Raw genomic sequence first — 72,089 nt, 5'->3', positions numbered from 1 at the left:
TAAGAGTTCTCACTTGTTCTCACTAAAATGTCTACATGTATACAAACCAGAAACGAACAAGAGAGTTGATGGTTTATCAAATTTTCATTTATTTATTTCTTTCACTCAAGTAAGTTGTTTTAATAAAAAAAAACTTAATTATTAAATATCAAAATGAAATCGTTAAGGGGGAAAAACAAAGAAAAACAAACGCAAACAACAAAACAAGGTAAGGAATGCGAATGAATACCGAAAGCGTTAAGAAAACAAAACAAAAAAAAAAAAAAAAAAATGGCAGCCGGGTTAAAAAAACAAACAACAACAACAACCGGTTGAAATTTTCCGATATTTATTCGATTGAAAATCAAATCATGATGACGAATAAACGAAAGTTCAGTGAACAATTTTGCTTAAATACCTGAAAATAATAATAACGAGAAAACTGGAATTTTCAAATAATGTTCCAGATTTAACGTTCCTTCGGCCTTTTCATTTCACAGAAAAAAGGGAAAATTTGAGCTTTCCAGGCATTTTTGGCAATCTGGAAGAACTCTTTCTGGTACGTGACCATTTTTCCTCTCATTTTAGTTTTTTTTTAATCTCGAAACAAAGCCTTAATCAAGCCTTAAACAGTTTTTTTTTGGAAATATTTGTGGGTGCAAATTTCTTCTCGAATTTTCTACGGATTTCAAAGCGGCGATTAAAAAACGAACCAGATTTTAAACTGACTTAAATCTTAAACCTTTTCAGATTTTTTTTTAGAGATTTGTCAGATTTCCTTTTCAGTCCATCAACCGATTTATATTATTAATAATAATAATAATAATAATATAAAAAAAAAAGAGCTCTGGAAACTGCGCCGATTTGTAAAAGATTTTCAGGAATTAAATAAAAGAAATTGTACAAGAAAAATTCGCACGTTATGTCGGCAGACATTTTTCAAAAACGAAACCGATTTCAAGAAGTTATTCCCCCCCAAAAAAAAAAAAAAATCAGGTACGAAACTCGAATGAATGCCAAGGGGAAAGTAAAAAACCCCCGGGAAGCACAACGTGAAACTTTTCGCGATGGAAAAAATGTCCGGCTTTAACCACCATTTCTCTGGGGAATTTGGGGAGGAGAAGGAGGGGGGGGGAAACAACAAAAATTCTCTAGGGATTCTCAAAAAATAAAATGGACTCCGAGTGTAAAACCTGGAATCCATTCTTCCATCTACGATCTTTTAAAACTTCAATTACTTTTACACTTATTCAATCACGACGACGACAACAACAACAAAAAACTTTAAAAAATTTTTTACACCTGAATAATTAACGGTGTGACTAATGACGTCCATTAGTCACACATTTTAGGCATCGTGTGGTACACCTTAAAAAAAAAAAGGAAAATCTTTTCCAACAAAAATGATGATGATGATGATGATGACCGAACGTAATAATAGTATAAATAATTCGATTTGGAGTGAAATTTTTGGATTTTTCCAGACGATTTTCTTTTCCGTATACATTTTCACTACGAAATCTTCTCGAATTTTCTTCAATCGAACGACACGCACACACGCACCCATCACACGAGGATTTTTATTAAAAATTCCTCGTAAACAATTTTTCTTATAAAAAATTTTACGTTTCCGCACTTTCTTCACAACAGTGAAGGTTATTCAGGTACGGAAATCGATTCGAGATTTCTTTCATATATATAATATATTGTAAACCTGCGTCCTGAGATAAAAAAAATTCATTTACTACGTTTAGTATTAATAATAATAACAATAATGATAATGTTTTTGTATTTGGAAAATTTACGTGTGTCACATTTCATCAATTTATTCTTGGGCACGTGCCGAATACTCGAGGAAAATCCGCAAAGCAAAACCTTTAAACAAACCCCATTTTTTCATTAATTGGATAAATTATTAGAGAGACACTTGATTCCATTTCAACGTTTTTGTTTGGGGGGAGGGTGAAAAGGGGGGAGGAGGAGGGGATGAACGCAAAGCACAAGAAGAAGAAGAAGAAGAGGGTCGGCGACAGCGAAACGTGTTTTTTCTCTTCTGTCCTCCCCCTTTTTATTTCTCCCCCCTCCTATGCTTCATCTTCTGCTTTTTCTCTCTTTTCCCTTTTCCTCTCTCTCTATCCCTTTTGTTCCCTTTTTTTTTTTCCTACCCTCCTTGCTGTTGTTATTATTATTATTTTTTTTTATTTTTCATGCCTTGCAACGACTTGCTAAGCAACTGCACAGCAGCATATTGTCTCGGACAAATTACTCTTAATTGAAAAATAATTGGGGGGTTTCGCGTTCATTTATTTATGGCGCGGAAAAAATTTCAAAAAAACGCCGGCGGCGGGCCTTCGGTGACGGTGGGGGGTGGGGTGTGTGGGTGGAGGTTTCGAAACAATATCATCGAATTGCGATTAACCACCACCAGCACCATCACCACCACCATCCATCGTGGACAACCGTTGTATTTTCATTACACTGCAATTCCTTTACTCCAGCAGCATTTTCTCCAGCTTACCTCCTTCTCTACATATACCTTTTTATCCTGTTTTTTCCCGTTTTTTCCCATTTTTTTCACTTCATTTTCTCCTATTACCGGGAGCAAAAAAAATAAATAAATCACGAAAATGGAGAAAATGTTTTTTTCCTTCTTCTTCTTCTCCTTATTTTTTTTTCCTCTTCAAAACCGGTTATTAAATATTGGAATTTTCCAACCGAAAATAATTGCATTTGGCAAACCCGCGGCGTCGGATTGGGGGGGGTGGGAGGCGTGGAAAAAGGTAAAGGAAAGTTCGATAACAAACAGGCAATTTTGAAGAAAAGTGAGAGAGAGAGAGAGAGAGAAAAACCGAAACCGTCAATTTGACCTCCTGAAAAATTTCCTTTCTTTTTTTTTCTCTCTTTCTTTCCACACTTTCCCCTCCATCTTCCCTTGTTCGACCCCCCCCCCTTTTTTATGTCTTTACAAGACCCTACAGAGCAGTTATTTATGTTTCCGCTCCTCCAAAAATTCACAGTCAACATAAGCGTGTTAAAAAAAAAAAAAAAGGGCCCTGGATTAATAAACAAAATTAACAAAATGGTGGTCATATGCTGATGACGCAAAAACCAAAATACGATAATAATAATAATGATGATGATGATGATAATAAAAACCACTCGAGTCAAACTTCGATTAAAACTTTTTCATACTTTCAAAATTAAAAAAAAAAATTACACAATTAAAAAATTTTATTCTTATAAAAACAAATGAAAAGAAATCGATTGATCATTTTTTCCTTTTTTCCTTTTTTTCTCTTCCTTTTAGAAGGAGAAGCGAAAAAAAAGGAAGAAAATCAAAATCAGAAAATCAAGATTTAAAAAATAAAATAAATAAATTATTTAAAGGAAAAAAAAAAAAAAGAAAACAAAATTTTTTTATTTTTATTTTCCTCTTTTTCCATTCTTTTTCCTCTCTCTCTCTCTCTCTCCCTTTCCCTCTCCCTCCCGCTCCCTTTCCCTTTCTCTATCTCTCTCATTTATTCTATGTGGGAAATGAAACACCGGAGAAAGTCAATTTTTCAGTCTGGAAAAATTTACAAATTATTTTTTTTGCTACTAAAACCAAAGAGAAGAGAAAAAAAATAAAATAAAAAAAAAGGAAAAAAAGGAAAAAAAAAATTTTTTTTTTCTCCTTTTTTTTTTCTTTTCCTTTTTCCTTTCAAAGAGGTTTATTTCCTTTTAAAATCGAAAATTTCCTTTCTCGATGAAATTATTACCCATTAAAGTAAAGAAAGAAAGAAAAACCGACAAAATTTTTTCCATTAATACACCTTTTACGTCGCCATTTTTATAAGAAAAAATTTCAGCAAAGGAAGAGGAAAGGGAACAACACCCTCCCGCCTCCACCCCCGCATGTGTGTGTGGAATGTATGTTTGACCAAACGTCTTTTTACGGTTCGAACAAATCATTCTGCTAATCGCAGCCTTTTGTCAGATGCAAAAAAAAAAAAAGGATCATTTTTCCTTTTCCTCCCTTTTTATGTGAAAGAGAGAAGAAAAAGGAAAAATTTCCTACGACGATGGATAAGTCAAAAAGGTTTATTGACAAGACGCCGGGGAATAATGCGTGAACTCTTCCCGGCTTCTCTCCCTCGATCCTTTTTTTTTTATTTTCTTCTCCCCTTTTTCCTCCTTTCGAAATCTTTTTTTTTTTTTTTTCATTTTTTTTTCCATTTTCCTTTTTCGACCGACTTTCGAAAATAACAAAACTATTTCCTCTCTCTTCTTCATTTTTTCCTTCTTTTCCTACTCCCTCACCCCTCCCCCCGCCTCCTCCTACTCCTTTGTTTTTTTCCACTCATTGGTATTTTCCTTTGTTTATTTTTCAATGAGAAATCCCATTTATTTTCTCATTTTTTCCTTCCATTTATTTTATGCTCGAATGGTTTTCCTTTGCTTTTTTCCTTTATTTTTCCTTTTTTGATTTTTAAATTCTCGGCTTTTCCTTCTTTCCTTTTTTCTTTTTATATAAAGTCAAATCAGAAAAAAAAAAAATTTACAAAGTTTTATTTTAGTTTCGAATCTTTTTTTTATTGTTTTTTCTTTTTCCTTTTCTTTTCTTTTAACTTTTTTTCACTTCATTTCTTCCGTCCGTCCGTTCGTTCGCCCGTTCGTTTTATTTCATTTTTAAATGAATTAAACATAAAATGTTTTTCATATCCTACGAGAGAAAATGGGGGGAAAACACAATTTTTTTTTTTTTTTAAAAAAAAAAAAAGGAAAAAAAGGAAAAAAACGTGCGGCATATTTTTCTTCAATTTGTTTCCACCTGTTGCGAGAAAACCAGATTTATCTCGAAACATAAAAAGAAAAAAAAAAGCAAGCAGAAAATAACAGAAAGAAAGAAAAAGAAAAGAAGAAATCTTATTACGAGGACGACGACATCTTAAAGTGGTAGAAAAAGATAGAGAGATAGAAAGAGTGTGAGTGAGAGAGTGAGAAACAATAACTTTGAATAAGGAAAATATATAAAAAACAAAAAGAAAATCCATATTATATTGAAAAGGCCCATATGAACGAACCGCAATAAATTACTCTTCCATCATCCCAATAGACCGAACGGGGGGCAAAGAGGGGGGCGGGGGCGGGAAACGTTGATGAAAATAAGGGATGAGAATAGGGGTTGAATTTATCATGTGAAAATAAAATAAAATAAAATGAAATAAAACGAAGAGAACCAAGAACGCAGGGGATGCGGGAGGCGCGGGGAAGAAGGTGCGGGGAGGAGGAGGGGGAGGAGAGCACAAACGTTCGAGTTCGTTTAATTCTCGTTAAGTGCGTACAGATAATTTTTTTTTTTTTTTTTCTCGTTTAAAAAGAGGCTCACTTCATCGCGTTACAAACGTTCAAAATGATGATTATTTCAATCTGTTCAAAAAAATTTCCTTCTCCCCCTCCTCTTCGTTTAATCCTGCACTTCGGAGAAAGAAACCAGTATGATGATGATTTAGATGACGACGACGATGGTGGCAATGTGATGACGATGACAAATTATGAATAAAAAGACATATTTACGATTCACGGAAGCGCGACACCAACAACGACAACAACAACAACCAAGACGACAACGACGACAACAACTCTTTTGAATAATCATTTAAAGGACTCCAACGTGTCGCGCAACAAAAAGTGGTGGTGGCACCTACCAGAGACCGATTGTCCGTCTCACGGTTACCACCCAAAACTTTAAAAACATATTTATTAAAAAATGATTTCCTTTCTTCTCCTTTTCCTCCTCCTTCTTCTTCTTCTTCTTTCTCTCAGGCACGCACGCACACACGAACCCAATTTCTGGTTTTCTTCATATGAAAATTCTCTCTCTCTCTCTCTACACAAGGATCCTTCCTTTCGCATGGCATCGACGCGCAAAAGATAAAAACAAAATAAATAAATAAAAAAAGTAGTAATAATAATAATAATAATACTACTGCATATGAATAACACGTACAATGACCCTTAAAAGTACTGAACAAACGAGCCCACGTGACGTAACGACATTTTACAATGAGAAGGAAAAAAAAAAAAAAAATTTTTTTTAAAATGTAAATTACGTTGCGTACTTAATGAACGAGTGCGAGTGAGAGCAACAAAGTTTCTGGAGCTGGAAGAGAAAAATAAAAGTCGTTATTTAAACTTCTAGAAAAATCCTTTTTTTTTCCCTTTTTTTCAAATTTTTCCTTTGAATTTTCAAACCTTTTCGCAGATCGTAATATAAATTAGATTTTACGAGAGAAAAGGAAAAACCAAAAGGAAAAGGTTTCAGGTGTGCTTCTCTACTTCTATCATCATCATCATCACCATCGTCATCGAACATTGATGTGGATTTCCAAGAGACTCGAATGCCGGAAAATTAAATTTTGAAAATTTTTCGAAATTTGTTTCACGATGGATAATATAATTTTCCATCCCTTATCCCTATTTTCTCCCCCTTCTCTCCTTCCCTCCCTCTCTTTCTCTGTTTTTACCACTTTCTCCCCCACTCTTTCGTTACTTTCTCGTAAATCCAATATCTTTTTTTTTTTTTTTTTCTCGTTTTTCGATTTAAAATTTCGCGGGGATTTCCACACTCTCCTCCCGCCTGCCCCTCTTTTTTTATTTTTTAAATTTAATTTTACCCTTTTATTTTAAAAATCAAATCCTATCGCAGGATATTTATTTATCGTTTTTCTTCTTCTTCTTCTGTTTACTTTGAATTTTTTTTTATTACTTGCCCTGTTTGTACGTTGTGCATGCAAACCAAAACCACGCCCACGAATGAGATCCCCCGATTATTCCTCAACATCCCAAAAAAAAAAAAAGGTATTCAATATTTATATTACGCTTTAAAAATGAATCCCCCAACCCCGAAGTGGGGATACACGAAGCGCAAACAAAAAACATGCGAAAAATTTGTATTTAAAGAAAAATCTTACCTTTTTATTTGTTTGTTTGTTTGTTTGTTGGGGAGATCACTCGTGAATCGTACTGGACGTCATTCCAGTGCAAAAATTATCTCGTACCGACGACTCCTGCGACATTTTTCTCTGGAGAAAAAAAAATAAAACAAATAAAATCATATCAAGTAAAAAGAGGGGAGAGAGAGAGAGATGGGCTGTTAACGGTCACGTCACTTTGCCACGACACCTAAAATCGAAGGATAATGAACGCCCCCCCCCCAAAAAAAAGGGGGGACACAGAGATCGAAACGATGGCGTTTGATTTAAAATTTTCACACACCAAATCGGCGTTGTGACCTTTCCCGAACCGAAACCGATGAAAATTTCCTCATCCACTCCACACTTCATTATTATTATTATTATTTTTCACTAAATTAAAATACCTCCCTTCCTCTCCCCCTATTCCTCCTCCTCCCTCTCAATTCCAAAAGGAAATTCCGTAAATTATTATTGTTATTACCATCGCCGACAGCATTTTGTGCATCAAATACAAATGTACCGAATCCGTAATGCAAATATGCGACGGCGAATTCAAATTCATGAGAGGGTGAAAAAGGGGAAAGAAAAGGGTTATGATTTGGGGAAGGGGGAGGTGAGAGGGAAGAGAGAGAGAGAGAGAATCGGGGGGAGAGGAGGAATTTAAAAAACAGAATCAAACAAAAATAACTTTTTATTATTATTACCCCGAATTGCTTTAAAATAATATCACGACGTAGTTTGCCATCAACTAATAAAATCCTTTTAAAAAAATGATGATGATGATGATGATGATGATATTTTCAACGAAAGGTTTAAGGTTTAAGGGTTAAGGCTTAAGGTTTCGAGCCTCAATACTTTCAACCCTTTTTCAAACTTTTTCCCCCCGACACCATTGACGTCGACGTTCATTTTTTTTTTTTTACAAACATTCAAAATATCCAGAATTGATTAGTATTCATGACGATAACGATGATGATAATGATAATGATAATAATAATAATATTCACGAACGAACGAACGAAACGAATTTAAAAATTTATTTTTCCAGTAAAAAAAAGAAAAAAAAAATCAATTTAATTTACTTCAATATTTAATTAAAGAATTTTAACCTCATTTGTAATATAATGATCGGTCACGAACGATTTTCTAGACTTTTATAGACTATAAAAACGATGGAGGGGGAAGAAGGGGATGTGAAGAGGGAGGAGGGGGGTAAAAACGCTTCGGAAAAAAAATAGAGAAGTGGAAAAAATCGGATTTTAAATAAAATTTTTTTACTTTTTTCTTTATTAACTCGATTTGTAAATAAATCAATTTAGAAAAATTAAAAAAAAACGACGACGACAGCGAGGACGAGGACGACAACAGGAATGACGACGACGACGACAGATACGACAGAGGGAAGCAAAGAAAAAAAAAAAAAGAAAAAAAAAAAAAAGAAAAACAATTTACAAAACATAAAAATTTAATTAAAACTTAATTTTTTCTTCTCCCTTAATTATGACGTCAGTCGCATCGCACCGATGGAATCCGCCGCCGCTGCCGACGCAGTCAGCCGAAAGTAATAATAATAAGGAGGAAAAATCAAAGTTTTGAAATGTGATGACGTCACATTATTACACGTATACACCCTTTTAGTTTTTGTACGTTTTTCGTTCATCCCCTTAATCCCGCATCCTTTCACCCTCCTCCTCCCCCCATCCTTTCTCTCCCCCTCTTCTTCTTTTTTTTTTAAACCACCCTTACTTATTCGATCCCGCACGCCCTTCGTTTAATCTACATGTACTCTCTACGTTACGAACGAACCGGCGAAATTTCTTTTCGGGTACCCTAACCGACCGACCACGTTTTGACGTTCGACCAAACCGCGAACGCACGCGTTGGAACGTAGGAACGTTTCGACATGACATCTTTTTTCTCCCCCCCCACACGCACACACGCACGTTTTCTCACTCATCTCATTTTTTCCCCCTCCCCTTTCGTCTGTGAATTTATTTTTAGAGATGACCCCATGAACCCTTAATGAATACCAATGGATGACTTTTTTTGTCAAAGAAGACTCCATTTAATTTATTCAATTAACCATTCGTTACAATTCTAATAAACGAGAAATAATAATATTAATAATAATAATCATAATAATGATGATGATGATGATAATGATGATGATAATTATCCCTCAACCCATTTCCTCGCACGTTCAAACACGTCGAATAAAAAAAAAAATTTTTTTTTCCCTACCAATTACGGAAAAATATTTTTCCAGGAGTTCATAGTAAGAGAGATTTTCACGGAGGACACTAATAAGAGATCGAAAAGTTCCCTAGGGAACGATTCAAAGGTTTTTAAACAGGGGGGGAGACAAAGAGCCCCTGAATAATAATAAAAATAAAAAAAAATCCCCGTAATTTTCTAATAAATTTTTTTTTTTTTTAATGGTTAAATCGTATTCGGTGTATTTAGGGTGACTTTTGTTTTTTTTTTTTTTTTGTTTGTTTTCTTGCGACAATTTGTCGCAAAAATTTAAAAAAAAAAAAAAAATAATAATAATTTCTATTTCCGATTTGAAATAAGAAAACTTTTTTTTTTGTTCGGAAAGAGGGGAGGAGGAAGTAAGAGAATTTCGTTCACGTATGTTTATTTTTATTTTTTTCCTTCCCCCCTTTTAGAAAACCATTAATTATATTGTATTTTTACCCTTGCATCATCATTATCATCATCATCATCCCCTTTCCGACAATGTTCCATGACCGCGGATGGATATATATATATATATATATATATTCCCTTACACCGTGCGTACGTTTAAGTGTGTGCGTGTGTGGGTTTGTGCGTGCACTTTCCCCCAATTTAGCCGTACTAATCCGATCCGACTTCCCTTCGATCCCCATCCATTCATTCCCCTTTTTCCTCCCCATCTCCTCTTATCTTTATTTTTCATACCCGGGGGAATTTTTCAATTGTTTATTAACATTATCATTTTCGTATAAATTTCGATATATATTCCGGAATTCCAGAAAAGAGAAAAACCAAAACAAAATTTTTAGTTTTCTTTCACCTTCCCTCTCCCCCCTTTCCCCCTCCCTCCTCTTCATTTTCCCCTCTACCTTTTTCTCGAACCTTTTTTTCCTTTACCGAAAAGGATTAAAACGATGACAACAATAACAACAAACCAACATGATAAAACAAAAACAAACAAAAAATAATAATAATAATAATATTTCGCGTGAAAATTTTCCGTCGCACGAACAATAATAATAATAATAATAATAATAATAATGATAATAACGACGAATAAAATAAAATGAAAAAAAAAAAAAGAAAAAACGGTTGAGTAAACTTCAATTTCATTCTTTTTCGCTCCATTGAAAGCTTTCAACCCCAAAATAAAAAGGTGATTAAAAAAAAAAGTGAAAGAGAAAGAGAAAGAGAAAAAGTAACACAAAAAAAAAAAAAATTTTTTTTTTCTCCATGAAAACGAATCCTGGAGAATGGAATGAAAGAGGAATGAAAGAGAAAAAAAAAAAAATGACTAATTTTTAACAGAGATAATGCGACAGCGATAACCGGGATTAAATTCCCTTTGGGAAATTTTGTTCCTTCTTTGCATGTTCCTCCCAGATATTAATTCTCTCCGAGTTGAAGGAAAAAAGAGTGAGAGAGAGAGAGAGAGAGAGAGAAAGAGAAAGATGTAACGAAAGGGAAAACGTTGGGAGAAAAAAAAAAGGGAAAAAACTAAAATTCACGTATTTCACCTTAGTTTTTTTACACCCCCACCACGTTCCTCTTCATCCTCCCCCTTTTCTTCTTCTTCCTCCTCCTCCTCCTCCTCCTTCTTCTTCTCAAAACAAATAATAATAATAATAATTTTTACGTAATTTCATAATCTTAAATTATTATTATCATCCCAATTTAAACTTTAGCCATATTTTTTTCGAAATTTATTTCCGGTCTTGTTTTTTTTCCCTTTTTTCTCTTTTTTTGGGGAAGGGGGGGGGAAGGGCACCGCCTGAGGAAACGTTTAAATCACGTAAAATAATTAAAATAGAAAAATGAAAAATCAGACGACGATCAATTTCAAACTGGAATGTTTCTACTGGAAAAAAAAAAAAAATTCAAACAAACAAACTGGTGATGACAGATAAAAACGAAACGAACGAAAAACTTACGTCGTGGCATTAGACGAAAATATTTTCATACAAAAAAAAAATTTACTCAAATAAAACTAAAAAAAGGATCGTTACGGAAATTTTTTGACACACGAGCGGTTTAACAGTTTCCGGTGTTTTTCCCTCAAAAAAATTTTCTCTCTTTTTCACCCTTAAAAAAGTGTCACGAACAAACTGAAACATGCGGTTACCACACAGTCCCTGATGCCTCCTCTTCAACCTATTGCTTTTTACCCAAAAATTTCCAAAAAAAAAAAAAAAAAAAAAAAAAAAGGAAACCGGAAATCATCGGAAAATCTGAAACTTTCCACAAAAAAAAATTTTAAGTTTAATTAAAACTAAAAAAAAAAAACAAATAAGAAATAAATTTCGTGTCGTCTTCCATTTTTTTTTTTTTTTTTACACTTTGCACGTTTAAGAAAAAGAAGAAAAAAAATGTCATAGAGTAAATTATCCGTCCGGTTTCCTCTTTTTCCCTTTCTCTCTCTCTCTCTCTCTTTCTCTCTCCCCAGGAAATATCCAACAAAAATATAGTAGTATCCCCCTTTTCCAAGATCAAAAGTTAAATTACTTTCTTTTTTTTTTCTTTTTTTACACAATTTTTCACTTTTTTTTTTTTTGCTTAAAAACTTTTTCTCCTCCTCCTTCTTCCTTCCTTCCTCCCCTTCCCTCCCTTCTTCCCCCTTTTTTTTTATTTCACTTAATGCCGCGAAAATAATTCCAGTTTTTTGAATTGTCCATTTTCTTTTTTTTTTTCTTTTTTCTACCCCGCCGCCATTAATAAAGTTCATTTTACAATTTTCCCTTTTTTTATTCGACTTCTACAACTTTGTTAAATTTTCAACAAGCAACAAACGCAGAGAAAAGATGAATTTTCTTCGGGAAACGCGGGATGAGGGATGAGGGATGAGTGGGGAGAGAGAGAGAGAGAGAGAGAGAGAAAAAGGAGCAAAAAGAAGCCAAAAGAAAATTAATAACGTCCGGCCATTTAAAGTTTTCAAAAACAGTCTCTCTCAACAGATTCGTTTCGTTCCCTTCCCCTCCTCTCTCTCTCTCAGTTTCCCTTTTTCTCTCTTAAATATAATAGTAATAATAATGATAATAATAATGAGACATTCCTATTTTTCTCTATCCGTTTTCAAATTCAAAAGTTACTGGAAAACATTTTCCAGAGTTTTGCTCTTTTTTTTTTTTTTTTTCAATTTCCCTTGGTCCGAAACTTTTTTTTCAAAAATTTACTTACTCACTCACTTTTCCACAAAAACGAAAAAACCCTCCGCTCCCCTCCCCCCCGAAAAAAAAAAGAAAAAAAAAACAAAACAAAATAACAAACATCATTTACACGAATTTACAAACCGTGACGACAATAACAAACAACAAATTCATTTTCTTCTGCTTCTTCTTCTTCTTCTTGTTCATTTTTTTCCCTTCGGTTCTTTTTCGAATGTTCCAGACTTTTTAGTTTTTTTTTTTTTGTCTTTTAAGGTCGAACGTCGACGCCGTTAATTTGAACAGGTGTTATTTTAAACAAAAAAACCATTACGTGTAAAATAACCTGTCAAAATTTTTATTTTTTTTAATAATAATAATAATACTTATTATTATTATTATTATCATAAAGAGTTTTTTTTTTTACGGACGTCGATTCGGTGGAATTTAAAAATGGTTAAAAACAAAGAAAAATAAATAAGGTAATAATAAATAAAAAAGATTAATTAAAACCTTTCTCATCCCCTCTCTATCTCTCTCTCTCTCTCTCTTCCTCCTTCTCTCTCCCTGGAGGATCACGCATTATTATTATTATTATTATTAAACGACGACATAATAAAAATGTCCAAACTTTTATGGAAATCTTTCCTCTTCCGCGATTTGTCTTTTTCTCTCCCTTTTTTCTTTTACTTTACTTTAAAAACTTTTTCGATTGAATCCATCCTTTCCTTTCCTTTCCTTTTTCATCTTTTTCCTCTTCCTCCTCTTCTTCTTCTTCTTTACAATTTTTCACATCGTTCGGAAAATATTTTCTTCTTGTACCACGTATTCCGCCGTTTTGAAACGTTATATAAATGCTAACGTTATGAAATTTTCTTTCGCGCCTTTTTCCCTCCTCCCCATCTCCATCACCCGTACATAAAATTATTATTATTATTTTTTCCTCATTTATTTTTATTTTAAATTTTCCAATCTTGACATTTTCGATTTTGAAAAAAAAAATGGCAATAAAAAAAAAATCGTAGGCGGTTTACATAAATCCTTGTAACACTTCTTTAAATTAATAAAAAAAATCTCGTAATAACAACAACTGGAGAAATTATAAAAATAAATACCATCAACAAAAAAAACTTCAATGCCGTTCGATTCGACGACGACGACTGCGATGATGACGAAAGCAACAACAACAACAACAACAACCACAACAACTACAACTACAACACGTTTCCAAATTTAAAAAGTCAAATTTTTTTTTTTTTTTCATACAAGATTCCATTTATCGTTTACAAAATTATTTGGATTGATGATGTGTGCGTGTGTGCGTGCGTGCGTGTGGGCATGTGTGCGTGGGCGTGGGCGTGAATTTATTTCGACAAAAAGAAAAGGAAAAAAAAAAAAAAAAGGTTCGAAAGGTTGAATGTAAACACACCCACGAATCGAACCTCTAACCTTGAATCGGTATAGCGGCGGCGGCGGCGGTGGCGGTGGCGGCGGCGTCGGCGACGACCGCTGCGACGAATTATATTATTGGTAAACAAGAAACCCGTGTTATATTATTTACTAATCGTATACAATTAAACGATAGATCGAGACCAGAAAACGAGATCTCGACAAGGCCGCATTTTAAGGAGGGGCAAACAAGATATGAGGCCGCCAGGCAACCCAATATAATTCTCTTTTCTCTTAACACGCGGACGACTCAATATACCTTTGCCAGCCGGTGATCTCTTTTTTCCTTTTTTTTTATGTTTAGCTTATTACGTCCAATCCACGGGATCCGATCCTTGAATCGACGATGAAAACAAAAAACTAGGAATAAATACTAATAATAATTAAAAGGAGGAATGAAAACTGAAAAACGATCATCATCATCATCATCTCTCTCAGTTATACTATTATAATTAATAATAATGATAATTCGTTCAGAAAAAGAGAGAAAGAGAGGTTGCTGAAAAAAGGATAATGATATAAGCAAACCTGAATGCAAGCAAACAACCATCATCCCGAACGTATTTTTTTTTCATTTCCGTCTGAGAGAAATGGATTTTGTATGGTCCTCAATTTGATTGACGGGAGAGACTGGATGGCACACACACACAAACACCGACGGGAATAAAAAGGTTTTCAAATCCCTCGGGAAAACTCAATCTTTCTATTTCTTTCCAATTTAATGGCTTTCTTTTTATTATCATTATTATATTTTACCGTCTAAGAAATGTCAAATAAATGAAAAAAGAAAAAAACAATTTTTTTTGCGGGATGGGAGGAAGGGGGAGGGTTTCCGTCCGGGCCAAGGGGCAATGTTTCGCCACGGACATCACCGATGCAAACCTTTTTTTTTTTGGCAAACGAACGTAAACCGACCCCGAATAGATGATGCTGACCCCTTCTTCAACCTTTCGACGTGAAATGAATCCTTTTCTGAAGAATAAAAGTAATTGACAACGAATCAGAGAGAGAGAGAGAGAGAGAGAGAGAGAGTAAATCGAATAAAATAATTAAAAACATCCGCCGATCTTTATGAAGAGAGAGAGAGAGAGAGAGAGAGAGAGAAAAAGTCGGTTCGAATTTGAAAAACCGGATGAACCCAAAATGAAACAGTGATCGGATTAGGGTTGGGATTTCAACGTGGTTGAACGTTTTAAAACTGTCATTGATGCAATTCACCCCTTTGGGGGTGTTTTTTTTTCATCCCTTTTTTCACCTCCCGCCACAAAAAAGAAAAAAACTAAAACAAATTCCCGACTACGAGAATATTTTTTTTTACGAATAATAAAATTAGACCGCGTGATTTCGCGGCGGCAGCGACGGCGGCGTCGGGGCGACGCGGAGGGGGCCCAGGGGGCCTTATGGAGGGAGGGGGAGGCGTCCCACAAATTAATAATCATTCAACTCGACATTCACAACTGCGACAGCAAGTAAGTAATTAATTTATTTTATTTTATTATCCGCGAATTCAATAAGGCGCGTTCGATTATTTTTATTTTTATTTTTTTTCAATTCGAATCGCGAAGTTTTTAAAAAATTTTCCTCCGCCCCACCCCCCCCCCGCTCCCCGTAAAGAAGAAATATTATCTGTATAAAATAAAGTTTACGACAGCGGGAAAATTTACGAGAAAATATTCAACGATTCTGATTTTATTTAACAAGCCGGAGTTATTTATTCCGACGGAAAATGGAAAATTGTTCCAAGATAAAAAACGCTAAAAATTTTTTTCTTTTTTCTGACAAATAAAAAAAAAAATAAATGGCGGCGACGACGACGATTACGACGACGGTAATGATGACGTCATTATTACAAGGTAGAAATATTTCCTCCTTATTTGACAAAAAAAAAAAAACTTTAGAGAATTTCTTTAACAGAATAAGAGATATTCATTCTGTCGGACGGATCATTTGTATCAACAACCGGAAACCACGGTTCATAAACAATAATAATAATAATAATAATAATAATGAAGGGTAAGTAATAATTTTTCCCTTAGGGGGCAGCAAAGGGATCGACGACATCTTTCTTTTTTTTTTTCCATCTTTGAACAAAGGAAATCTTTCGACTTAAAACTCGTTGATACCCGACCATTTCCGACCGATTTAAACTCCCCGTTCGTTTTTTTGCCACCGAACGCCTCAAGATTATATTTTGCGACGTTAAATGACGACGATTATTACTATAATTATTATTATTATAAATTTAACCTTTTACCTCCGAGAAAAAAGAAAAAAAAAAATTCAATTTCGATTCTCTCTCCCGAACAACAACAAAAACGTTCGCTCGGTTTAAAAAATAAAAAATAAACGCGCCTACGCATTCCGTTCGATCTTTTTTATTTTTTATTTTTTTCTTCCACAAAATTTTTTATTTATTTATTTTTTTTGCGTCATCAATATGTCGGAATTTTAAATGTTCGAAAAAAAAAAAAAAAAAATTCTTATTTTCGTCCGTCCGTGACTTCACCATAATTTATTTATTTATATTGTCGACGATTGTTTAAATAAATAAATAAATAAAAGCTCTTCAAATGCAAAAAAAAATAATCGTTGACGCCATCATCAAATTCAATACAAACAAAAACATCCGAAAAAAATCTTTCTGAGGGGGGGGGGAAGTTTTCTCGTTCCCCACGAACGAATAAAAGACATTTTCACGCCATTTCCCGCATTTACCACAGAATAATAGAAAAAAAAAAAAGAAAAGGAAAAAGAAAATTTTAATTCGTGTTTGATAATTAATACATTAATTTTCTTTCCCTCTCTCTCTCTCTCTCTCTCTCTCTTTCTCTTTTGTTCGTTTGTTTTCTTTGAACTTTAAACTTGTTTTTTGTGCGCATGCGAAATTATTAAATCAATAATTTTTATTATTATTATTAGTAGTAGTAATACTAGTATCCTCATCATTAGGAGCATATTATTATCATTATTATTATTCCTTTTAATAATAGTCAATTCTTCTCGACAAACAACAACAACAACGACAACAACAAAAAGAATGTAATAAAAAGGTTGTTTGAGCGACAACGATGACGACAACAACAACAACAACAACAGAAACAACAATAATAATTTCTTTTTTAATGACAACTTCTCTCTCTCTCTTTCTCTCTCTCTCTCTCTCTCACTCAATTGTTATTAATAATAATAATAATAATAATAATAATAATAATAATAATAATAATAATAATAATAATAATAATAATAATAATAACATCAATAACTACAACAACATAAATATAAATAAATAAATAAATTTTTTTTTTTTTTCTATATTTTGTGATTTGTTGTGGTTTTATTAAAAATTGCGTGAGCAAAACTTTTGTTCTTTCTCTATTATTATCATCATCATCATCATCATCATCATTATTATTATTAATACTACGTAAGGTCTTTATTTAAAACGTTTCATTAAAACTTTTTAAAAAAGATTTTTTTCCTCCCTCTTTTTTTTTTCAATTTCTATACGTTGAAAAAATGCGACGGAAAAAAAATCAGTTTCCGATAAGAAAATTCCATAGAGTAAATAAACGCGTTTAAAAAATCATTAAATAAGGGAATTAAGAGGTCGCACGAGACGTTCGCGTTCGACATTTTATATTTCAAATTCATTCAGCAACAATATTACTTCACTACGTGAAGGAAAAAGAAAAAAAAACCGCGAAAAAACAAACAACCGAAACCGGAAATAATATCGAATGGAAATCGAAAAAAAGTATGAAAATAATTTCGGATAACTTTGTGTGTGTGTGATAATATAAAGACGTGATGTGTGAAAAAGAAATTTTAAGTATTGCAAACCCGAAAGGATCTCCCGTGGGATGCATAACCGAATTCCCAAAATTTGAAAAAGAAAATCCCGACGCGTCAACCACGATGCCAAAAAAACAAACAAACAAAACAAACAAAAAGACTTGGGACACGCGTACCTGCACATTTTCTCCCGGCATTCATTTCCTTTCAAACTTTTTTTTAAAAATCGAAAACTTCGAGATATCGATATTATCGTCAATCGATGCAATATATCGGTTTCGAAATTTTTTAAATCACGTTGACGTTGAGGAAATTGTCGATAACAAACTTTAAATTATCAACATTTTCATTTTTTTCTTTTTCCGTTGCGTTTCAAAACAACCCGTTTTCGAATTTCAGTATCCAAAACAATCAATCAATCAATCAATCATTCCGATCGGTACAAAACGTTTTCACGTTCGTTTCATCTACCAACTAACTAACCAACCAAACAACCAACCAACCAACCACCGTCACCCAACATTTACCCACCGAACAAAAAAAAAAACTCAAAATGGTGCTTGGGGAGTAGGAGGGTTGCCACTTATTCGACTTTTTTCTTATTTTTCGGGGGGGGGGAGGAGAGGGGGGGAAGCGACGGATTCCATCTCTCTTTACCATCCAACTCTCAATTATACTCGTTTTATCCGTACCAAGTTATAACTTCTTTTTCTTTCTTTTCTTCTTTTCCATTGTTGTTGTTGTTGTTGTTAAAATTTTTCACGCATGAGTCCTCTTTTGACTAATTGAAAACAACAAGGTTGTTACACTCCCGTTTATTACGATTATTTATTTATTTTTATTTTTTCTTTCTGGAATTTATTAACTTTTTTTTTTTATACATTTCTCTAAAGCAGTAGCGGTTCCAAACGCTTCAAGAAATACTAATAATAATAATAATAATAATTCCCACGCAAAAAACTCGTTTCGTTTACAGTAACGAAAAAAAAAAAACACACACGCTTACATACTTTCTCTCTCTCTTTCTCTTTCTCTCTGCCCCCCCTCTCTCCCTCTCTTTCTCTTCCGTTTTAATTCATTTCCTTTCTTTGAATAATTATTATTATTATTATTTTTCGTTCTCATTCTTCAGTACCGTCTCTCATTCGAATATTTTTTTTCAATCGAATATTTTTTTTCTTCTGGTTTTCGTCGGAAGAATATCGAAACCAAATTTCAACTTTAACTTTTTTCGTTTTCCTCTGAGTGTAAAAAAAAAACAAACAAACAAACAAACAAACAAACAAACGACAAACGATAATTATTCGTCCGGTTTGTCACAAACAAAAAAAATTTCTTTCAATACGACGCCATTTTTGTTTCGAGTTCATTTTCTTCTTTTCCTCAGGTATCCTCCCTCTCTCTCTCTTTTCGAAATTTTTACTTTTCCCCCTCCCCTCCCCCGGATCCTTATTGCTTACTATACGAAATTTAGATTAACGTGAAAGCAGAAGAAAAAAAAAAATGGATCATGGCTTCATTCCACCGTTAAAAAAATTTTTTTTTTTATTTTAATCAATTCGAGACCACCAACCGACAAAAGCATTAAAAAATTTCAACTTTAAAAAAAAAAAAACTCATAAACACGCGACAAGTTTTTTTTTTCTTTTTTTTTTTTTTTTTATCTTCCATTACCTAAAATTTCCAGAGAAGGAATGAAAGATAAAAATGATGATTCTATTCAATGATAGGGAAAAGAAAACACAAAAAAAAACAAACAAACAAACACAAACACAGAGCGAAAACCGTAGGAAATCTAAAAACACATTTTGTGTGAAAATTTGTTGGGCAAGTACCTGAAAAAATTACTTTTATTCATTGGTATTATTATTATTATTTTAAAATGATTTAATTTCAAAGGTTCTTTTTCTTTTTTCCTCTTCTTTCCTTTTCCTTTTTTCCTTTAAATGGTGATAAAAATCTCTTCTTGTTAATTTTTTAACGGTTCATTTTCATATTACTGTAATTACTCACACAATTTGCCCGGATATTATTCAAGTAATCGCAACAACGAGAGAGAGCTAACGTACACAACTTTAACTAATCGTTTGTCTGCTAATTATTATTATCATTATTATTATTATTATTATTATTATTATTACTAACACTCATAAAAACGAATTTTTAAAAAAAAATTTCTGTTGACGTCAAAAAAAAAAAAACGAAACCGAAACAATTCTCGGTCTTTTGTACGAGACCCGAAACCTTTTCTTCTCTTCCTTATCCTGGTTACTCCACTGTCGTCAATCACACACACGTTTTTCCCCTTCCATAATACAAAAAAACCGGAAACCAAAGAAAAATGGGAAAAAACTTACAAGCCACCAAACCGACAAACAAACAAACAAACAAACTTTCGCTATATTTTTCTTTTCGAAATTTACTCTACGACGACGAATCGCGTATCGCGGACATTTTGTCCGAAAAAAAAAATCTCGAGATCGAGAATTAAAGATCGAGAGTTAAAGATCGAGATAAAATCGAGATAAATATCGATTGCGATTCGACTTATAGATAACCTAAACTCGAAAACAAAAAAAAAACAAAACAAAAAAAAAAAAGTTAACGATAATAGTGACGAAGATTAAGATGGCGACGACGACGACGACGACGATGATTAAAAATAATAGAGTAATAATAATAATAATAAACAGAGCGTAATTTAATTTTTTTTTGCAGGAAAATAATAATAATAATGATAATGTCGTAAATTTAAAACCGTTCATCAACCGAACCGAAATTTTAAATTAAAAAAAAAAAAAGAAAAAAAGAAAAAAAAAAATTTCGACTTCAACTTACTCCATGATTGATTAACACGGAATCAATGTCCTGCTTCCGACATTTCCCCTTTTTTTTTTTTTTTTTATAATAATGCCTTACTGACTGATCCAGCGAGATTCGAAAAAATCTCTGATACTCTATGGATTTCATTTTCCCAAAAAAAAAAAAAAAAAAAACGAAAAAAAAACGAAAAAAAAAACCGCGAAAAAAAAGTAATAAAGGGGGCAAAAAAAAAAAAAAAAAGAAAACATTAAATGGCGATTATAATCATCATCAATCAGTCAGTCAGTCGCTTTTTCCGAGAGAGAGAGAGAGAGAGAGAGAGCTCGTGAACAAAATGATTTTTGCTCAAACCATCATCATCACGACCACCATCACCATCATCATCATCACCATCACCATCACCATCACCATCACCATCATCCGGTGAGCACAACAATCTTAAGTTCTTTCGGTTCAGTGACCATTAATGTTTCTCGGACGGTGGTTGATTGCCGGAATCATAAATTACTTTTTTCTCTCTCTCTCTCTCTCTCTCCTCCTTTCACGTTTTAGTGTAATTTTCTTTCAAGATTCGATACTCACAATAATAATAATAATAATAATAATAATAATAATAATAATAATAATAATAATAATAATAATAATAATATGAATAAGAATAATAATAATAAATTAGAGAGTACGTAAAAAAAAAAAAAAAAAAAGCAAAAACTTTTTCCCGGGATTTCTTATTATTATCATTATTATTTTTTTTACAAAGCGATTCGAATGTCCGACATCTTTATGAGGTTTAGTTAACGGAGACGAAGCAGAAGACAAAAATTTTATTTCCCACAGAAAATTCTAGAAATCAAACAAGAAAAAAACGATTCGACGAATGACTTGTCATCATCATCTCACAATCCGTGACGGACGAAAATTTGATACACGTTTTTTTTTTTTTTTTTTTTCACAAACTTTTCTTTTTTTTTTCGGGAAAACTTTAAACCGAAATTATCCCTCTGGATAAATAAAAAAAAAAAAAAAAAAAAAAAACTTGCTGGAGAAACCAATGGAAAAAAAAACAGAAAAAAAAACAGAAAAAAAGAAAAATTTTTTTCTCATTCGTTTCGTCGACCGTCCATGTTTTTTTTTTGTGGGGGGAGGGAGGGAGGGAGGAAGGGAGGAATCTCTTTCAAACTTTACACAAGAAAAAATTTCAAATAAAAATAAAATAAAAAAATTTTCCAACCTAGAATTTCTCAGCGGACGACACATAATCTACAGCCACGACATTTTCCACGACCATCATTTTCTCTTTCGTGTTTTCACACACGTTTTTGCTCCTACTTTTCTATCTCCTTCCTTTTTTTCGATAATGATGAACGCTCATTTTTTTCGGAAAATTGTTCCTGGTGGGAGTAATTTTACATTTTTGGTTGTTTCCGACGTTACGCCTCAAAAACCGACAACAATTCCAACAAACAGTTGTAATCAACGCTATGACCCGAACGGAGAGAAGCGGGAATTTAGCAATCCCGCTTATCAGGTACGTGCCTTCCAGGTATACGATTCCCGATATAGATACGAACCCGGTGATAAAATCAAACCAAGCTCCACCCTGTCCGGAAAAGAAAAAAACAAACAAACAAACAAACTAATAATCCCAATAATTCATCAACAAAGCATCACGAGGTCGTAAAAACGTCCGAAAAAAAAAAAAAAAAAAAATTAAGTACACCCCTGAAAGAACAAACAAGTGCCACCCCTGTCGTAAACTGAATTATTATCCAGAATAATAAACGGTCGTCACGATTCGAAATATTTTATAAATGACTACCGCGTCAATTGTAATAACTCGACAAGTTTCGTTCATCTTACGATTCGACACGAGAGTTTCGTCGAAAAGAAAACTTAAATTGCTCCAATAAGACATTTCAATTTCACATAACCCGTGTTTATCTTACGTCGCGTTAGATTTTAAATTTTATTACGATAAATGAGGGAAACCGACGAAACGAAAGAATCCCATATTCCCAAGTTTCGATTATGACCGGGGAAAAAAAAAAAAAAAAAAAAAAAAAAATCAGGGAAAAACGAAGAGAGAGAGAGAAACCTTTTTTTCCCTTTCACATCAAAGAAAAAAAATTCGAAACCTTTCCTTTCTTTTAAGCACTTGTTCAATGGAAATTTTTTCCATCCGTACCTTTTTTTCGCATTTTAGGTTTCGCGGGTTGTTTTCTCTCCATTTTCCAAGCGTGTTTTCTTTTACATACATCATCATCATCATCATCATTACTCCATTCTCGAATGGAAATTTTCCTTCTTCGACAATGATCCTGTTCCCGTTTTCCAATGAAGGAAAAAAAAAAAATTTACAATTTTCACGTTTCCTTGTCGTCCTCTTACAATTTTCGACTTAAAAATTCAAAGTTCAAACATTTAACGGGTCACGACGACGCGTCCACGTCATCATCGTTTTATGTAAATAATAATAATGAATTTCATGTTAACGTCATAACGTCGTCTACGCCGGACGGATAAAACAACAACAACGACAAACAGTTCAAAAACCAGGAAAATGATAATGATATTGACGATTGAAGGATAATCACCTAGATTCCATATTTTAATTTTCACCTGAAAGGGTCATTTTTTCATCTCTCTCTCTCTCTCTTTCTCTCTCTCTCTCTTTCTACACGCACTTACAGTCTTCGAGCCTTTTCTTTTTCCTATCTTCTTTTTTACGGGGAGGAAAAACATTCCGACACCACCACCACGTCACACGTTCCACGTTTTCTTTTTCTTTTTCGAATCGACAACCGACCTTTTAGTAAATCGACAACGTCAAATCTCAAAATGGAGGAAAAAAAAAAAAAAAAAACTATTCATTTATTATTTGTATAAAAAAAAAAAAATATATATATATATATATAAACAATATCAAACGACTCCGATCTTGAACCCTGATCTTTCTTTTTATCGGACCAGTTTTTAACAGATTTACCTGAGGTGACTCTTCTACTTCTTCTTCTTCTTCTTCTTCTTCTTCCACGTCTTCTTCTGCTTCTTCGTCTTTGCCTTCATCTTTTTTTATTCTTTCAGTCTTTCAGTCTTTTTTTTTCTTCCTTTCTTTCTTTCTTTCTTTTTTTTTTTCTTTTTTCTTACTTCTGTCCATTATACTTATCTTGTAAAATAACTTGTACACATTTCAATGCCATCTTTTCATCAAAACCTTTTTATTAAATGTTTCATTTTCCTATTTACCTACCTACCTACCTGCGAACCTGACAACCGAAACTAAAAGAGACGACATAATCAACTTCCGAATCGAGAAACAGGAAGAGAAACTTTTCGTTTTTTCTCTGCTGTTCTTCTCCGTTTTTCACTTTTATTTTTCCGACAATCGAGACAAACGAGAAAATTTTAGCCATCGTTTTTTTACCTCTTCTGCTTTCCTTTAACCAGGCCCGCCATTTCACACACACAACAACAACAACAACAAACGGACAAATCCATCAATTATCGTTCGCGCGATTGATGAATGCACTAATTGACTTGGTAATTAAAGGGTAAAACATATTCGAGAATCCATTTAATGTGTTAAATTTTGACGTTTGAGACTGAGACTTGAATGGGGGTAAAAAAACCAAACCTGGACGGAAAAACAATTTCCCAAGTTTCAAATTTTTTTTTTTTTTTTTTTTTAAAAATGCGATGAGGTACGGTGAAAAAAAAAAATAATAAGGAACGAATTTCATAACGACTAAACGGTGTCGAATTAATATTAAAAAAAAAAAAAAAAGAATTTAACGGCGCCGGATTATGCGTGAAATAAAAACCCTAAAAAAAAATAAATAAACAAACAAACAAACAACAAACAACAAACAAAATGGAAAATAATTTGCGCGCGAATTTAAAAAAAAAAAATATCGAAAATCCTTTTCTTTCCTTTTTCATCATCGTTCAACTAATTAATTAAATTTATAATTAAAACCTCTTTTTACCCGAGTGTAAAGGATCGAAATCCTCTTAACTTTCAAATTGCCTTTTCAATATCAAACCAACAGAAGGAAACAAACAACAACAACAACAACAAACGGACCATAAAAACCTTGAAATCCTCTTCGGGTATTTAATCGGATATTATTGAATTCGTTTTGACCCATCGTAAATCAGTTTTTTCTTTTACCACGTTTCGTCACACAACCAATCCGAATCACGTCTTTCTCCATCATCAATAGATATCTCCCCTTTCCCCCCTCCCGAAAAAAAAAATTTAATGAATAGTAATAATAATAATAATAATTAAACGTCATTAAAAACAATGGCGAGGAATCACAATCAAATAATTATTACAATGCAAAACAAAAAAAAATCAAAAGCTCCACCCAAATTTTTCACCGACGCCTTATCACCTGTAACCTCTCCCCCCTCTCTCTCTCTCTTAGCTCTCTCCCCCCTTATTACAATTTTCCTTACGTCACAAAATTTCAAAAAAAGGAGCGACTTTGACCAAGAAAATCAGGGACGAAAATTCTGGAGTGTTTTCTCTTCATCATCATCCATCAAAAAAAAAGTTCAGAACTAAGGACGACAAAACAAAATGGCATTGGAAACGGTTAAATAAATGAAGGGACCGAAATGTTTTTCCCCCTTCCCCCTTCCCCTTTCCCCTTCAAAAGAATTTTGACAAGATTGCGATTTGTCAAAAATAAGTAGTAGTAATACATATATATAAAGCCAAAGCGGATAAAGTTTTTTTTCTTTTTTTTCAATAATCATAATAAGAAAGAAAGAGAAAGAAAGAAAAAGAGAGGGAGAGAGAGAGAGAGAGAGAGAAACATTTTCAATGAATGGAAAAATGTGGCACAAACACACACACACACACACAGAGGAACCCTATTATATTAGTAAATTGAATAAAAACACATCAACCGACACGACACAATCCCGAATTTGGTATTTGTTATGGTATAACATAGAGAGAGAGAGAGAGAGAGAGAGAGAATGGAAAAGATAAAGATGAAAAGGATGTAGATATTATTTTTTTCTTGTTCTGCCCTTAACGATTTACAAACAATAAACGCATAAAAAAAAATGAGCATTATGGTAAAAAAAAAAAAAAAGAGTGAAAAAGGTCAAACGTTAAAAAATATTCCAAAACGATTGATTATCTATCGACTGTCTATTTTATCGATAAAAAAATTCAGACATACTGGAGAAAAAATATTGGAAAAAAGAGAAAAGCCCGAACCCGACGGACGAGATAACTCGTCATAGTCGTCGTCTTCGTCGTCGACGTCGACGTCGTCAATCATTATTATTAATAATTCACTCGCTCGCCGGTGGCAGTAAACTGCCAACAATGTCATGACCGTCCGTTTGGCTGATTTTTTTTTTTTTTTTTTTTGCTTTTTTTAAACTCAAAAGTTTCCAATTAAACACTCGGAGAGAGATTCATTTACCTTTCGACGACAAAAATCTTGAATGGGAGTCGACGATGGTTTCTGCTTCCACTTTTTTTTTCTTTTTTTTTTTTTTTTTTTTTTTTTTTTGTCCAGGAGAAAAACAAACCGTCACTCGTTCGTTTTTTTCAACGTCGTCATTGTTCGTTCTTTCAAGTGGAAAATTTTGATTATCGACGACTCACGCTGATCGCGAAATGTATTTTTTGGATTCTAAACAAACGATCCAAGGAAAACGCGGAACAGGATGCAGTATCGTCCTCGCAAGTGAAAAACAACAGCAGAAAAAAAAAAAAAAAAACTACAATTCGGACCTCCATATCCGTATTGTGCTCGAAAACCATTATTCCCGCCATTATTCCCGCCATTATCCCCGCCGAAATATTTCGCCGAAAGAGGACGACAAAAAAAAAAAAAATCATAAATAAAAAAAAAAAATTTTTTTCGACTTTTACAACTTTTATTTTTACGACAAACCTACCATCATCGATTGTAAACGACCGAGATTGACCAATCGAAATATTTTTACGTTTCGGTGTTTCTTCATTCAAAATTTACGAGGTGTCTACACCTTTCTTCTACATCTCATCCTTACATATCCCTATTATTATTATGGTCACTCTTAAACACGACAAGATTCTTATTTGTCGGGGTTTTTAAGCATTTATTCCAGGTTTCTACCCGACGATTCCTTAGGGACAAATGCTCGAATTTCGTTGGTGCTATTTTCCAAAGAATGTGGCCCGTCCCACATAGTGCGATTTCCTCGATGGTTTCTTCTTTTAGGTTCTTCAAAAATTTCCTTTTATTGAATGTGGCATGGCACCCAATGATGCTTCCACGATGATCGGAATAGTTTTCGTTACTTTACTCCCCACATCCTGGCTATTTCAGCCTTTTGTCTGCTTCTTTGGCTGTGGTGTGTTTTTCCGCCGGTACGGATACTTCAAGCCGTTATTATTATTATTATTATTATTAAAAGAAAAGGTTCTATAAACAAATCGTTCGTTTGCACACTTTTAAAACTCATTCACGCACATTGAAACTCATTGCTCTCCCTCTCTCTTTCTCTCTCTCTCTCTCTCAGTTTTTCCCTTCCTTATTTTTTCCGAGTCCCTGCAGGATTTTCACGGATCGAAAATAACACATACGTGCCTTTCTTCAACATGTCGTGTCTAAGCAAAATTACATTTTTCCTTTTTTTTTTTTTTTTTTTTTTTTGAATAACACACGAGAATGGCAATTATAAGATTTTTTTTTCTTTTTTTTTTTTTACCTTTTTCCTCTTTACTTGCTCCTTTTGATAAATACTTTTCAAACATTCGTTGACGTTCCCACGGTACTGAATACACGATTACCAACCAATCTCCCTAAAAAAAGTTTTCCCTCCGACTTATATAATAATAATAATAATAATAAATAAAAATTCATAAATTTAAAAAAAAAAAAAAATCAACAACAACAACAACGACGACATGATAAAAATCTTAATTTTTTTTTTCCTCCTCTGAGGTTTTCCTTTTTTTTCTTTTTTTATTTTTTGTTCCCTAGGGAACTCCCAAAAACTTTTTCTTTTTTTTTTAATAATACACAGCGACTGCTGCCTTATATCCCATCGAAAAACATCAGGAGAAAGGACAAAACTCAAAAGGGAAAAAAAAATTAACATTTTGATCATCCTGAACCGCGGAAAACCGAAAACCTTAGGTGATGATGATGATGATGATGATGATGATGTTGATGATAATAATAATAAAGCCTTTTTTTTTATTCTTCATCTTTTCTGAACATTTTACATAAAATCCGATCAGTGAGACGTTCCGTATATTTATAAATGGGCAAAAGCTTACGAAAAAGGTTTAAAATTCATTTTTTTTTTCCAACTTTTACATCCGATAAATTTCTTCTTCTTCTCCTTCTTCTTTTCCTTTTTTCCCTCCCGTAAAAATAAAAACCGATAAACCTTTCATCCTTTTTCCTATTTCCTTTTCTTCTTTTTTTTTTTTTTTTTACCGTTTAAAATATTCTTCGGATAGTTTCACGAATGCGGTTTTTCTTTTAAATATTTCCTTTAAGAATTTAAATTTAAAAACAACGCACAAAGGATTTTATGAAAAATGTCATGTATTTCAAAGTAAAAACTTTTCGACTTTTCCCACGCCAAACTTTTCCGTCCGTTTTTCTTCATCATCATCATCATCAATCAAATATGGATTTCCCATCGAATATCATAGCAACTTTTTCGTTTTTTACGTGAAAACAAAACGGGGACGAATTTGTTGCTGACACGTCAATCCCTTTGGAAATTTTTATTTCTTTTTAATTTCCTTTCCACACAACCACGAACCCCCTCCCCTCCCCCCAACATAATCATATCATGGAGAGGAAAAAGAAAAAAAAAAAAACGAGAATAAAAATTAATTTAAATTATAAATGAGAAACATGATGATGACAGAAGATGTTTTAAGGAGCTGTCGTTGGATTGAGGCCTATCGAATGTATTAACCTTCAAAGACCCCGAGAGAGTGAGTGAGAGAGAAAGAGAGAGAGAGAGAGAGAGACAGACATTTACACTTACATACACACACATGCACGGGAAGAGAGTGAGAGAGAGAGAGAGAGAGAGAGGTAGTGGGTCAGTCAACCTCCTAATTAAATATGCTTTAACCTCTTCTTTATGTATTCTTAAATATTCTACGACCCATAGGTAAACATTCGATAAAAAAAAAAAAAAAAAAATCGGTTACACGCACTCTCTCACGCACGCACGCACGCACGCAACATTCATCCGACAGACACGACGTTTTAAATACATAAATTTTTTTTTTTTTTTTTTTTTTCAATGTTTTCTTAAAAAGTATATACCGACAAGAAAAAAAAAGAAAAGAAATGAAAACAAACTCGATTCGTCAACCGTAAAGAAATTTAAACCCAAAAGTCACTCACTCGCTCACGCGCACGCACACACGCACGCACGCACACTCACGCATTTCCAATCTTCAATTTAAAAAAAAAGTAAAAAAGTAAAAAACAATGAGATTGTGGGTATCCGCGTGACGTCTTCATCACAAGACGAAAAAAGGGTTACCAACCCAACACTTGAAAATAATCATCGATAAAAAAAACCTACTACTACTACTACTACTACCACTACTACTCCTAATAATAATAATACTTACGCATTATCAAGTACGGAGACAGAGTGAGAGAGAGAGAGAGAGAGAAAGAGAAAGACGGGGTTGAAAAAGAATGCAAGACAGAGAGAAAGAGAGAAAAAAAAAAAAAAAGATAAGGCTGAATTATTTTAAAGGTTTCAATTTACAACGGGTTGAAAAACAAAATAAGAAAACCCTCGTGCACAATGTTTAACTTATCGCTTCGCATCGTCTTCCTACGTTTGCAAAACGTACGAACGAACGAACCATGAATTTTCTCATTCTCTTCAAATTAAAAAGTCAAAATAAAAAAAAAAAAATTGATGATGATAATAATAATAATAATAATAATAAATGTTTTTGTAAAATCGTGTCCCGTCGTCGTCGTCGTCGTCGTCGTCTGCTGTGTCTGTGTCCGTATACCACGTGATCATTAACGAGAACGATTAAGAGGTATTAATGTCAAACGAGGAAATAAAACGAGTGAGTGAGTGTGTGAGAGCGAGAGAGAGAGAAAAAAGGGGGTGGGAATTAAAAAAAACGAAACGAAACGAAAAGCTCTCTCTCTCTCTCTCTCTCTCTCTCTTTCGCTCGCAACTTTACCCCGACGTTCCTCCGTCCGTCCGTCCGTCCGTCCCTCTCTCCCTCCCTTCTTCCCCTTCCGCATTCCCCCGTCTCAACCCTACCGCTCCCTCTCTCTCTCTCATCCTTCGCTCTTCACACGACGGAATTTATAACGACGTTAAATTTTTTTCCTTTTTTTATCCATTTTTTTTCGTTTTTTTTTTTTTTTCCACCATTTTGAATATCCATATATATATATATACAAGTGTACGTGTCGTATAAAAATAAATTATTTTGAATTTTAAATAAGGTCTATAAATGAGAAACTCCGTCGTTAACACGCGTAAAAAAAAAAAAAAAACAATAACATTAATTCATAACCGATACGATTTACCCTTGATTTTTGACATAAAAAAAAATTAATTTGAATAAATGTAAAGAAACAAACACAACAACAACAACAACAAACAGAGTCTTAAAAGATGATTAAATTTAAAAAAAAAAAAAAAAGAAAAAACTTACCGTGTACAAAAAAAAAAAAAGTCAATGAATTCCACCGAGTCGAATCCTTTTTTCTCTATTATTATTATTATTATTATTTATTTCATCGTACGAATCTCGTAACACCGAATGAATGCTTTACGTAAAAATTTCACATTCACCGCATGAGAAAAATTTTTTTTCTCTCTGAAAATAATGATGATGATAATTACGCCGACACGCCGTGAGTTCGTATAATCGAAATAAAAAAAAAACCGTTTTGTTATATATTTTACGAGAATGAACGATTTAAAATATTTCAAAATTGTAGTACGTAATAGAAAAAAGAAAGAAAAAAAAAAGATTTTTTTAATATTTTATACAACGGCAACGACAACGAGAGTATTGAAAAAAAAAAAAAAAGAAAAAAGAAAAAAAAAAAAATTAACAAACGAACGGCGAAACGAAACGGAGTTCCACTTCCAACGGAATTTTACTCGGAACAAACTCAGAAACCAGATTTTACTTGTTTCGAGATTAGTTTTTATTTAATTTTAATTTAAAAAGATTCCAAATCAATGGTTATTTTCCGTAAATACATACAGCTTTTTAATTTTTTTTCAGTGAGAATTTTAAAAAGATGATTTAACACGTTGTAATTCATACAAACAACTGGTTTTATTTAAAATTTGTTTTATTTCGAAACCCTTCACTACGCAAACTCCGCCTAAACCAATCAAATAATTTTATTTTGTTGACGTCATAGTTTTTGTTTAGGGAACTTTGCTGTCGACATAAAGAATTTCAAACGTATAAATAAATAAAATAACATGACGAACCTTTTTTTTTCTATTTCCGTTTCCGTTTAAAAAATAATATATAATAATTTTTTTAAAATAACAAATCGTTAACGAAATGAAAAAACGTAAATAAAAATTCTAAAATCGAAACGTAAAAAGTTTTTCTTTGTTTTTTAATGCGACAACAGTAATAATCCTTATAAACAGATGGCAACTTCCGGTTTGAAAAAAACAAAACAAAAACAAATGATTCGAAACATTCGCTTTTAATTAAACCCTCAAATATTGTTTTTAAAAAAAAAAAAAGAGAAAAAAAAATTAGTGTTTAATGTGATTTTTTCTATACAAGGACGAAAACATTTTCTGATGACCTTTTCGGCCATTTTGTTTACATCAACGGTTCAAACAGGTACAAAAACAAATAATAAATGAATTAATCAATTAATTATTTGAAAAATTTTAATAGCTAACACACACACACACTTGTGATAACGAAATCAAAATACGATTAATGATAAGATTTTTTATTTTCCGTTTATTTGTAAATAATAATAATAATAATAATAATTATTCGTTAATCATCGTTTAAAAAAAAAAAACCGCCGTTCGCCATTTTTAATTTTCTTTTCTTATTCTGATAATAAATTTATTATCAATTAAATTAATTAATTACTGATAATTGAACTGATGAAAAACTGTTATAACCGTTCCCGTCTTCTGACACTTTTCTCCAGTTCGGAAAATTCTCGATGAATGATTTTCGATTTATTTAAAGTTGGCAAAACTGCAAATCGCGCACGAATTCAAAATAATAATAACCGGATGTTGTTATGTTAGTACCACACCTTTAATAATAACCTTTTCCGGTTTTTTATGAATTCGATTAAATTTTTAAATTGTCCAGGTAGGAATCGTTTCGATATAAAAACGATTTTCTCCAGCGTGATCCAGTCGTCAATTTCGTGCGTTCATTCATCTCATTATTATTATTATTACTTGTAGTTTTTTCTTTGCGTTCGGTTTTTTATTTATTAAATTCATTACTGGAATTGTTTTTGTGAAAGAAGAAAAAAGAAGAGGAGTTAAAGAATTTTCTAGAAGGAAAAAAAAAAGGAAACAATTCGAATTAAATATAAAATTAAATTTTTTTTTTTGTGGAGTTTGCGCATTTTCATCTCACGTTTCGTTCGAATCGATTTTTTCTATTGTTTTGCTATGATTAAATGTATTTTTGCTATTATTTATTATTTTAAATCGTTTACTGAATGTTTCGTAAGGTTATGTTGCGAGTGCACCCATAAAAACGCACCCCCCCCCTCCCCCCCACACAAAACGAATCTTATACGAAAGGAAGGGAAGTAAGAGATAAGATAAGATGGTTGAAAAAAAAAAGCAGAAGAGAGAGAAAAAGAAAAATATAAACCCTCGAAAACTTTTTTTTTTTTTTCTTTCAATTTAATTTTAATGGATGAGCTGTCTGTCGCTCGAGGGGGAAATTTTTTTTTTTTTTTCTTCTTCTTCTTCTTCTCCAGCCCCAAAAGGACAAAAAGGATCAGGACCACCCCATTTTATTGCTTTTTACCATTATCCATTCTTGGATAGGTTGTTTTCATTCACGTTTTATTATTATATTCTCTTTCGTTTCGTTATTTATTTTTCTTTTCTACGACATTTTATTTAGAAAAATCTAGAAAGAGAGAGAAAGAGAGAGAGAGAGAGAGATGATGATAATGATGATGACTTTCTCCAAAAATTCTTTTACAAACGTGTGAGTATAAATTGAAGGTCATTTCCTCTCTCATTCAAAAAAATTTTTTTTTAAAGTCACGATCTTTCGAACACGATTTTCATCTTCTTATTCTTATTCTTCTTCCACGTCTTTTTTTTTTTTTTTTTGTTTATTCAAACATTTTATTTTTATCAATGTTTGTTTGAATTTGTTGTTGTTGTTGTTTGTTTGTGAGTTTTTTTTTCCTCTCTCTTCTTTTTTTTTTCATAGTTGAAAAAAAACTTTACACGTTCGCAATTGAACAATTAACGAATCATCATCATCATCATCATTATTATTATTATTATTATTTGCAATTTCTGTAAGATTCCAATGAGTTTTTTTTATTATTTTCATTTCGTTGCGCTCACGATGATCTCCTTCCGTTTTTTTTCCTTTTTTTTCAAATTTTTTTCGTAGATTCCCCTTCCCTCCCTCCCTCCCTGCTTCTTACCTAATACTCCCGTCTGAACATGTTCAGAAGAACAATTTAAAACCGAAATTTAATAAATTATCACGATTTTTCCCATTTCCTATCGGAGTTTGACGTTTAAAAAATTTTTCAACGAATTATATTTACAGGCTGTCCGGATATACGAGAATCGTTTTATCGCGACAAAAATAAATTCATATCCGGTTTATCGATTAATCATCGATTTAAAGAGATTTTAAGAGGAATTACGGTTAATTTTTTTTTTTTTCCCCGATCAAAATTTTTTTTTGTTAATTTTTTCGAATCGATGACGTTCGACAAACAAGAAGAAGAAGAAAAAACGAAAACCGACGAAAAACAATCAAACAAACAAACAAACAGCAAACGTTAAATTTTTTTAAATTTTCAAATACTCAAATTACTTCCGGCGGAAGAAGAAGAAAAAGAAAAAAAAAAAATTTTTTTAAATATCCGAAGTTCGCGGATGTCGGTTAATTAATGCATCACAATTATATTACTTATTATTATTATCATTATTATCATTATTACTATTATTTTTATCATTATTATTATTACTATCTTAGTTCCGATCGAGAAAATTTTACTTTTACGACAAAAACTCATCAATATTCCAAAAAAAAAAAAAAAATCGTTCTTCGATTCCCCGACGATCTTGACGCCATTTTACTCCCCCTCCCCACCTCCCCCGAACAATTTAATATTTTTGATTACGTAATAAATACCTGATAACGAATGATAATAAATCATAAGTACCGGACACAATACTGATAAGATTAAAAGTCGAATTAATCTTAAAAAAAAAAAACGTGCGAGTCGTTAATATTTCTTACGCGTCATCAATTTAAATAAATTTCCGCCATATTTGTTTTTATTATTATTTTTAATCAGGTACGTCTTTACTCGATCGGCCTTTTTGGTTCCGATAACAAAAAAAAAAAAAACCTGATAAGATTAATTAATATAGTCTGCTAATTATTTGGGAGCTATTTAAAAAAAAAAAAAAATTAATCGTAAAACGATTTCCTTTCTCCCTCTCTCTCTCTCTCTCTCTCTCTCTTTCACTTTAAATAATAATAATAATAATAATAAATCAAAAACATTAATTTGACGTAATAATAATAATAATAATAATCTATACCCGAAACCTACCTTCACATTTTGTGTGTGTGTAAATCATAAACTCACGAAATTTTTTTTCAACAAATTATTACTATTATTATTATTATTATTATTATTATTATATGATGCACGAAGACGAAGTTTAAGATTAAAATTTCCCGCCTTTTTTTTAAAAATTTTTAAAAGGTATTAATAATAATAATAAGAGCGTTATAAATTAATTTAAATAAATAAAATGGACACGAAAAAAAAAAAAACAAAAAATTTTTCGAACGTCCGCCATGATGGATTTAAAATTTGTTTTTTTTTGGGTTCGTTTCCTCTTTTTCTATTCATCGGTTTAAAATTATTATTATTATTATTATTATTAGCGTTAAGGGCATTTTATAGCGCGATCATCTCAAAACTTTTTTTTTTCCTCTCTCTCTCCGGTATTTTTTCTCCGAGCGCAACTGGAATTTTTCCATTTCCAGAAGAAAATTTGAAGAAGAAACGCGGATTTTCTTTTTTTCTCTCTCTTATCATTACGCCTTATCATAAATTTTCCGGTAGGAAGATTTAACCAAACGAATCTCTACGTACGCGTTTTGTTGTTTAATTTTAATTCGTTCCCCCCCCCCGCGCCCCGAAAAAAAAAATTTTCCAGCAATTTGGAAATTTTATCAACGGATTTATTTCATTTTTAATTTTTTTTAACTTTTGTAAATTTTGTGCTAAAACTGGAAATTTTACCCGAACTAATCGGATTTTACGCATCTCTTTATTTTCCTTTAAGGGGAGCCATTTTGTAAACCCCCCCCCTCGAAAAAAAAAAAAAAAATTATTTGGAACTTTTTATTAACCCCGAATTCCACAAAAACTTTTTATGATTTACGAGTATCTCCCCTCGTTCACGTCACGTTCGCCATATTGTTCTTCTTCTCAATGTTTTTTTTTTGTATCATCATTCTTACATTTGGTAATTGATAAGACTTATCAGTAATTTTAACCCTTCTGACAAATTTTCCAACGGGGATGAAATTTATGGAAAAACAAATCATCTTCCTTTCACCTCTTCATTTAAATTCCTCGATCGATTTATTGTTTTTAATTTTCCCCCTGGAATCCAATAATCACAATTTGAAAAATTACAGAATTTTTTTTTTCTTTTTATCAACAATAAACTTATTATTATTATTATTATTATTATTATTATTATTATTATTATTTAACGGTTTTATGGATTCTGCGCAGAAAAAAAAAAAAAAAACACTTTTCTGATGTGACGTATTTATTTTTTCTTCCTTCCTTCTTATTTTCCTTTACATCTCCCACATTTTTCTCTCTGACAGGACCGTATACTCTTATTTTACTTATTGGTATTCAATTCGTTTCATACGCATAATTATTCAAAACACGCAAATGCCCGCGCCCGGCAGGGGGGAGGGGAAGGAGCCCTTGCCGTAATTCTTTTATTTTGTGTACTTAAATCATCCATCATTCTTTTCGTGGTTTTTAGTTTTTTACCCTTAATTAATTACGAATGCTATTCTGCTGGTACCAACAACTACCACCACCACCACTACTACTCCCCACAACCACCACCACCACTACTACTACTACCTCCCCCACTACTACTTGTTAAAACCAAATCAATAATTAATATCATATTAAGCTTATTAATCGTAGTAGTTTTACACAAAGACGCGAGCTACGATTTTTATGTTTCCCCCGCCCCCCCACCCGAGAAAAGGAAGAATGCCATTATGACAAATCATCAAAAGGGTACCTTATTTATAAACCTTAAATTACAAAAACCTTTTTATAATAAATTACTTATTCTCATACCTTAAAAAATTTAAAATCACAACGTTCGCATACGTTGCAAACGCGTCCCGTTTCTTATTATCATCATCATTATCTTCATTATTATTATCATTATTATTATTATTATTACGTAATAGTTAATTTATTCCCATATGTTTTACGAAAGGTATATTAATAAACATACATACCGGTAATAAAAAGAAAAACACGTCGTAAATTAATTTTAAAATTCATTTTAAGTTTAAATAAAAAACCGGTAATTTAAAAAATTTTTTTTTTATTAACTTAATACTACCTGTTAATAAATTATGTAGATTATGTAATTTCATTAAAAAAAAAAAAAAAAAAAAAAACATACGTAGGCGTTTTATTTTATTTTTTATTCTTTATGTATATTAATAATAATAATAATAATAATATTATTTTAATAATATACTCGTTTGTAATTTTACTCCATATATTTTTTTTAATACTCCACTTCTTTTTTGTTTCCTGTTTTTTTAACTGGAATTATTTCCCACCATCCTCCTCTTCCCTCTCCCCCTCACCTCTCCAATGATATTCCTTTTATTATTATTATTATTATTATTATTATTAAATAAAATCCGATTTGGATTTTTTTTTTTTTTCAATAATTATCGTTTTTGCTTTTTATTTTTTGAATCATTTACGACAAATTATACTTTTTACTTGAATAATTATCGTTTAATCGAATAAAAAACAAACAAACAAACAAACAAACAAACGAACAAACAAAACAAAACAAAAAACGGAACACGGAAAAAACAAAGAAAAAACATAAATTTTATAACCGAAATATAATTGACCGCCATTTTGATTTATTTAATTTTTTGTTTTTGTTTTTTTTTTTTTGAAACTACTACGCGAGTCAATGACAAAACTTAACGGTTAACCAAAAAAAAAATTTTTTCTTTTGTTTCTTTTCGATTTATTTATTATTATTATTATTATTTTATTTTTGGGGAAAATTTTTTTAAAAATCAATAATCGATAATTAATAATAATAAAAAAAATTCTATTAAATAAATTATTAATTATTATTTAATATTAATAAAACCCGAATCCATTCTATTGATAGTACATAAATAGTAAAGAAAATAATAATAATAATAATTTAAAAAAGTTGGTCTGAACGAAAAAAAAAGAAAAATTATTATGGAGTTTACTCAGGGTTTCCATCCAATTCTCTTATCCCAAGTTACAAACAACCCCCCTTTTTAAATATATATATAAAATAACCCCTAAGTAAAAAGCGGAAGGGCGGAATTCCCTCGGTCGATTCGGAAACGTATTTTTAACTATTAACCATTTAAAAAACGTTCGGTTTTCATTTACAATTTTCCCTATCTTTTCATTATTTTTTTTTTTTTACCTTTTTTTAAATTATATTTTTTAAACGCGTAGTATATTTATTTTTTAAAAAAAAAAACTCGTTCATATATATATGAGTGTGGTGTGTATTTTTTTTTTTTCCTTTTTTTGTTTTAAACCGAAAAAAAAAAAAAAAAAAATTTTCATTTTCCAATACGTTAGATTTACTACTACTTTCGCACACACGCACACACGCACACACGATATTTTATTATTAAAGTTTAAATAAATAAATAAAAAAACTTACCTTCTTTTTGTTTATTTGTTAAAAAAGGGCAGCATTATAATTATTTTTCCATAGAGTGTGTGTGCGAGCGTGCGCGCGCACAAGCATTTCATCGATATATCGAAATATCTCGTTATTATTACGTCATGAAAAAAAAAAAAAAAAATTTTTGTAATCGTTTGTTTTTGTTGTTATAATAAGCGTCCGTGGCTTCTGCTGGCCTTCAAATTTTAATTAAATGTTACTGAACTCATATCGTTTTAATAATAATGTACAATTAAAAAAATTTTTTTCGGGTATATTCTCAAAGAGAAAAAATTCACGTACCTGATGGCGATTTTTTTTTTTTGTTTATCTCCAAAAAAAATAAGGTTCGGATGATGAGAAAAAAATTTTTTTTTTTTTTTTTTTTTATCTTAAAGCAACCTATAAACGTATAATTTTAAATGTAACAGACAGGTTTTCCTTAAATTTTTTTTTAAAAATATAATTAATTAATTATTAAAAAAATTATTTTAACAACTAGTTTACCTTTTTAATGTACTTCATTTAACGTTTCTCACGAAAAATTTATTTAAAAAAAAAAAAAAAATTATTTTACGGAGGCGCAATGTAAAAATCCGTCTTTTTATAATTCTCATATAACTTTTTTAAAAATAAATAAATATATGTTTGTCGTTATGTTTAAAACGTACGTCTCGTCTTTTTAAATTTCCTTTTTTTTTTTTTTTTTTTTTTCTCACTCGAGGTTAAATTGCTGAGGAAATTTGAAAAGAGCGCAATCGCTTATGTCATTGAAACCGTATTATTTTTCTTTTTTAAAAAAAAATTAATAAAAAACGACGTAATTTGGCAACGCTGTCAAGTCGGTTTACGCTGTACGACTCGGTTTTCATAAACGATAGAATATGAATAAAGAAGTCGTGGTTTTATATAGACTTTGTATAAGGGAGAAAAACTTTTTATTTTTGATACTATTTTTTTTTTTTTTTTTTACAAAATTGAAACGTCACAAACGTGATAACGAAAAGAACGAACGAAGGAAGGAAAGAACGAACGAACTTTGTTTGAATTTGCGTTTTTTTTTTCTCATTGAATTTCTTTTGAATTTCTACTATTATATTTTTCGAATCTTACTCGTTTCCGTTTCCTTTAACATCTATCGATTTATCGGAAATGATAAAAACTGAAATAAACTGAAAAAAAGGTAAAAGGTTAAACGTAAAACCCAACCCCCCCCCCGTTGGATTTCTTAAGGGAAAGAAACGAACTCTTGTATTAAAACGTAAAAAAAATCGATCGATTAATCGATTAATCGATAATAACGATAAAATCGTTAATCGTTTTTTTTTTTTTTTAAACGCATTTAACCGATTAATTATTGATTAATAATAATAATAATAAAACTAAAAGTAAAAAAATCCCATTAATGTTTTTATTTCTAGTTACCGAAAATTTTAACAAGATGGCGTCTCTCATGTAAAAAAAAAAAAAAAAAATCGATTTTCCTTTAAGGCAAATCCCCCTCGCAAATTTCCATAATTTAATAAATGTTTCTAACAGCATCCCTTATTTTACCTCCACTTCTTATTCTTCTTGTAATAAACTTAGATTTAACAACAACAATTTTCCAGTTGTTGTTGTTGTTGTTGTTGTCGTCACCGTTTGTACGATATTTAAAACTTTACGGTTGAAAGATTTTCATACTTAAAAAAAAAAAATTCTTTCCGTCGTTATTTACACAAACCGCAATCGGTTAACCGAAAAACAAAAACTACGAACGTGATTTATAACAACAATAATCGTGGTGGTACCGTCTGTATGTATTACTTGTTGTGAATAAACAAATTTAACGGTTTTTCAAATCTGCCACGACAAAATACGAAAAAACGCGCGAAATTTAAAATTTAAACGTCGACAACAACAACAACAACAGCCCATTTAAAACCATCTCCTTCTCTTTCTCACTCTCTCTCTCTTTCTCTTACACACTTATTATCATTATCAGGAATTAAAGGTTAATCAATAATAATAATAATAATAATAATAATATTGATAATAATGATAATTATTAATTAATAATTTATTTATTTATTTGTTTTTTTTTTTTTTTTTTTTTTTTGACAGATAATACGCGCGTGTTTATGTGTGATTGACAAACTCAAATTTAAAAAATAAATAATAATGATAATAAAGCGTTCTTTTATGTACATAAGAAGAAAAAATAATAATAATAATAATAATAATAATAATAATAATAATAATTAAAAAACGTGTACATTATTATTATTATTATTTTTTTTCTTATTTCCCACTACGTATGAAGAATAAATAAATTGATTATACATAGATATTATACATAAATATACGTACGTACATATACATAAAATTATAATTAAAAAAAATATATATATATATATGTATAAAAATTAATAATAATAATAATAATAATAGTAATAATAAATAAATAAATTCGTTCGTTGCAATTTTTTTTTTTTTTTTTTAAATGAATTCATGACGTCATCTTAATTTAAAATTTAATTTAATTTCTTTAAGAAAAAAAAAAAGGCACCGGGATTACGTCATACATTTCGACATTCATCATATTTTCACGTGACATTCGATTATTATCATTATCATTATTATTATTATTATTATTATTTATAAAAACAAACAAAAGCGAGACGATTTTCTTTACGATCCGTTTTAAAAAAAAAAAAAAATTAAATAATTATTATTATTATTATTATGCTTTAAAAGAAAATAAGAATAAGAAGAAGGAAAATTACAAACAGGCGAACAAACAAACAAACAAACGATTTAAAAATTTTCCCCGTCGCTCTTTCCACGCCGGTTGTTTATTGAAAAATCTCCCGATGATTTTCCGTAATCTCGAATCAGGTGTTTGTTTGTTTGTTTGCTCGTTTGTTCTTTTGTTTGTTTGTTTGTTTTTCGTTCGCTTAAAAAAAAAAAAAGAAAATTCCGATTGATTATTACAAACGTTTGTTCGATAAACGGTTTTTTTTTTTTTTTTTTTAGCAGACTACATTTAAGAGTGATTTTTGATGACGTCACTTTGCCTTTTCTTTTATAATGAAGGAACATTTTACATTATGCATTACGTTTAAATTAATATAGATAATAATAATACTTATTATTATTATCATTATTATTAACAAACAACAAACAACGATTTTAATTACAAAAAATACCTGCGTACGGGTACGGGTACGTGTAAAAAAAAAAAAAATTCATTCGTAATCGCCGGCTTGCCGACCGGCCGGCCGGTGGCCCCCGGTGGCCCCCGGTCGCCCCCGGTCGGATCGCGAGTTAAGATTAACATTTTTAAATTGGCGACTTTTTTCCCCTCCCCACCCTCCTCCTCTCCAATCTTTTTGTCGCTACCCTGACACAATAATAATGATAAATTTCCCCTCCTCCTCCTCCTCCTCCTCCTCCTCCTCCTCTCGTACGACGACGACGAGTACTAATTACGGCGAGTACTTAGACTTAACCACCGAATAATAATAATAATAATAATTAATTACTCGTCATTTAATTATTATTATTATTATTATTATTATTATTATTTTAATTTCTTAATGTGTCGACATTTTAATTTCTTTCTCTCTTTCTCTCTCAGGTAAAAATTCGTTAATTTTTTTTCTTTTAAAAAAAAAAAAAAAAAAAAAAAACAGACAAAAATATTCCGCCATAATTAAAAAACAATCGTTCGAACAAACGAACAAACTTTTCTCCACCGCGCACTTCCTCCCCGCGCACAAAGACTTCCGAAACAATTATTATGATAATTAACATATATACTACGCTACTCGTCATGACGTCAAAACGTTTTCACTTCCGGTTTTGATTTCGTTTAATAAATAATAATAATAATTTTAACATTAACGGAATTTCTTTTTTTTTTTTGCTGTGACGTAAAAAAAAAAAAAATGACGGACGGTTCAACGAAGGATGAAAAGTTCCGATAATTACGACGACGACGATGATGATGATGATGATAATAAGGCGAAAAGTTAATTATTATTATTATCGATTGTTTCGAACGAACAACTTTTTTTATTTGGATCGCCCGAATAAAAAAAAAAAAAGATGGCGGCGCAGGTTTCCCAATCGTTCAATCCAATATGATCGAGATTCTCTTTCTATCTTGAACGGGATGAAAAATTAACGACTCGGAGGATTTCGATTTCGACATCTATCGATCTATCGCGATCGATAGATCGATCGATCGATCACATTTTCAAGGTTCACGTTTTTTGCACGGCACCCATGGAATTGGTGGTGGGAGATTCCAACTTTTTAACCGTTTGCTGTTGCGGGGGAGGTCCGTAGTACAAATCGGATATGGATTTCCCGTAGACCGGAAGATTCTGTTGCTTTTGTCCCATCGATTGTTGCGATTGTTTCAATTGATTTATCTTTTCTTGTTGATTCAAATAATTTTGAAACGTTTGATGAAACGTCATTTCCGAATTCAAACCCGCGTTTATGAATTGATTGTACTTTTGCGATGCGAAAAACGATGGATCCGAATTCGGGAGAGACATGGAGAGAGCACCGGGAGGAGAGGATAGACTTTGAGGGGATTTATTACGAGAATTGGGAGGAGATTTCGGAGAACTCGGTGAGTGACTAGAAGGTTTGAGTTTGTTTTGACCGGATTTAGGGGGTGACGGAGGAGTCGGACAAAAAGCTGATGGATGATTGTAAAATTGCAAGAGAGGAGGAAGGTTTTTGTAGGTTTGAGCGGCTACCATACGATTTTGCAATTCCATTTGATCTTGTATTTGAAACAGCATCCTTTCGAGTGAAGATTTAAATTGTGCTGCAGCAGCGGCAGCCGCTGCCGCTGCCGCCGCATCTTCCGATTGTTGTTGTTGTTGCGTCGTCACCGCCGACGCCGCTGCCGCCGCCATACTTTTCGTTTTCGATTCCGGTGAAGTTTTCTTTTTCGACTCTGACGTCGGCGATAATTTGGGAGTTTTCCTTTGCGGCGCATCCGTCACGTTCGCCGCCATTTGTTGTCTCTTCAATCGTCTTATTAAATTTATGTGCTGTTGGTAGAGCTGAAGCGGTTCCAGGTTGGACGATTTCTGCGACAAATGTTCGATGAACGAATTCGGACTCAATTGACTTTTCGCTTCCAGATTTTTTATGTCCGTTCTCAGGTCTCTGAAAAACTGCAGAGCTTGTGAAATGTCGTTCGAGGATATGTTTCGCGATTGCGGCGGAGAACTTTGACTCGGTGACGTTTTCGCGCTGTTGTGAGAATACTGCGGTATTTTCAAAAGAGGTTCGATGCTTTGGTTTTGTGCCGCGGATATCAACGCTTCCACCATGTTTTCGTCACTTTTCGACGTTCCGGATTTATTCGCGAGATCCATGAGATTTTCCAACGGATTTTTATCACCTTTTGAACTCGCATCCGTTTTCGATAAATCGATGGCTCCGAAATTGTCGTTTTTACTACCCTCGGAATTCATCATCATTTTACTCTTTTTCGCCGCGGGTTCTCCCTCTGATTTTTCCGCATTTTTCCTTTTCACGGATTCTTTCGGTGAGTCTTTCGACGTTTTCGCGTCGTCATCCGTTTTCAAAATTTTACCATCGTCACCAGGCCCGCCGTTATTCGGTTGCTGCGAAATTTTCTCTTCGTGTTTCGTCACTCCCGATTTTTCATCATCTTCCCCATGTTTGATACTGTATTCTCCGCCTTTGTTTTCAATTTTGATGGGTTTCGGAGGAGACGAACTCGAAGATTTTTCCTTCGACGGATAATCGATTTTAATTTCCGTTTTGTTTCTATTTTCTCCTTCCGTTTTTATATTGATTATCGTCGGTGCCACTTTTTTCGGTTTCGTTCCGTCGTTCGTCAATTTTCCATTTTGATGTTTCGGACTCACTTTTTTATTGTTTTCCGTACCGATTCGAAAAAGCGAGGGAACGGATTTCTTTTTTTCCTTTTGCTGGGAAGAGTCTTTGCTCGCGGCAGGACTGTTGTTCAACATGTGATCTCTGAAATCTTGCAAAGAAATCCAACCGTTTTCGTTTCCCTTGTCTTTCGATGCCAAACATTTAAGATGTTTAGACATTTTAGAATATTCTTGAAGGGACATGAATTTATTCGGTGGACTCGTACCATCGAAATCATATTCCGAATCGTTTTTGTCCGATTTGATTTCGACGGAAACGTCAGCGATTTGGGGGGTGGATTTTTCCAAAGGTGATTTTTCAAGGTTGGCCAGGGGAGAGGGAAGAACAGGAGGCGAACATTTGTCGTTTGTCGTTTCTTTCTTTGTGACCGTTAACGATTCTTTTTTGTCACCCGATTTTTCCTTTCGGAATTTTTTCAATATGCTCACATATGATTTTTTCTTATCTTTACCGTCTTCGTCTTCGGATGACTGCTGCTGCTGCTGCTGCTGTTGCTGCTGTTGTTGTTGTTTCTTTGGTTTGGATTCCGTCACTTGTGATTTTTTAACACTTTTTACACTTTCTTTTTTCTTTATCGTCATCGTTTCGTCGTTATTAGCACTTTGCTTATTTTCATTTAAAGAAGAAGGCACTGATTCCAACTTACCGGAAATGGGATTGAGCAAAACTTGTTCGTTATTTTTCAAAGGCTTTTCTTCAGACTTATTATTAATTTCATTTTCACGTACCTCGGCAGGTTTTCTACTTTCATCGCATATCTCTTTTTTATCACTATCCGAGGAGGAGGAGGAGGAGGAGGAGGGGGAGGACTTAACCTTATCATCTTCATCACTTTTTTCACACGATTTAATTTTCGTCGCGTTCGACGTCTTTTCTTTCTCGACGATCATAGAGTCTTTCGTTTCACTTTTACCATTGCAAACGGGGATTTCCGTTTTTTTCTCCGACTTTGAATTATCTTTCGTCAACGAAACGTTTTTACCGTTATCTACAACATTGTTGTTGTTGTTGTTGTTGTTTATCGCGGAACCGTTGACAATTTCCTTTGTTTCTCCTTGAATTATTTTTTTGTCTCCGACTCCGCCACTGTTAATTTCACTTTTGACACTCGCGTTCTTATTGAATTTCATCACGGATATTTCGCCATTCGTTTTAACGCCCTCTTTTTGTTTCACTCCGACCGTGACTTCCGGTGGAGATTCGGTTTCTCCATTTACGACCGCCACCGTTTTCGGTTGTTGTTGTTGTTGTTGTACTTTTTCTTCTTCTTCCGCTTTGATCACTCTCGGCAACATTTTAATCCTTTGTCTCTTGATTTCGCATATGTTGTAGAAAAATCTCATCGGAGAACTCTAAAAAAAAAAAAAAAAAAAAAAAAAAAAGTTTCAACATGGATTCCTCAATGATTACATTCAAAAAAAAAAAAATTTTTTTTCTTTTTTCTTTTCTTTTCTTTTCTTTTCTTTTTATTCTTTAAACCGGATGTAAATGATTTCAAATATTTTAACCCTCTTTTAATGTGAACGTGGAAAAAAAAAAAAAAAAAAAAAAACTTCTAATTACCACCTTCGTAAAAAAAGGTAACAAACAACAAATCCTCTTTAATTATTATTTTTTTTGTCTTTCTTTTCATAATAAACATCATTTTATAAAAATTTGTACACTCGCCCCTCCCTTCCCTTCCCCCCGCAAAAGAAATCCAACAATGATAACAGTGATAAAAGAAAAATAATAATGATGATTCACAACATCTAATTAATTATTATCATTATGAATCCGATTAGATTTAAACAAAAAAAAAAGAAACAATCATGTCAATGACCGATAGTGGCCTTATCGGATGATTGGAGGAACAAGTGTAGGATAAAAATTAAGAAACGAAGGGAGGGAGGGGGGTAAAAGTTGGGGGCATAAGTAAAACATCGACTCTCTCTCTCTCTCTCTCTCACCTTTTTCCATGTGTATATGTAAGCGACGTCCATTAACGTGTAATGATCCGGAAGAGGAACTCGTTTATGTATAATATTCACCTACGAAAAAGAAAAATAATAAAAAATAAATAATAATAATAATAATAATAATAATAATAATAATGATAATGATAACATTAATAAGCGCTGACCTACGTAATACGTGAGCATAATTTAAAATGTGTGTGTGTGTGTGTGACGTAGAACAAACAGAGGGTTACTAACGACCCGAAAAAAAAAAAAAAACCCTTCGACAAACAAAAACCAGGTGCAAGGAAGTTAACGACGAGTTCGAGAGGACAAAAAAAAAAAAAAAAATGCGCGCGAAAATTCAAGAAGTAAAAAAAAAGAAAAACATTTGAATTAGCCGATTTTGATTTTTTTTTTTTTTTGAAATATTGCTGACTGCATTTGATTTGTGAACCCCAACAGTCCCCCCCTTTCTCTCTATCTCTCTCTCTCTCTCTCTCTCGTCGATCATTTTCACCGTATAAAATTAAGTTTTGAAAATGGAAGAAGGAAAAGAGGGAGCGGTGGGATATCGTTTAATAACGTTCGAGAAATCGAAGCAACTTCTTCGAGATTACGAGTGTTTGTGTGTGTGACGTCAAAAACACGCCTCATCGATTTCCATTTTCTTTTAAATTGAGAGAGAGAGAAAAAAAAAATTCACGACAAATTTCCGTCGTAATATTCGACATTTCCAGTCTACGCAGCATTTTTTCTGGTGCCACGAAACATTCTAAATAAATCCAATATAAAAAATTTTCTCTCACTCACTCTCTCCCTCTCCCTCTCTCTCTCTGTCTCTCACTCTCTTTCTCTCTCTTTCTCTCTCTCTCTCTCTCTCTTTCTTTCATTTTTACTCACCTGCATTTTCTCGGTCAAATCGTGTTTGTTCCGTATGAATTTTTTCAAGTGGAAAACGCTCACGACGGCCGGACACTGTAGGTACCTTTTCGAAAAAGCCGGATTATTATTATTATTATTATTTTCCTGCACGTCTTGTGATTCTCTTCTCGACGTTCTACCCTCGACATTTTTAAGTTTAATAAGACCGAGTTGCTGAGGAAACGATAATCCATCCGGATTATCTCCGGATTCTGAACTTTGACTTGACACCGTGTCCTTTTCAAAATCCTCACTGAAAATTATACAAAAAAAAAAAAAAAAAAATTAATAATAATAATTATTTGCAGCACCAAACACGAAAGAAAAAAATAACGTATGCTTTACTTCTCTCTATCTCTCTCTTTGAAAACCTAATAATAATGATAATTTTCAGCACTCGTATAAGGTCACGATAAATTAAAACCATATAAAGTCGTATTTATTAAAAGAGAGAGAGAGAGAGACCCCACCCAGCCATCTTAACAAAAACGACCGACGACGACCTTCATTTCATACCTTAAAAAAAAAAAAAAAGTAATTCGCCATCTATACGCGAACGTTTTTTCTTTCTTCCCAAAACGCATATTTTCGCATTAACCGTGAAAACAACAACAATAATAATAATAACAACGACGATGATGATAGAATAACGACAATAATAATAATAATAATAATAATAATAATAATAATGACAGTAATAATTTCACGAAAATAAAAAAAATAAAAAAACATTTCCCCGCAACGCTTTCGTTTCGTTTCGTTTCTATCTCTTTTTTTTTTTTTTTCTAATGACACGACACGTCTTAACGATAAACAATCATTCGCGCAAAAACGTGAAAGAAGAGATTGAGAGAGAAAGAGAAAGAGAGAGAGAGAGAGAGAATAAAAGAAAAAAAAAAAAAATTTCTAGGATCGAATTTAAAATAAGTGGCCGGCTGAGAGATGGATAATAAAGGGGAAAGTCAATATTCAGGTTCCCTTTCATTAACTCGTGCGCACGCGCGCACACGCACAGGCACACAGGCGCACACGCACGCACACTCGCGCAATCAATCAATTGTTGCGATACACGCACGTTTCGAATCGTTCAAGGTTAGGTGTTAGGTACACTTTTTCAAAATTAACAACAATAACAACAACAAACACTCGAAAAAATTTCGTGTGCCTTTATCATCCCATTTTAAAACGTGGAAGGAGAGTCGTGGGGGTCCCTACGAACCTCGCAAAAAGAAGAAATTATACAATGAGCAATTATATGCAAACGCATGTTTAACAAAGTATTTATGTGCGGCCATAAGCGAGAGACTACGCGTAGTAAAAAAAAAAAAAAAAAAAAGTTGAATCGTTAACACGTCGTCTAAAAACCCGTCATTATTTTTCGTGTAATTACATACATTATGCCAACATTACAAATTAAAAATTTACTAAAAAAAAAAAAAAAAAAAAATGAAAATCGATAACTTCTTCTTTTTCTTCTTATGCGAATTCAATGTAATGTTCAATTCGTTAAGGGGCTTAAACTTTATTTTTTTTTTGTGGGGGAGGGGGGGATCGTGAAGGGAAGAAAAGGGAAGGGAATTTTCCCGTTTTCGTTTCCCATTGGACCTCGTTCCCGAAGAGATTTATTCACTAGATAAAAAAAATTCACCTTTTTTAAACATATAAATTGCGTTTCCGGCAAAAGAGTGAGAGAGATAGAGAGAAGGGGGATGACGAGGGGGAGGGGAGGGTGGGAGTGACGAAAGAAAAACTCGAGAGGATTCGAATGTTATTTATTATACGTCATCTAAATACTTGAAAGAGAAGAAAAAGAAAGATTTTCGATTTTTTTAAACTTTCGAAAGAGAGAGAGAGAGAGAGAGAGAGGAAAAGAAATCTGCCGCCACGACGATCATCGTACGTGGAAAAAGAAATTTTTTTTCTACTTGGTGTAATTAAAAGCTGCTCCTTTTATCAAAACCTCTTCAACCGAAAACCCTCGTCGTCGTCGTCGTCGTTGTCGACTCTCAAGTTGTTTTGTGCGACCTTTTTTTTTTTTTTTTTTTTTTTTTTTTTATCCCCCTCTTTCACCCTCTATTTATTTTTTGGCTGTTGCGAACGTAAAACGTATTATCCCTCTCTTTACACCCCTAATTCCCTATTCCCCTCCTCCTCCTCCTCCTCCTCTCTCTCTTCACATCATCACCACCGGTTATTATTTAATTTTTTTTTTTGTTTCCCCCCGCAAGCCTCCGACAAATATTTGGTAATAATTTGTTTGACTAGATTTCGGTAAGATCGTGGAATTAGAAAAAAAAAAAAAAAAAAAAAAAAAACAAAAAAGATGAAGACCGAAAAAAAAAGTCTAAACTTTTAAATGTTGAACTCGCGGTTCGCCATTATAATTACGTAACTTTTTTTTTAATTAATTTTAATTGTTTCATCATCGAGGGACCGACCAAAGGTTTTTCGTTTTTTTTTTTTTTTTTTTTTTTTCTTAATTAGAACCGCCGATATAATATTTTTTCCTTTATCGCGAAACCTGGAAAGAGTGAAAACGTAGGGAGGAGAGGGGAGGAGGAGAGAAGAAAGAAGAAACGACAAACATAATAAATAAATAAATCACGAAAGTAGTAAAACTTTCTGGTTAAGCAACAACAACAACAACAACAACAAAGGACAATGACAATCGTTGCCTCGCCTATAAAATTAATTTTTTTTTTTAAAAAAAATTGAAACCGCCGCCACTACCGCCGCCATCATCGCCATCATCATCATCATCATCATCATCGATATCATCATCAATCTTTTAATCGATTGTTTAAAGATGTTGTGATATATTACAACAAGGCGGTGGTAGCGGCGAGTATTTGACGGTGGGTTTCAACCGACCATCAAATTAAAAAAAAAAAAAAAAAAACTCTCTAGAAGAATTTTTTTTCTAAAAGAGAAAAGAGAAAGTCTAGCAAATAATTTTTCTCATGTTTTCTGCTAGATACAACAACAACAACAACAACATCTCTCTCATTTGCGGTTGGCAACATTTAAAAAAAAAAAAAAAAAAAAAAAATGTTTTTTTGGAACAATGACTTGACATTCTTCCATACGTGTAATAATATTCAGTATGTGTTTTCTCACTCACACTCTCATGAATTTCCTCCTCTCTCTCTCTTTCTTTTCATTTACAGTTACTATAAAATTCATCATCATCATCATCATCATCGTTATCATTATTATTATTATTATTATTTTAACGGACTGCGAAACTATTACTTTTATTAAAATCATCATCATCATCATCATTATCATTTCATTTGTAAATTTTCAAAGTAATTTTAACCATTAAATTCAAAGCTAATATTATTATTATTATTATTATTACTGGAGCGGTCAACGTTATTAAATATATAAATATAAAGTTTTCGTGCGAAAAAATCAGTTTCGAAACAAAAGGAAGGGGGAGGAGGAAGAGGAGGTTAAAAAAAAAAAAAATTAGCAAACCTTAAAATTAAAACCTCTTTCGTTTTATTATTTTCGCTTTCTCCTCCTGTCTGTCTCTTTCTATCTGCCTCTCTCTCTCTCTCTCCCTCCCCCTCCCATCCCCCCCGAGTTTTTAACAAATAAATAAATAGATAAACAACAAACGACAACAACAACAACAACAACAACAATAATAATAATAATATTGAAAGCTATAGCGTGCACGTGACGGAATTTAAAACTCCATTACGATAAATCACAATTTTAAATAATAATAATAATCGAACGAAATCAATAAATAAAAACCGATAAGGAAAATATAAAAAAATTCCCTTCTCTCCTCTCCTTCCCTCGCTACCCTAACGGCGCACATATCACCACTCTCATTTCTCCCGAGAAAAATTATTATTATTATTATTATTATCTTTTTTTTTTTGTATTTAAACGCTTCATTACATGTTCAAACGTCATTCCTCCTCCTCCTCCTCCTCCTCTTCCTCCTCCCCATTCTATCTTTACCCCTTTCTTTCCCGCCCGAAATATTTCCATCCGCCATCAAATTAAAATTGAAAAAAAAAAAAAAAAAAAAAAAAAAAAAACGAAAAAAAATCATCATTATTATTATTTTATTTTCTCTCTTTCTCTTTCTCTCACTCGCTCTCTCGCTCTCTCCGTGCTATTCTTTCTGCTGCAATTAACTCGTTTAATAATAAAAAAAAAAAAAAAAATTTTTTTTCTTTCCTTCTTTTTATTATGCAGCGTTGCCAATTTTAAGTTTATCGAATAAAGTTGGTCGCGCGCGTGCGCGTGCGTTTCGAGATCGCACACACACTTTTTTTTTTTTTTTTTTTTCGCGATCGCAAAGGAAACGAACAAGAGACGCTTTCCCCTGTTTTATTATTATTATTATTATTATTATTTATTTTTGTTTTTAAACTTTCAAATAGTTATTGTTATTTTACGTAGGCGGTTAATTTTTTGAAAATTCAATACGAAAATTTAAAAAAAAAATAAAAAACGTCGGATTGCTTGCTTTCACGTCATCACTTCCGTGTGCTTTCCCTCTCTCCCTCCTCCCTTCCTGTCCCGCCCTTTTTTTTTTAAAAAAGAAAAAATTTCTCTATGACCTCAAAATAATTTGATTTTAGTACAACCGGTGACGTAAATCATTTTTGTTCGACTAAATAATTTTTTTTTTTTTTTTTTTTTCAATTTAATTCAAAACGCGCGACCTCAAAAAAAAAAAAAAAAAAAAATCATAAATCTAACACACAACACACAATGGCCCTAATATATTCAAATATCTATACATCTATCTATCATTTATAGAAGTGAGTCAAGTACGACGACAAGAACGAATTATCCGTTTCATGTTTTATTATTATTATTATTATTAATTTACCAATGCTCTACTACCGTGTTTCAAACTTAAAAACGACAAAACGTATCTACTACCACTACCACTCCTGCTGTTACTCTTTTTCAATATTGAGAGACTGACGATTTTAGCAGGTTTTATTATTATTATCATTAGTTACTTCCAATAAGGGATTTAGCGGTATAAATGACGACGACGATGACGTCACGACGACGGTTAAAATACAAAAAATCCCGATCATTTTATTTATTCGTGCGCGATAAGTAAGCAACAACGCAACAACAACATTGATAAATAATTTTTTTTTTTTCTCGGTTTATCATTATCATCATCATCATTATTACTACGACTATCGTTATCCCCACCACCACCACCACCATCACCACTTTCTGTTGAAATACTCGGGGGAATTCCCTGTCGTACCTTAATGTTCTATGTGTCGTTATCATTATTACTACTACTACTACTACTACCACCACCGCTCTCACACTACTACTACTACTATTATCATTATTATTATTATCATTACTATTTTTAATTTTTCAATTTGTCAGTTAACAAATGACGTGAGCACGCGATTAAAAAAAAAGAACTAAAACGTGAAAAAAATATGGTCCGAATTGCCCAAAGCCTTTCTTCCAAATAGCAACGGACAAAACACCATTTATGTCCGTTATAATGATCTCAAAAAAAAAAAAAACTAAAAAAAAAAAAAAACTAAAAAATTCACCATTTTTTTTATAACCGAACTAAAATGAAATTAAACAAAATCATTTATACCTCACGCGCAAGATTATTATTATTATTATCATTACCAGACGAATTAAGGATACGTAATAATGATAATAATAATGATAATAAACGAATTCGCGCAACACGACGACGATCAAAACAAAATAACGCATAACGGAAAAAACAAAAAAAACTCAGATCGAAATTTTTAATAATAATAATAATAATAATAATAATAATAATAATAATAATAATAATAATAAATTTTCTTACCGCCATAATTACTAATGCAATTACTTATCATTTATAATCGAAAAAAAAAAAAATTTCGTCTGCTCTTTATTTTTTATAAAAAAAAAAAAACGTGGCACGAATCATTTTGACAAATAAAACGACAACAACAACAATAAATAAAAATTGTTCTCACGCTTTAATTTAATTATTTGACAAAAACAAAAAAATGGCAACAACGCATTTCAACATACGCACACGTAAAACGCACTCACGAACTATCATTATTATTCCTTATTCCAGATGAGATGAGACAAAATCTTTTCCGGGTTGGGAGGAGAAGGAGGAGGAGAAGGAGGAGAAAGAAAAAACACACATGAAAGCATTTACACCATTTAATCGTCATTTCCACCACAAGTATCACACTAAAAAGTTCGAGAATAAAAGAAAGAAAGACGAAAAGATCGAGAGACAGTAAGAGAGAGAGAGAGAGAGAGAGAGAGAGAGAGAGATGAAAAAAAAAAATAAATAAATACTACGTTGTAATCCTCGTTTTCGAATCCTTAAATAAGTAACCTAATGATGTAGTTGGAAATAAAAAAGGAGGCACACACACAGGGAGAGAAAGAGGGAGAAAGAGGGAGAATGAGAGAGAGAGAGAGAGTGAGGAGGAAAACCCGAGGGCGCCCTTATTTTAACCCAAACTCTTTGAAACTCTCTCTCTCTCACTCTCTCTTCTTTCCTCCTCATTCTCAGTTTGAAAATTACAACACTCATCGATGAGAGGGTGGTTTTTCTCTCTTTTCCTCCTCCTCCTCCTCCCTCCTCCCTTCCTCTCTTCTCTCTCCTTTCCCCAAAAAAAACTTTTCTACGAAACCCCGTATCATCATCATCATCATCATCATCATCCCGATCACTCTCCTCGTCGTATCGATCCACTACGAAATGCTCGCGCATTTTCCGCCGCAGTCCATTCACTCATGCTTTTCTCATTCTTTACCTTCCAGTTTTCCCCCCCTCGCCTCACCTCTCCTCTCCATTCTATTCTTCTTCTCGCTCTACCTTTCCCTCCTTCCTGCCTTACCTACACTTTGAGTTTTTCCCTACGACATTTTCTTCGCACACACACACACACAAACTTATTTTTTTTCCGTCGGAAATTGAAACGAAAAAAAAAATTTTCTTTTTGTTTTTTGTTTTTTACCCCAGATTTTAGTTAATTTTTTTCCTCTTCGTAAACCCCCCCCAAAAAAAAAAAAAAAAAAAAACCAGAAACTTTTCGTCGTGGAATCAGAAAATATAAAATATACTCACGCGTTTCCGAAAATCTTCAAAAAAAAAAATAAATAAATAAATAAATTTAAACGGGCACTATTTATTAATATCGGGAAATGAAAAAGGAAAAAAAAAGGAAAAAAGGCAAAAAAAAAAAAGGAAGAATGGAAAACCTTTTTCCAAAAAAAATGAGAAAAATCTTCCGCTCCAAAACGCAAAAAAAAAAATTTTTTTTTATTTCTAATCTCGTTCGATTCATCTTCCCTCCTTCTCTCCCTTTCTCTTTCCCACCTTCTACTCTCCTCCCACACGATCCCTCCCCCCCCCACTTTTCGAAATCTCGGGAAATATTCAAAGAAAGAAAGAAAGGAAAAAAATTTTTTTTAATAAATCCCTTTTTTTTTCTTCTTAGACTTACTGAGTATATAAATCAATATTCCGCCATTACAACAAGACACAACCGCAACAGCAAAGCCTTTAAGAAAAAAAAAAAAAAAAAAATTACGGTCTGCTAATGTTTCACTTACGAGACGTAAAAAAGAGAGAGAGAGAAAGAGAGAGAGGGAAAGATAAAGATATAATAAGAGAGAGAAAGCAAAAAAAAAAAAAAGATGAGATCAATTTCCGATTTGATTTCAGTTACGACAACGACGAGGACAACGACGACCTTGTTTTCTTTCAACCTTTCCTTTCTCTCTCTCTCTCTCTCTCTCACTCACTCTCTTTCCTTTTTCCTCTATCTTTCTCTTTCTCTTTCTCTCTATCTTTCTCTCTCTCTTCCTCCTTTTCCATCGTTTTGTACAATAAAAAAAAATAGGGAATAAATTCAATTTTGCATTTACCGTCCAGAAAAATGAAAACGAAGAGAAAAGGTTAGACTCATGATAATAATAATAGTAATGATGATAATAATAATAAACGCAAATTATAATTCGTACGACGGTTAAGTTACAAAAAAATATGAATGAGACAGTTTTGATAAAAAGCAGTAGAGACGTGACTGATGATAGGGCGGCCAATGCGAGAAAGAGAGAGAGAGAGAGAGAGAGAGAGAGAGAAACAGAAATAAAACAATAGGGACATCCTTTACTACTACGTCTACTACGAGGGAAGGGCACGCACGCACGCACTCACTTACGCACGCACACACACTCCAACACATTTGACGCACGCACAAAAAACAAAAACCTTCGAATGCGGATTCAATGAGATTTAATTTTAGCACCTATCGATATCCCATTCTCCCGTCCGTCTCCCCCTAAAATAAATAAATCAATGATTGATTGATTGATTGATTGCTTTAAATGTCCTTCTTCTTTACTTCTCGTGACGTAAAATATTAATAATAATAATAATTCGAACGAATCATTTTTTCATCAATGAAATCTCTAATCGATTGTTTTTGTAATCACGTCGATTCGAATCGATTCTTTCCTTCGAAATGAGGGGGGGGGGTGGGGTGGGAGGGACGATGAGAAAAGAAAATTCATTCACACTTAATATAATTAAAATTAAAGAAAAATCGACGGGAAAACTTTAAAAAAAAAAAAAAATGCCAATTTTCGCAACGGTTAAACGACACCATTTTTTTTTCTTTCTTTTCCCCACGTTGAATCCGCGTCGCCTTCATTTATTAAAACAAGTTTATCAGTCTACCAGGTTGTTAAATTATATCGTGTTACACAAGCACTGTGTTGACTCGGGTTGATCTTTCTCTCTCTCTCTCTCTCTCACTCTTTCACATTCTCATTCGTTATTTCTATCCCTCTCTCTCTCTCTCTCTCTCACACATACACATTTTCTTTATCTAACCACTATCGTCGTTATTACAACAACAACAACAACAATGTTCTCAATTTGATTTCGCTTCCACATTTTTTTTCTATTTCCATCATGTGACGAACAATATTGTTTTCGAAATCGACGTTCGTTTTCTATAAATCGAACGTACGAACGAACGTACGAACGGACTATCGAAAAAAAAGGTAAAAAACAATTCGTGACTTCATCTTATCATGAATTTGATGATAACGAACGCCACACCGTGACCGACCACCCTCACTAATGAGATATTGCGAGTCGAATATTTTATTAAATATTCCCGCGACAAACAAACAAACAAACGAACGAGCACACGCACTCACGCACATTCGAACATAATAATAATAATAATAATTTCAAGCATGCCAAACAGACATATTTAAACGAAAAATTCACGCTACGTGAACCCGTGAAAATAACGAAACACAAACAAATGACAAAAAAAAACGCACACGAGGTAGTATTTATTTTTTACTGATGTTTGTTTGTACACATGTATGTGTATGTGTGTGTATGTTGTTTGTTTGTTTGTTTTTTTTTTTTTTTTTTTTTTTTTTGGTACGTTTGCGTTGTTTGTTCGCGATCGTCGTAATTGTGCCGAACTCTCGACCCGGCAAATGTAACGGTAACCACGAAAAAAACGTAGCTCGCGATTCTTCGACCGCTTCAACGAAAAAAAAAATCACATCAAATTTCTCTTTTCTTCTCGTTATTATTCTTCTTATTCTCCTTCTTCTTCTTTCTTCTTCTTTCTTCTTTTCATTTTCATTCCGATTTGATATTTTCCAGCGGAAAAAAAAACTCGAATTTTGATGCATCGTCTCCTTGTTAATAAAAAACGTTTGTATATATTTTTCAAAATATGTAAACAATGAATTTATCCTTTCTTTCACTCACTCTCTCTCTCTTTCTCTCTCTCTCTCCCGATGAAATATTGAAAAGGAAAAACTTGAATTTGTGACGGGGGCGCCGCCGCCGCCACCGCCGCCATTTTTCATTATTTATTTTGATTTATTGTCGAATTCCGCGTCGTCCCGTTCAATTTGTAAATCATTCGTTTCACGACGCCATTTGCAATAAATCTGACACGGACAAAAATTTTATTTTTACAACAATAATAATAATAATAATAATAATAATAATAATAATAATAATAATAATAATAATAATAATAATAATGATTCTTCTATCCGTACGTACGAATCGTTAGCAAATCATTCGACGATTATCATCATCATCATCATCATCATCATCTCCTTCGCCATTAAAATCTAAAAATTCTTCCGTTATAGAATTGAAATCTGCCACACACACAAAAAAAAAGGAAATTTCTTTTTACGTTTGCGCCTCCCCCTTCCTTTCTCCACCCCTCCCCCCGTTAGTTATTATTTAAATCCTAAAATCGAAATCGTCGTGTCATTAGAATGTAAGGCTCGGCTAAGGAGGTAGTAAAGGTAGTTTCAACTTCCTTTTTAGCATCATGTAAATAAAAGTTGTTGGCAAGTTGGCAATTTTCAACTTCGATTTTGCGATTGATTGATTGATTGATTGATTAATCTTTTGTAGTAACAATGATTCGGTAAACCGCGTGTGTGTGTGTGTGTGTGAGAGAGAGATAGCGAGATACCAGAAAAGAGAAAACGTCATTTAGAATTCATCAAGTGGTGGCATTGAAATTGTTGTTTTTTTTTTTTTTCTTTCCTTCCTCCTCGTCTGCTACCACGACTACGACGACTACGACGACCTACTGCATAATTTCACGTTTCGAAACACACGCGAAATAATGAAATTGTTTCGTTTCGTTTCCTTTCGTTTCGTTTTTTTTCCTTCTTCTTCTTTTTTTCTTTCCGACCGAGAGAGAAAAAGATTCGGACAGCCAGAGAGAGAGAAAGAGAGAGAGAGATTAGGGGTAAAACGAAAAACGAAAAGAAAAACGAAATTTGATACCGTGCGGTCATGTTAAAATTTCACCCCCGATCTTCTTCTTCTTCCTCCTCCTCCTCTCTCCTTCGTTAAACACATAAACATCTGCGTAACGTGATCGGTAGGAAAGCCGTAGTAAGTAAGAAATGGAAAAAAGAGAGAGAGAGAGAGAGAGGAAAAATTTTCCGAAAAATTCAAAAAATTGTTTTCCACGACGAGGAAAAATAAATGCGTGTGAGAATCCAAGAAAATGTGCAAATCATACCAACGGAATACAAAAGAAAAAAAAAAAAGATGGCGATAGAAAAGCCGAAAATCTCGCAATTTTTCTTCTACTTCCTTTTTTTCTTTCTTTCAATTTCCGGTTTATTATTCACCTTTTCAAGTATTTTTTTTTCTTTTTTAAACCTTTCACAAATTATTAATTACAACCGAAAAAAACTTCTTCCTCCCCATAATTTTTAAAAAAAAATGGGATTCAGGTTTTGAAAAAAAAAGTTTTTTTTGTTTTTTGAAGAGAGAGAGAGAGAGTGTGTAAGAGAAAGAGAGAGAGTGTAAGAGAAAGAGAGAGAGTGAAGAAGAATTAAGGTAAATGATAAAAAAAATCCTCTCGACCCAACAAAATATATATATATATTCATTGTCATGGAAACAAGATGAAAATCAAACGGATTTCGTTCCATTTTCCTTTCCTTTCTTTTCCTTTTTCCTTTTTCCCTCGACTTGAAGAGAGAGACAGGGGGGGGGGAGGGGAAATAAAAGAAATGTCTTCTTTCTTTTCAAAAGTTTAATTTAAGAACCCAAAAAAAAAGGGTCTTAGGTATAAAATGACCGAATAATTTATCAATTCAAACTAATCCTTTTCCTGTAAGTTCTCTCTCTCTCCCTCTCTCTCTCTTCTTTTTAACCCCCCTTCCTCTCTCTCTCTCTCTCTTTCTAACTCTCTTTTTTTCTTTTTAAACGCTTTTCTAAATTTTACTAATTCACCACCTAATAATCGACTTGAAAAAAATTCTACTTTATTCGATACAGTATTACTGCTACTACCACCATCACTACCACCACCACCACCACCATAACCATTTGAACTTGTTTGCCTTGTTATAATTAGAAAGGAACTCGATAACAATCACACGAAAAAAAAATATAAAAAATTCAAAAATTCTCGAATGGCAAATATATATATATATATATATATATATATATATATTAAAAAACGAGTTACTATTTATTTTTTAATATTAGAAAAAAAATACACAGCACTTTCCGCAAATAATTTCAATACTAATAATGATAATAATAATAATAATTAAAATAATTAAAATTAAGAGAAAAAAAAAAGTTTCCGTGACCCGCGATAAGTATCTTCGGTCGAACACCCACCAACGGTACCCGCTCTACGGCGGTGTCAAAATAAAAAACCGTCGACGCAGCAGGTTCTCTCTCTTTCTCTCTCTCTCTCTCATCCGGTATTAATAATTAATTATAAATATTTGTGGAATCAGGTGCGTGTGCTGCGCTATGCTACACGCTTCCATTTAAACCTTTAAAACGGAAAACGGAATCCACGTAAACAATCTCGACAAGTACTCGAACCCTGAGAGTGTATTATCAATGCTAACCCTTTGGTATCATTGGGTACTTCAACAAATCAAGGCGATCGAAATTAAGGGTCAAGTTGACCCCCGCGAAAGTTAGTTCCCGTTTCGAATGACGTCATTAACATCCAAAGAATCGGGTATCGGTACTCACTTCCCGATAAGCACGTCACCTTCTTCGATACAAATTCAAAAGAAAGAAAAAAAGCAAACGAGACAACATAAACTTGGTACAAAGGAAGTGTTTGTTGGATTTGGTATAATTTCCCGGAAATCGCATTCGGAATGTATGAGAATCTTTAGACATCAAAAAACAAAAAAAAAACCGTTACGACGAATGGAAATTAATCGATGGAGAAGGAAGTACCCGAACCGAAAGGAAGAAAAATCAGAAAAAGCTCCGACGAACTAACGGAATCATTTAAATTAAAAAAAATGCGAGAAAGATTTTCACGATTAAAATCACGGTAAAGAAAAAGAAACCGTTTGCGGCAAAAAACTGGAAAATTCCAGCCTTGTTCGACAACAACAACAACTCCAAAGGATCGAATGCAACTTATCTCCGTGTTCAAAACTGATAAAAATCGACGGGGTTATTATCAAAGTTTTTTTTGCCGTTACGTCACGTCACGTGGGTTGGCAAGAGAAAACCGTCGTCGCGGCGAAATTAAATCGATTCGCATAATTAAAAATTAATTAAATAAATCAAACACACGTCGGAGAAAATTGTCGCAATTCGTCGAGATCCTTACTTAAAGCGAGTAAAAGAAATTCGTTATTTATGATTATTATTTTTCGCAACTATTTAAATAAACTTTTCCCGTCCCTCCCCTCCCCCCTCCCTAAAGGGAAAAAACACAATTTTACATTCGCTTCTTCCTCCGCCCCCCCCCTTTTTTTTTTTTTAACAGTACACAATTTTTTTCCCTTGTTTTTAGCCTTCACCACATTCCATTAAACCTTCGAGAATCGATTCAAATAATAATAATAATAATAAATAACGATTCTTACCTTTCTAAATATTCCAGTGATAAACTTATGCTATCATCCGGAGAAAATATTAATCTTTCTTCTAATCCGCATTGTTCTGGAGTTGCCAGAGGAACTGAAAACAATAAAAAAAAAGGCGCGAGTTTTAAATTTCAAATACTTAAAGCAAAATTTGTTAAATTTAAATTCATCACGAAATTAATTACCCTCCACCAAAAAAAAAAAAAAATGAGGGGTGCAATTATAAATCCAACAACAACAACAAATTCATCTCTTGTAAAACATTATTTAATAAAACCTTTTCAATTAAGGGCGACACAACATCGAATGCCACGTCGGAAGAAGGGTTTATTTATTTTTTGAATTAAAATCCCCCCCCCCAAAAAAAAAAGAGCATGCAGGAGAGAATACAGAAAGAGAGGGGGAGGGAACAAATTCCATTCATGCATGCATAAAAGAAAAAGGAAAAAAAAAAATAGCACTTATGTGTCAATTAAAGAATTTGATCAAGGGAAGTAAAAACGGATTAAATGCCAACGGCTTTATTATTATTATTATTATATACATACTCAACACACCGGTTTCACGTTGGTACGCACGCACTCACGCACGTACGCACGCACGTCTTAAGGTAATCAGCGTTTTTTTTTTTTTTTTTTACGAAGGAGGGACACGACGCGAGATTTTTAAATAAGTGACCGACCTTTCTATATACGCACAGAGAGAGAGAGAGAAAGAGAGAGAGAGAGAGAAATAAAAATATATTATAATATATATATATATATATATATATATATATATATATAAAATATTACTGCAATGCGTCGTTACGAAATCAAATGTCAAAAAACAAGTCTCCGCCATTTCAATGACGAAAAATAAATAAATAAATAAATAATTACCGACCGTTGGTTTGCATCAATCGCGAGAGAAATTTTAACGTTTTTTTTCTTTTCTTTTTTTTTTGAAATTGCATTCTTTGGTTTATTAAAACTTTTCCTCAAGAAAAAAAAAAAAAAAACCGCCTACGAACCCTTAACGAAATCCATAATTCTTTCTCTCTCTCTCTATCTCTATCTTCCTCTCTCTCTCTCTCTCTCTCTCTCTCTCTATCTCTATCTTCCTCTCTCTCTCTCTCTCCTCATTTTTTAAAAAGAAAACCCCCGCCCCGCCCCTACCCTTCCCTTGAAAAAAATTCTTTTACAAACTAATGAAAAGATTTACGAGGAAAGAAAAAAAAAAAAAACCCGGGGATGAGAATACGGTACGGATCCGGAGAGATGCTGCGTAAGGGTTACTTGTAAAAAAAACATTTAATTTAATTTAATTTAATTTTTATTATTATTTTTTTTTTTTTTTACGTTTTTAATCGTGAGAGAGATATTAGAGAGAGAGAAAGAGAGAGAAAACCTCTTGAAGACACGTTTACTTCAGCCTAAAACATTACCTCTATATATAATATATATATAAAGTACCTACGTGACATGTAAAATAAAGCAAACAACGTATCTATAACCATTTCGTAAAGTTGCCAACCTTGCAAAACAGAGAGAAAGAGAGAGAGAGAGAGAGAGAGAGAGAGAGAGAGAAAGAAATGTACCCACAAAAACAAAGGCAAACAAAACAAAAGGAAAAACAAACAGAGAAAGAAAGAGAGAGAGAGAGAGAGGTAAAAAAAAAAAAAAAAAAAGCCAACACTTACTTTGCTCTTTATTCTTCGCATAAAATTCTCTTCTCCTCTTCATTTCATTATGATATAATCCAGGCACGAGTTTATAAACGACATCCTGTAAAGCTTTGTCCAATCTCAGGTTCAAATACGGTTTCGTTTTGTGAATTTGAACTTCGCACACGGGACAAAAACTATGACGACTCAGGTATTTTATTATACAACTTCGGCAAACTAAAAAAAAACAAAAAAGAAATTAATATTAATAATGATGATGATGATGATGATGATGATGATGATTATTTTCTACCTTTAGGTGATTATGTAATTTTTTATTAACGTCACACAAACACACGGGAGGGGAGGGGGGAATGGGAAAGAGAAAGAGAGATAGATAGATAGATAGAGATCTTACCGAGATATCCAGTAGGCAGTAGGAATAAATATAAAAAGAAAAAAGAAAAAGATGATGAACTGAAAAAGATGAATTAATTGACGTGAAGAAGGTAGAAAAAAATATGAATCAAAAGCTGTTTGCGGTTCAGCGCCGGGTCTATTTACGTTATTCCACATGAAATCCAATCCGTGAATGGATTTCAAGTTTTGTCCGGTTGTAAGTCGAACAGAACAGGAAGGTCCCAACCAGCCAGGTAGACAATGTTATAATAATAATAATAATAATAGGTAATAATGTTGATAAATAAATACATAAAAAGCAAGAGGGAGAAAAGAAAAGAAAAAAAAAAAAAAAAAAAGGATTTTTTTTCTTAACCTTTTTTTTTTTTTTTTTTTTACCTTTGTGTTTTATTTACCACTCCCTTTCCCCTCTCCCCCTGGAAAAAAAACGTCACGGATTATTGCGTTGCGGTGTTGCCTTTTCTCTCTCTCTCTCTCTCTCTCTATCTTTTTTCTTTTTAAAGTTCTTACTTTGACGGCAGTTATTATTATTATTAGGGTTTTTTTTTTGTTTCTTACGTAACAATAATAATAATAATAATGATGATGATGATGATGATGATGATGATGATGATGATGATGATAATAATGATAAAGATGATGATGATGATAGTGTTTTTGAAATGTAAACGGGCGATTAGAGGATTCGTAATCTCATAATTACAAGAAAGTTATTCTTAAGGATTTGATTTGGGAATGCATACCCAGGAATGCTATGTATGTGTAGCTCTTGTTCCGATCTCGTCTTAAAGGCACCGAAAAGGGGGGGTGGGGGTGGGGGGGTAAAAAAAGCAGAATTCAATTTCGTACACCGCAGATTGGGCACATTGAAATCCGCATTGGGCAAACCCAAAAAACTTTTTCGAAAAGACAAAGAAAAATCTCGGTTTCGTTTCTAACGGCACAAAACAACCTTTCAATAAGGATCAGAAGAGACAAATGACTCCTCAAAATAAATTCTGAAAAATAATACACGAGACACATCAAAGTTCCTCGTAAAAGTCGTCTTGTCGATGACGACGACGATGATGATGATGATATTAAACCTAATAAATATTCAATTCGTAAAGTAAACACCAAACGGGGGGGGGGGGGCGGGGCGGGGGAGAATTAAAGAATTAATTAATTATTCTCTCGTTGATTTACCACGTCGAGATTATTATTATTATTATTATTATTATTATCACGGGTGATATCAACGCATTAGGCTAATCACCCAACCTGATAAATTTTTATTTTTATAAAAAACCAAACTCGACGACCGTTTAATTTAAAAAAAAAAAAAAAAAAAAAAGCCTCGGGAGCTTCCCGAACCCTCCCCCCCCTTGTTTTAAACCCATTTCGTGTAAAAATTAAAATCCTATCCCTTCTTCCCCCTTCCCTCCTCCCCAAAAACAAAAAAAAAATTTATAATCACCACCACCACCGCCATCATTGATTGTATTTTTTTACTTTTTTTATCACCTGTCACCATTTTTTTTTTTTTCACACACGTTTAAATCATTATAACGAGAATATAATAATAATAATAATAATAATAATAATAATAATTTTCCTTGGTATGCAATAGGAAATAATTTAAGCGGTGTTTTTACGTAGTGGAGAGACAGAGAGAGAGAGAGAGAGAGAGAGAGAGAGAGGAAAACGAGTTTATAAAGACCATTAAAAACTATCGGAATATGAGAATCGTCCATCCCGTCCATCCCGTCCATCTTTCCATCCGCAAAAAAAAAAAAGAAAAACAAGAAAATTAATAGTCATAACAATGCCATTTTACTTCGGACACGTACGATAATAAAACACGAAACCTTTTTTTTTCAAACATTCTCAATATAGTAATTTTTTTTTTTTTTTTTTTTTTTGTGGTTTTAACAAAATCGGGTTTTCTTTATAAAAGCAAAAAGGAAAAAGGAAAAGACGAGTTAATGCCATATTAATAATAATAATAATATTAATCCACAAACAACCAACTACCGGATTACTTTTTTTTTTTCGGGTATTTTTCTCACAACTTTATTCTGTCGCATATTCTCAATAACATTTTCATACCTAATCATTCTATCATCATCGGATTTTTTTTTTTTTTGGGGGGGGGGGGGAATTACGTTTCTCTCTTGCAGTCGTACCATCTTCGATAAATTAAAAGAAAAAAAAAAAAAAAAAACGAGAGGAAGTCGATTATTAAATGATTAAAAATAGGGCGTCGTGTTTTCATTTAGACGGCCCCATCACCTTGATAAAACAAAACAAGAATTTGGTCACATCCAGGTTCAGGTTTGTCGAAAAAAAAAAAAAAAAATTATTATTACGTGGGTGGTGGTAGTACTGGTATTAGTAGTAGTAGTAGTAGTAGTTAAATTTTCTTTTTTAACAATAATTAATTAATACGTTAGTCAAACACGTTGTTGTTGTTGTTGTCGTTGTAGTAGTCAAATGTAAAATTTAACTTTTTGCATGCAAAAAAAAACAAAAACGAAAAACAAAATTTATTAGCACGCGCACGCACACGCACACGCACACACACCGTCTAAGGTCAAATTTTTATACATTTTATGTTTGGATTATTGCCCGGAATTTTAAGCGAGACTCAAAAGCATAGAAATTAACGAAAAAAAAAAAAAAATACGTGCGTCACACAAAATCAATGGCACCCAATTTAAATTTTTTTTTCTTTCTCTCTTTTTTCTTTCTTTTTTGTTTAAAACGATTTAACAACATTTCATTCGACTATAATAAACCTTAAAAACTAAACGCAAATTTTCAATAAAAAAATTTTTTTTCCACAGTTAAAACATTTAGTCAGCCATTTAATTTTTAAATCAATTTTTTTTTATTTTTTTTTTAACGGGGAAAAAAGAGAAGAAAGGAAATCGAGAGAGAGAGAGAGAGAAGCAGACGAAATTTTAAAATGAAACACGATCACGTTATACAAAAAAAAAAAAAAAAAAAAAAAAAAAAAAAAATGGGGAAGAGAGAAACAAACAAAACGAGACGAATAAAAAAAGAAAATTAGCGACATCGTATTTATACCAACAAAAAAAAATTCTATATAGTCACGCAGTGAGAGAGAGAGAGAGAAAATAGTAATAAGAAAATTTTTTTTTTTTCCATAGAGTAATAATAATTAATCGATCGACCGGATGGACGAACGGACGACATCTTTCAACGATTCAATAACCAGAAGAGAGAGAGAGAGAGAGAGAGAGAGAGAGAAAACTCCTTTTCGTCATCGTCATTACTTACTTGTCGCAGTAGTTGTTGTTGTTTTGGTTGTTGTTGTCTTGTCGATGTAACAACCGAGACACACTTTTGCATAAATTTACAACAATTACGAATAGAAAGAATGTAAAATCTACTTACAAGAATGTAAACACTCGGCTATCGTCGTGGCATCGATGTAATATCCGCGACAAAGTCGACACACCAAATGCCTGTTCACTTCGCGAAGTTTTATTTTATTGTGAGTAACCGCCACCGCCGTCGTCGTCGTCGTCGTCATCGCCGCCATTTCCATATTTCTCATCAATTTAATATTTCGTCAAAAAAGTAAAAAAAAAAAAAAACACGTTTTCACGAACACACACGCACACACACACTTTACAAAACATGATCGGAATATTATTTCATTCGTTATTCTTATTATTATTATTTCCCCCTCATCATGCCGGAGGATACCTGAAACAAAAAACAAAAATTACATTAAATTAAATAAAATTCGTGGTTATCATTATTATTATTATTTTGGCTTCCTGCAAATTACGGTTCGTACTCTGAGAATCCATAAAAAAAAAAAAAAAAAAAAATACATGGGCTAGCTTAATTGTTGGGTTGATTCATTAACTTAACCATAAAATGATCGCATTAACAAATACTAATACTTGTTTTACTACTACTAGTAGTAGTACAAGTAGTAGAAGGCAGTCGAATGTTACAAAGAATAAAAATGGTGCTTAATACATTTTTAAACACCATTTCCTTTACGCACACGCACACGCACACGCACACACGATCGAAATAAATCTAACGATTGGGTTAAAGAAAGATTCTCACACGGTGCCCTTGAATAAATTCTCAGTGAAATGACGGAAATGATAATGAAAAATGGTCGGCCGACCCGATCGCATATGCACGCACGCACACACGCACGCACGCATGCACGCACGCATAATAAACAAGTACTACAATTTTTTTTTCTTCTCGAAAGCAGAAGAAAATCGAACGGATTTCGAAATAAAAAAAAACAATAATAAACAGCGCGAGCGCACGAACCCACTCACTATTACCGTTCTTCAAAGTAAAGTGTTCTTTTCCAAAAACGTCAAACTATAAAAGAAAATATGCTACGAAAAATCATGGCGAATTCAATAATAATAATAATAATAATAATAATAATAATAACAAAAAAAAAAAAAAACTCGATATATTTTAAGCAGTCATCCATTCAAAACCATCTATCGAAAAAAAAAAAAACACTTTTCAACTTTTTGAGAGGGGGAATTTAAAAAATAACGGAGAACAACAAAAAAAACACGTAAAAAAAAAGGTTTCGAAAGATGTTGATGATGATGATGATAATAATAAGGTATTTAAAAAGTGACAAAGTGGAATAAAAACAGTTAGAGATGTAAAAGTAATAAAGAACCAAGTTTGGATCAAGGGGGGAAAGATGATGTAAAGAAGAGTAGTCGATACGGTAATGGTGGTGGTGGTGGTAGTAGTACTAGTGGCAGTAGTAGTAGTAGTAGTACTAACAACAGTAGTAGCTGGAATAGTAGTAGTAGTAACCGGTAAGACTCACACAAATCATTTTAAATTGAAGACCATTGGACGGCTATAATATCCAACACGCCGAATACGTAAGGACCCGTCGAACCTCTACGAGTAAGACCAGATAAAAAAAAAAAAGACGATAATAATGATGATGATAACTTATTATCTTTAAACCACTTCACATATTTTATTCTTCAACGTCATCCACCATTTATCTATCTTTTTTTTTTTTCATTGTTATTATTTACATAGGGGGAAACGAAGAGAAAAAAAAAAAAAAAAAAAAAAAAAATGAGGCGTTGATGGGATCCGTGATGTATAAAAAAAAAAAAAAAAAAAAAATTGGAAGAAGAAGAATGAAGAATTCAATGAAGAAGAAGAAAAAAAAAAAAAAAAACGAAAAGATAAAAGCTTTCCGATATTCAAACGATCCTCTCACCCTTGCCCGCCCCCCCGTGCTCCTCCTCCCCCCCCAAAAAAAAAAAGAATTCGTCCCGGAGAACTGGGAAACTATCTCCATCACTATTATAATATACAGCAACAACCTATTTTGCCTAAACGGAAACGCGTTTTGAAATGCGATCGAACGTTTTTCGTTTGTTTGTTTGTTTTCTGTTTGTTTTTGTTTGTTTTTAAATGACAACGTATATAATATAATTTTAAAAGTCGAAAATTCCGTTTGTTTCGAAATCTCACCATTAAAATTACAATGTCGCAATTTTTTTGCTCGACAAGTTTATCACAATCAATCAGACCAAAAAACGCGATTCGGATCGTTTTTTTTGGGGGGGGGATATTAATGATGATGATGATGATGATTTTTTCCAAATGGTTTATTTTTTTTTTTTCATACGATTAAATTTTTCTTAGTGTGTAAAAGCATTTCGATTCATATGTCGCACATGCAAGCACATTTGGTTTACGTTTTTCTTTTTTTTTTGTTTTTAAATCAATATCATTTTTTTTTTTTTTCTTTTTCGAAAACGGAAGTTTTACACCTGGAACGAAACAATCTAGAATACTATTCTTTCGTTTATTTATTTAATATTTTTTTAATTCGTTGCATTCACTAAAATTATTTGTTTTCATATATACGAACAATCGAAAACGTAAAAATAGAAAAAAATTTTTTGACGTGGCAGGAGTCGAATGCAAAAAATGAAAACAAATTCTCAAAACGTTTTTCTTTTTTTTTTTGCATTCAATCTCCTAAATGAGAATTTTAAATTTTTTAATCTTTCCGGTAAATCCGTTAAAAAAATAAAGGGGGCGGAGGGGAGAGGGGAGAAATAAGAAAAATATTTACCCTTTAGTTAAATTTTCATATTTTCACCCGCGTCGTTTATATAATAAACGTTTCAAAGAAAAAAACTTTAAATTCCCTCCATATTGTTTTTTTTTTTCTTGAGAGAGAGAGAGAGAGAGAGAAAAAAAGAGAGAGAGAGAGAGAGAGAAAAAAAGAGAGAGAGAGAGAGAGAGAAAAAAAGAGAGAGAGAAAAGAAAAATTTAAATATCTTTAAAACTTTTATAGAGTTTCCTCGGGGTAAATTTTTTTTTTTTTTTTTTTTTTTGAATGAAAACCGGAAACCCTCCGCCATTTTAATTCATTTTCAAAAAAAAAAAAAAAAAACAATATTAACTTGTTCCCTTTTTTTAGGTTTCGTCAAAAAAGGGTAAAAAAAAAAAAAAACAGGTGGGAAAAACCAACGAAAGAACAAACAAAAAATTCAAACTCGTTCGAAACACAAAACAAAACATGATTGTTGTTGTTGTTGTTGTTTCGTTCCGATGATCGAAAAAAACAAATTTTTGGGAAAAAAAAAATTTTTGGTCATGTTTCATTTAGTCTTTTTCTTTTTTCGCTCTTTTATACTTTTGCCAAGAGGTTCTCTCTCTCTCTCTCTCTCTCTCTTTTTCTCTCCTTTCTTTGTACACATATTTCTTTCCCGCCCCCCGTTGGTCCCCCTTCTTCTCCGGTCGTAAAATTAATACGCCGGCGAAAAAAAAAAAAAAAAGTCTTTAAATGATTTTTTAATGACCGCCAACTTTTTAATCATTTATAAAAAAAAAAAAAGTATTTTCTTTTTTGCTCTCGTACATACGCAAACACGCACACGCACACGCACACACACACACACACACAACGATGCATATTTGAAAAACTTGTATCTCGATTGCACATTTCACAAAAAAAAAAATCCCATGAGTGTTTATTGTTTATAACATTCGACTTCCTTCCTTTCTTCCACCTCCTCCTCCTCAAATTTTAAACTTCGGAGTCGAATTAGAAAAATAAAGAAAGAAAATTTCGAGGACGAAATTTCTCTTTTTCCGTTACAAACAAAAAAAAAAAAAAAAAAAAAGAGCACCATGTGTAATTGAGAACATCGTTTTATCATCATCATCATTTTCATTCCTTTAATTATAATTAAACACGGATTTTACGTACCTACGTACATCATCAAATCCAATCTTAACTATTATTATTATTATTATATTTTTTCCATAATGAGGGGTAAACGGAGAGCAAAGCATTTACATCTTATTCCCTTTCATCGAACACGATAGTAAATACGGAGAGGACATCATCATCATCATAATCGATAAAAATGTCCTAAATTCGAATCAAGTGACAAGGTGTCACTTTATTTTTACATCACCTTATGACAACATAATACTCGCTGAAAAGAACCCGCCGACAGAGCGGCGTTCGAGATATTTATTATTATTATTATTATCATTATTATTAATTATTATTCAATCATCAACACGGTGACCCGTAATGACCCGTGACCGGTGAAGGTGTGGCCTACTGAGATTAGAGAGAGAGAGAGAGAGAGGTAGAAAACGTCTGAAAATTTAACAACAATGGATAACGTAAATAATAACAAAACAATTACGTCACAACACACTACGTCATACACGTACGTCATCTGTTAATAAACGAGATTTTTCGAAAAAAGGAAAACTTTTTTTTTTTTTTTTTTTTACAATTACATTTTCCTTTCCCTTGTAGTGAGAAGAAAAGGGGATGATGAATGAGTCGAGTCGGAAAATAAAAATCGATATAAGAAGAAAACTACACAAAAGGGTATTATTATTTGTATGACGTTTGGGTGCGTATTGTGGTGCGTTCACGCACACGAGTAGTAACAGCACCATCACCACCACCACCACTCCTCCCCCCGTTTCACTTTACCTCCTTTTTTTTTTTTTTTTTTTAAAATTTCGGAAAGAAAGAAAAACACGATAAATAATTTGGCTTTCTTTAATTTTTACAAGTGTTCCACTCTCTCTCTCTCTCTCTCTCTTTCTCTCTCCCCCCCTCCAACGATACGTTTCATCCGGCACGAAAAATTAATAAGTAACGAAAAAAAGAAAAAACGCCTCATTCGAAACTACGTTTCTTTTTCTTCATATTTATTATTATTATTATTTACCGGTTACCTTTCGAATTCAATTAAATGAGTTTGCACAAATTTACAAATATAAAAAAAAATAAATAAATAAAAAAATTCACTAATGGCAATAAAATAAACACGCGCACTCACACACGTCTTTAAACCTTTCTCAATGATCCTTTTTCATTCTGGTGAATGTATACACTTGAGGCGCACGCACGCACAAAATAACGCATGTGCGTACATACGTAATTTTTCCCCGTGATTGAATAAAGATGCTCTCTTATTATAACTAATGAGATATTTAATATCGTGATCCCCGTTGTACTCTTCTCCCTTCCCCCCTCCCCTCTCTCTCTCTCTCTCTCTCTCTCTCACGAGCAATAAGACTTTAATACCGTATACATTCTTTAACAAATCTCAAATGCTTGCAACAGCGTAAAAAAGGCATGAAAATAATAATAATAATAATAATAATGGCATTCAATGACGGAATGGGTGTAAAAGACATGATGCCGGATCGAAAAGAAAAAGATGAAAACGAAATACCTGGAAAAAGGAATATAAGAATAAGATTTAAAAAAAATTTGTTTGATTCTTTTGCGATTTAAACAATATATCAAAATACACATCTGGCGGTGTAAAAAAAAATTTTTAAAAGACTCGCGACGACTCATTCGTAATAAATACCGTCGAGGTTTTTCTTACAAAACGAAACGCGAGACGACGAAATCGTAAGAAGACGAATGAAAACGTTTGAAATGTCGTGGAGTGGTATCGTCAATTCAAAAAAAAAAAAAAAAAAAAAATTTTTTTCTCTTTTCATTATTTCTCTCTCATTACTTAAGGTGGAAGTCGTTTTTCTCTCTTTCTCTCTTGTGATGAAACCGTTTCTTCTCTCTCTCTCTCTCTCTCTCCGTGAGTTTTGTGTTCGCGTAGCCCCCTTTTTACCTATATTCTCTCAATTGCAATGAATATCTTGTTTTCGTTAACGTATTAAAAAAAAAAAAAATCATTCATATGTGAATATTAAAATTATTATTATTATTATTATAAAAAATATATATATTATTCGATTATGGCGTAGCCGTTGTAAATTTAACATATTTTCCCCATTTGATTTTAAATCAAACTTTTATTTATATTTTTACCTGAAATCTTTTACATTAAAATCTGACATTCTCTTAAAATATTCAATTATTTATTTAATATGTATAAGAAACCTTTTGGTTCAATTTTATAATATAATTCTTAAATTCTAAATCTTAAATGTATAATAATTAAATTTATCATTAAACTAACTGTAAATGTCGTCATGATGATGATGATGGTGGTTCTCGAATTATAACAGTTTATTTATGTAATTCCATGTGCACTCGAAACCAAACATGGCATTTATTAATAAATAAATGAAATGTTAAAAAAAAAAAAAAATTTGATAAATCAAAAAGTAAATTAATTATTAAAAAATTTCCCTAATACAACAACTCTCATAAGAATTATACATTCGCTTAATTCGAATGAAATAATTTGAAACATTTACATCACATTAACAAAATTAAAAAAGTGTTGGGCAAACATTGGAAGAGACTTTCAGTATGCAATGAATTACACAAACACACCACACCACCATAGATAATGAATCTCAATATCGATAAGTTTAGTATTTAAAAGCATCAAATCGAATTTATAAGTTTTGACTTTGTCGAGACAGAACTGAAAAACATTTACTCTCTTAACAAACATTTTGACACAAAATTGTATTATTATAATTATTATTATTGTTGTCGTATGAACCAATTGAAAACAATCATCATGTTTAACAATGTTTCGAATATGAAACATAAAAATCAATTTAAAAAAAAATATATTTAACCAACTGAGCCTGACCTCAATGATTATTATTATTATTAATAGGCCCAATTAACAATATAACAATTGTTTCACTGAATTTACTTTTTGTTTAAATTTTAAAAACT

At 32.5% G+C, this 72,089-nt stretch overlaps 3 protein-coding genes across 3 annotated transcripts; all 3 read right to left on the bottom strand.

Annotated features, from left to right (window-relative positions):
* Positions 1–41,859: 41,859 nt before the first annotated feature.
* On the bottom strand, positions 41,860–47,674 carry Phum_PHUM328760 (DNA double-strand break repair Rad50 ATPase, putative; the record flags this gene model as incomplete). Its single annotated transcript, XM_002427510.1, has 7 exons — positions 41,860–42,412; positions 42,575–44,006; positions 44,106–44,304; positions 44,362–44,898; positions 45,496–45,576; positions 46,387–46,644; positions 47,627–47,674. The coding sequence occupies 7 exons, from the start codon at positions 47,672–47,674 to the stop codon at positions 41,860–41,862; spliced, it is 3,108 nt and encodes a 1,035-aa protein (XP_002427555.1).
* A 12,157-nt stretch (positions 47,675–59,831) lies between these two features.
* Positions 59,832–62,056, bottom strand: Phum_PHUM328750 (polycomb complex protein bmi-1, putative; the record flags this gene model as incomplete). Its single annotated transcript, XM_002427509.1, has 3 exons — positions 59,832–59,929; positions 61,517–61,717; positions 61,981–62,056. 3 exons carry the CDS (start codon positions 62,054–62,056, stop codon positions 59,832–59,834), a joined length of 375 nt encoding a protein of 124 aa, XP_002427554.1.
* Positions 62,057–65,291: 3,235 nt separating this feature from the next.
* Phum_PHUM328740 (polycomb complex protein bmi-1, putative) lies at positions 65,292–65,462 on the bottom strand (the record flags this gene model as incomplete). Its single annotated transcript, XM_002427508.1, has 1 exon — positions 65,292–65,462. The coding sequence occupies one exon, from the start codon at positions 65,460–65,462 to the stop codon at positions 65,292–65,294; it is 171 nt and encodes a 56-aa protein (XP_002427553.1).
* Between the last annotated feature and the right edge of the window lie 6,627 nt (positions 65,463–72,089).

This window comes from Pediculus humanus, genomic scaffold, assembly GCF_000006295.1.
Source record: "Pediculus humanus corporis 1103172107734 genomic scaffold, whole genome shotgun sequence".
Classification (NCBI taxonomy): Eukaryota; Metazoa; Arthropoda; class Insecta; order Psocodea; family Pediculidae; genus Pediculus; species Pediculus humanus.
Note: the sequence above shows the minus strand (reverse complement) of the source record. Positions and strands in the feature narration are given on the sequence as shown.